We start from the raw sequence: 70,367 nt of genomic DNA on the forward strand, positions 1-70,367 counted from the left end.
TCCCAGGACCCTGAGATCCTGACCTGAGCCCCTTAACCGACCGAGCCACCCCGGTGCCCCTCGGGGGTTGCATTAGACCGGTACGTTGCGTTGGGTGGTGTGGACATTTGAGGGGTACTTGTTCTTCCACTCCCTGAGCACGGAGTGTGTTAGGTTGGTTGTATCATCATCGGTTTCTTTCCGCAGCGTTTTAGTTTGCACAGTACAGGTCTTTCACCTCCTGAAGTTTGTTCCCAGGTATTTCATTATTTTTGGTGCAGTGTAAATGGGGCTGTTTTCTTAATTTCTCTTTGCTACTTCATTATAAGTGTATAGAAATGCAACAGTTTCCGTGTATTGATTTTGTTTTGTGACTTTACTGAATTCATTTATCAGTTCTCATGGTTTTCTGGTGGTATCTTTAGAGTTTTTGGTATGTAGTGTCATGTCCTCTGCAAGAGTGAAAGCTTCCTTCTTCCTTACCAATTTAGATGCCTTTATTTCTTTTTCTGTTCTGATTGCTGGGGCTAGGATTTCCGATACTAGCTGAATAAAGGTGGTGAGAGTCGACATCCTTCTTATTCCTGACCTGAGGACGAAAGCTCTCATTTTTTCCCCATTGAGTCTGATGTTCGCCGGGGGCTTTTCATATATGGCCTTCGTTATGTTGAGGTATGTTCCCTCTAAACCTTGTCTAGGGTTTGTATCATGAATGGATGTTGTACTTTGTCAAATACTTTTTCTCCATGTATTGAAATGATACAGTTGTTACTTTTTGTCTTGATGTGAAGTATCACGTTGATTTGCAAATATCAAAACACACTTGCATCTGAGGGATAAATCCGTGATGCATGCTTTTTAAAATATATTCTTGGATTCAGTTTGCTAATATTTTGTTAAGGATTTTTGCATCTATGTTCATCAGGGATATTGACCTATACTTTTTTTGTGGGGTCTTTATCTGGTTTTGGTCTCAGGGTAATGCTGGCCTCATAGAATGAGAAAGCCTTCTTTCCTCTTCTTTTTTTGAGGGGGGGGTGTTAACTCTTCTCTAAATATTTGGTAGGGGCACTTGGGTGGCTCATTGCGTTTAGTGTCCAACTCTTGATTTTGGCTCAGAGTCCTGGGATGGAGCCCCAAAGAAGGCTCTGAGCTCAGCCCGGAATCTGCTTGATTCTCTCTCCCTCTCCCTCTGCCCCGCCCCACCTGCGCATACTCTCTCTCTAATAAATAAATCTTAAAAAAAAAAAAAAAATTGGTAGACTCCACCCATGAAGCCATCTGATGATCCTGGTTGGTTGGTTGGTTGGTTGGGAGTTGTGTTTTGTTTGTTTTTTTAAGATTTTATGTATTTATTTGACAGAGAGAGACAGTAAGAGAGGGAACACAAGCAGGGGGAGTGGGAGAGAGAGAGGCAGGCTTCCCGCTGAGCAGGGAGCCCGATGGGGTGCAGGGCTCTATCTCAGGACCCTGGGATCATGACCTGAGCCGAAGGCAGACACTTAACGACTGAGCCACCCAGGTGCCCCTGTCGGGAGTTTTTTGATCACTGACTCAGCTCCATTCCTGGTAATCAGTCTGTTCTATTTTCTGTTTCTTCCTGATTCAGCTTTGGGAGGTTATGTTTTTAGGAATTCATATATTTCTTCTAGGTTGTCCAGTGTGTTGGCATATAATTCTTCATTGTATTGTCTTACGATCCTTTGTATTTCTGTGGTGTTGCATGTCGGTTATCTTTTTTCTTTCACTTATTTGTGAGTCCCTGGACTGATTTTTATAGATATACTTAATTTTACTACTTTTTTGCTTCCTCCTTTTCTTACTCCTACGGTCTTTCTTTTCCACTAATAAGAGTCCCCTTTATCATATCTGGTAAGGCTGGTTTAGTGGCAATGAATTCCTTTAACTTTTTTTTGTCTCAGAAACTTTTTAATCTCCTTTTATTCTGAATGATAGCCTTTCTGGATAGAATATTTTGGGTTGCAGGGTTTTTTTTTTATTTCAGCATTTTTAACATATCTTGCCACTCCCTTCTGGACTACAGTTTCTGTTGAAAAATCAGCTGATTGCCTTAGAGGGTTTCTGTTGTAATTGTTTTCCTTCCATCACTTTTAACATTCTCTTTATCTTGACTTTTCCCATTTTATTTATTATGTGTCTTGGTGTGGACTCCCTGGGATTTAAGAGGGCTCCCCTTTCTCTGCATCCTCGCCAACACTGTTTCTTGTGTTGTTGTGTTGAATTATTGATTTTAGCCATTCTGAGGTGTGAAGCAATATCTCATTGTGGTTTTGATTTGTATTTCCCTAATGACAAGTAATGTTGAGCATCCTTTCACGTATTGACCATCTGGAGGTCTTCTCTGAAGAAATATCTGTACATGGCTTCTGCCCATTTTTTAATTGGAGTATTTTGTTGGTGTTGAGTTGTATAAGTTCTAATATTTTTGATACTCATCCTTTATCTGATGTCATTTGCAAATACCTTCTCCCATTCAGTAGGTTGCCTTTTAGTTTTCTTGTTTCCTTTGCCGTGCAGAAGCTTTCTATTTTGATGTAGTCCCAATAGTTTATTTTTGCTTTTATTTCCCTCGCCTCAGGAGAATAATGTTGTTGTGGTCAGTGTCAGAGAAATCACTGCCTGTGCGGTCTTCAAAGATTTTTGGGGTTTCAGATATCACATTTAGGTCTTTAATGCATTTTGAGTTTTTTGTGTCTGGTGAAAGGAAGTGTTCTGGGGGCACCTGGCTGGCTCAGTCAGGAGAGCACGTGGCTCGACTAATGCCAACATTACTTAAAAATAAAAGCTTTTAAAGGGGCATCTGAGTGGCGCAGTCGTTAAGTGTCTGCCTTCCGCTCAGGGTGTGATCCTGGAGTCCTGGGATCGAGTCCTGCATCAGGCTCCTCCACTGGGAACCTGCATCTTCCTCTCCCACTCCCCCTGCCTGTATTCCTTCTCTTACTGGCTGTCTCTCTGTAATTTTAAAATTATTTTGAAAAGCATTTATTTATTTATTAAAGATTTTATTTATTTGACAAAGTAAATAAGTACAAAGTCATCAGTATGTGTGTGTGTGTGTACATATATGTATTTTTAAAGTAACGTCTACACCCAGCATGGGGCTTGAACTCACAACCCTGAGATCAAGAGCTCCATGCTCTGTTGACTGAGCCAGCCAGATGCCCCAAAAATAACATCTTTAAGAGAAATGAAAAGGCCCCGTTTTCCCAACACCGTTTGTTGAAGAGACTGTCTTTTTCCCATTGTATTTTCATTCCTCCTTTGTCAAAGACTGCCTATATTTATAATTGTGGGATTATTTCTGGATTTTTTGTTCTCTTTGATAGATCTATGTGTCTATTTTTATGTAGTACCATACCATTTTAATTACTACTACTTTGTAATATAACTTGATATCTGCAATTGTGATACCTCCCGTTTTGTTCTTTTTCAAGATTGCTTTGGCTATTTGGGGTCTTTTGTTTAGGAAATTTTAGGATTTTTTCTAGTTCTGTGAAAAATGCTATTGGTGTTTTGATCAGGATTGCATTACATCTGTAGGTTGCTTTGCTTAGTACACACATTTTAACAGCATTTGTTCTTCCAACTCCTGAGCATGGAACGCCTTTCATTTGTGTTGTCTTCAGTTTCTTTCATCAGTATTTTATAATTTTCAAAGTACGGGTCTTTCAGGGCTCCTGGGTGGCACAGTCGTTAAGCGTCTGCCTTCAGCTCAGGGCGTGATCCCAGCATTCCGGGATCGAGTCCCACATCAGGCTCCTCCGCTATGAGTCTGCTTCTTCCTCTCCCACTCCCCCTGCTGTGTTCCCTCTCTCGCTGGCTGTCTCTCTGTCACATAAATAAATAAAATCTTTAAAAAAACAAAAAACAAAAAAAAAGTACGGGTCTTTCACCTCCATGGTTAATTTTGTTTCTAGGTATTATTTTTGGTGCAACTGATGGACTGTTTTCTTAATTTCTCTATTTCTATACAGTTCATTACAACTGTATAGAAATGCAGTGGATTTCTGTATATTGATTTTGTATCCTGCTTCCTTATCAATTTATTATCAGTTATGTAAGTTTTTTGGTGGAGTCGCTAGGGTTTTCTATATATAGTTTGTCATCTAGAAACAGGGAGCGTTTTATTAATTCCTTACCAATACGCATGCCTTTTCTGTGTTGTTTAATTGCCGTGGCAAGGACTTCCAGTGCTGTGTTAACAGTGGTGAGAATGGACATCCTTGTCTTGTTCCTGATCTGAGGAGAAAAGCTATGTTTTTCACCACTGAGTATTCTGTTGGCTGTGGGTTTTTCATATTAGGCCTTAATTATGTTGAGGTATGTTCCCTCTAGACCTTCTCTGCGAGGGTTTCTATCACGAATGGATGTTGTACTTCATCAGATATTTTTTCTGAACGTATTGAAATGATCATATAGTTTTTATCCTTTCTCTTATTGATGTGATATATCATGTTGGTGGTTTTGTGACTATTAAACCACCCTTGCATCCGGGAAATTAGCCCCACTTGATAGTAGTGTATGACTTTTTAAACATACCGTTGGATTCAGTTTGCTAATGTTTTGTTGAGGATTTTTGCACCTGTATTCATCACGACCTACTTATCCTGCACAAAAGAGGCTACTAGGGACTTCCTCTCCTACCAGGTTCCCGCAAGATATGGCCCAAGATCTTGTGAGATTTGGGCAGAGATCTGGTGAGATTTGCCCCAAGATTATGTGAGATCTGGCAATGGAAAGAGGTGGCCTGTTTTGGGGGGTGTGAGTCCCAGACAGAGTGCCCTGAAGTAGACAGCCTGGCAGAGCACTTAGGCAGTCTGCCCGTCTCAGCTGAGCCAGCTGTCGTGCACGCTGCTCCGTCCTGCAGCTGCTGCCCTCCTGTTTCTTTCTCCTCTACTTTAGTACGAAGAAGGGGCCCATTCATCCCTATTTCTGTGCTGTAGTCACTAGTTCCTTTGTGTGTGTGTGTGGTGTCTTTATCTGGCTTTGGTATCATGGAACAATTTGGAAGTTTTCCTTCCTCTTCTATTTTTTGGAATATTTTGGGGTAGAGTCAGTATTAACTCTTCTTAAAATTCCTGGTAGAATTCCCCCTGTGAAGCCATCTGGTCCTGGAGTTTTGTTTGTTGGGGATTTTTGATGACTCATTCAATTTCTTTGCTGGTTATGAGTCTCTTCAAGTTTTCTATTTCTTCCTGATTCAGTTTTGGTAGTTTGTGTTTCTAGGAATGTTTCCATGTCTTCTGGGCTGCTCACTCTGTTGGCGTACAGGACTTTCTCCGTGGGCTTTATGTCAACTTCACCCTGCTGCTGACTTTTCTTTCTTCTCCTGAAGATGCTACTGTTACCCAATTTGCTTCCTATTTCCTCAGTTTTCTTTACGCTGCTTCTGCCGACTCCCACAGTCCCAACAGGATACCTTTCATGTCAGTGTTCAGAGGCTCTGCTTCACTGCCAGTTTCTCCTTGCTAGCACTCCCTTCTGGCGCCTCGCCTGGCCCTTCTCTCCTACCCACCACCTGATCCAGTTTTATACCAGCGCTGAGGTCTTCATCCTCTTACCACCTGAGGTCTTAGGGTGCCGTGACACCAGCCGCGGAGCCGATTTGGGAGAAGGACGAGGCACAGACAGGTTAGGTTGCGAAAGAGTGTGGATGCAGGGGACCGCCAGGCGCGCCACCACCAAGGCTGCGATCGCCCCGAACAGCTGCCACCTCGCATATTTATTGGCAATAAATAAAGACAATCAAGGGAGTGATCCATATTACATCCTAGTGAATAGCAGTACGTCACGGGGACGGTCACGGGAGTAGATGACGTAACGTTCAGCAAGTGAGGCCTAGTCTTAAACACGTTTCTACGGACCCCGCGGGCTATTGTCAAGAGCAATCAAGTTTCGGCTGGGGCAGCGCTCTGCCCTTTAGCGAACCCGGCGTTTCTGGCCGCTCGTCATCTGAGGGCAGCTCCACCTTGAGCGAGCCCAGCGTTCCCGGCTCTGTGCTCTGACGTTCCCGCTAACGCCCGCGAGGCCACAAACATGTTTTCCTATTATATCCTTAGCATAAGCTCCCGGCCGCGGCCGCTGCATTAGATCATCCTTATGTCATGGGCTCTGCCTTGATTTTCACCGGTAGATTCAGCACCGTCTACGGTTACTGTGACAGTGCTTCCATTTTTAAAAATCTCCACAAAAAATTAAAGAGGCACAATTTCATTCTTTCAATCCAGAAATTAATCCGTTTAACAAATGATTTCCCACATGTCTCACACCAAAAATTAGTCACAGAAAAAGGTAGCACTCAAGTTCAACATTTTTACAGATTATTGTAACAAGTAATATTTTTAATGGTCTTTGAAACTACGTACAGGTTTGATTTTTTAAAAATATTATTTAATAATTCCATTACATACATCAGGTTTGCTTTGGAAGGATACAATCTCATTTGTACCTGTAACTTTTTTGTCTTGTTGATACTGGCACCGTGTTCATTTTATCTGCCTGAATCTGACAGATTAGCATTGTGCTCCAAGTAGAAGTGTGCAACGTATCTCCGAAAATCCAAGAGGTCTAGAGAGGTGCCCGGGTTACAGGCTCTGTGTAGCTGCCACGCGTTGTTCATGGCGACATCTATTATGTAGCTCACCAAAATCGAGTACCATTTCTTGCTTCTTATTCTTACCCTGTATTTGGAAATGATTTGATCCATTTTAGCTACACCTTCCCTGCATTCATCATATAACCTCACTATGGACGGCCACGCTACCTGCCGGAGCTCCCCGTCAGCGGCAGAAAGGCTTCGCTCCCCGGCTGGTTCTATGCCCACAGCATTGGAGCACAGGCTGGTGATGCCGTCACCACGCCAACGACACAAAATTATCTCCTCATTTTCTTCCACTCGGAAATCGAAATACCCCTTCTTCATTTTTCTCATATGTTCTGCATTCATGAGGGGACATTTTTCAGTCCTGTTCTCACGAATTGTTCCTGTTGCCCTTACTCCTTTTTTCTTCAGGGCTGATACCAATTTGACGCTTGTAAAGAAGCTATCAAAACACAGATGATAGGGATACTGGCCTCTCTCTAAAAGAACATCAGCAAAATGCATCACTAGATTTCCACCTAAACCAAGATCAAGACCATTACCCACCACCACCGCTGATTCTTCCTGATAGGGTTCGAACCACACCAGATAACCCTGTGTGGTTGTGCCACACCAAATTTTATAGCCAATTCTAATAGGTTTCCCATTCAGGAACTGGTCACTGTCAAAGCATTCACACATTGTCTTATCAAAATAATAGTATTCCTCCAGGGGAGCATACAGGAGGAAATTTCTATTCATTCGGTTTATGAGAGGCCTCAATTTTGTAAACTTATCTTTTTGATCTAGGTGGCTATTATCTGCAAAATGTAGGTATGAGAAAATCAATTCAAATCTGTCCCTTCTAATTGCATCTCTAACCAGGTTCTGATCAGCATCAGAGATTTCCCAGTACATTCCCCTCCTGGGACGCCTCACAAATCCACTCAAAAGTAAGATACCAAACACACACCTTATTTCCTGAACTGAGACTTCCAAGTTGACATTTTTCTGAGATGCATAATTATTGGTTTCGTTGACAATCATGTTGAATGTTTCATCATCAAAAAACAACTCAAAGAGCTCTACTGGGTTCAGCTTCTCACTCTTGAGATTCAAAAGTCCAGAATCCAGCGCCGACCAGCTTGGGAAGTTGGGTTTAATGTCTCTTTTGGTCCAATTCTTCTCTGGCAAGTTTGACGTCTTTAGCTTTTTTTGAGCATGGTGGGCCTCAAGCTTATCTTCTTCCACATCTGAGTCACCAGAAAATGCAAGGCCTTGGAGCAGTTCACTCACTCGAGCTTTGTCCTTTTTTCTCCCTTTTCGGGTCATGTCTCCTGCAGCATATTCCAAGGATGAGATGTGCGTTCGGGCCCATAAGTCACCCGGGTGACGGTCCTTTAGGGTGTTCAAATGGGTAACTGTCCTGTCCGTGTGGACAGAAGTACAACAAGGAGGCTGGGGCACACAATTGCTAGGATTGAAAAAAAAAAAAAAACTATAAAAATCCTTAGTCTTACTAGGACCTGAATCTGATGACACCCGAAGTATTCTTGTGTGGAGATTACCTGCTTCTCACTCCTAGGACCTCACACTTCTGGCCTGTCCCTACCTTGGTCTCGCTCCTCTGGACAGCTAGCTGTGGAGTCTGAAAGAAGGGACTGGGCATCTTCATGCAGCGCCTCCCTCCTCTTCAGGAGCAAGTGGCAGATGCCCCATGTTCCTTTTGGCCCCAAGTCGTATCAGGCAGGCCTGTGCAGGGGGAGGCCTGCTGTGCTCCTCTGCTTGGGAACTCCTTTCCTAGCCGAGCCTCCGTCAGCGATGAAGCCGAGGTTTCCAGAATCCTCTGTTTACTCCTGTATCTCCATCACTTGGTTCTAAATTTGGACAAGGAAGGGGGTTATAATGTACTGGGCTCCCTTACGCCTGTCTCAGAGTTTCTGAACGTGGAAGGATTAAGTCTTTCCTAGCTCTACATTCATCTGGTGGACACACTGCTCCGGGGAGAAACTTAAACTTACTGCCGTTGAACTGGTTTTTATGGGTTTATAAAGTTACCAAGATGAAAAGTATTATACACAAGCTTCTCTTTTTATCTGAGAAATCTGCATTTCACTAACATCCCACTGGTAAATAAACAGTCTAGTTGCAGAAGACATACGGGGGAAAAAGCACTGAAAAGAGTACATTGTAATTTATACTACATGTATTTCTCCTGGGTGTCTCCAGTGTGCGCAGACGGCCCAGTCAACATTCCCTAACGTCCCTCAAGTGCGGGGACCGTGTGCGGATGCCGCCTCCACGCTGCATCTTCTCAGCCTCACGCCTCTGCCCCTCTGCCCCTCCATCTCACGACTCCTCCCTTCCCTCTGCTTCCACTTCCCTTCCTACTCAGTCGACTGACCCCACAGTCCATCCCCTTAGCCCCTCTCTGGCCAGGATCACCAGCCACCTGCCCCAGTGACCGGTGCCCCAGACTGGTGCCCCAGACCGGCCGGACTTGAGCACCGGCTGGAGCCCAGCATTGGGTCTCCGGTCCTCACCCCAGGGTGGGCGACACCACAGAGCCCGCAGCAGCGGGGCGACCGTCACCTAACCATGCGGGCCTCCGAGGTTCGGCTGGTCACTCACCCTGCCTGCAGTCCTCCTTCCCCCTCACCCCCGTCTCCCCAGTTCCCCACATTTCACATCTTCATCATTCTTCTCAAAGCTTTAATCCCACAGCCTCTTTTCCCCACTCCAAAGAGGACCCAGAATTTCTCAGGCAGAAACCTGCTCGCTGACACAGTCTGCCTCTGCCTTCCGTGGCTCCTGTGACCCCTCTCCTAGGTCGCCAACCCTGTCGGGTGCGGCACGTTCACTTCTCCGCCCTCTCTCCTCCCCCCCCCCCCCCCCCCCCAGCGAACTCCCGCCTGGTCCCTGACTCTCGTTCCCCTGTCCCCTGCCTCACGGGTGCTTCCTCCCGTTGCCTGCAGCTCTGCCCCCCCCACCCCAGCACTGTGCCCTCGGGGCACCCCTGCGTAAGAGGGACAAGATGCTTCCTAAACGGATGGAACAAAGAAAAAATAGTCTGGAAGCTGAACTTACAAAAATGTGCCTAGAGAATAGTCTTTGCAGCACAACTCTCTTTGCCTCTCCCATCCGTTCATCACTGATTCTTGATCCACACCTCTGTCTAGTTCATCGTGGCCTGTGACACCCTGACAGAGCTTCCCTAGTCATCTGCTTGGGGAGAGAGGCAGACTGACTTTCCTGCCTCTCCCTGTTAGCCCGTCAGAAACCCACTTCTGCAGGCAGCCACATGTCCTGGTAAAGGCCACGAACTGGTCTAAGCCAGTTCTCACAATCCCATTCCCCTTTCTAGATGCTCAGTTCCCCCAGCCTCTGATGGCCAAACATGGTCCTCAGAGTCCATTTCAGCCAGTGAGAAGCAGGAGAAGACGTCTGTGTTCTGGGCACCAGGAACGAACGTGGGTAGAGGTGCCCTTCTGCCCCTTTCTGCTGACCCAGTCCCTGGAGTTGCAGGAACCATCCTGTGGTCAGGGGTGGACAAAGCAGCCCTGGATCCTTGACTAGGAGAACTGGGCCAGTATGAACCTCCTGCTGACCTGAGCGCACGGAGCGTGCGTTCCTTTCAGGAGTCTGTTTAGCAGGACTGGAGTTAAATCTAAGAACACCTTCTAGGACTCGGCAGTCCTCTTCCTAGCTATCTGTCCCCGAGGAGTTCTCACACGAGGGGCGTAGCAGAGGCTGCTCCGTAAGCGCTGTTTCTCCACTGGTGACCGCCACTGGGGAAGGTGAGTGCTCAGAAATACGGACAGGGCTTAAAACATGATGCTGAGTCATAATACTATTTAAATAATTTAAAGCATTCACATAAAGCAAAAGTGCGTATTTTACATAAAGAGATACTGATAATGGACACGCATCACGGCCCAAAATGGTGGAAGAAGGAAAGGGGAGTGAGTAGTGGGAAAAGGACGTACAGAAACTGTGTGGCTGGCGGGGGCCATGGGGGGGTGGTGAAGACACGGGAGTCAGGTTTCTGGGCACTGAGGCTAAATGTACCTGTCCCCACGGCTGCCCTGCATGCCAGGCTATTTATCCCACACTGTTTCCTTTCTCCCCTTTTTCTCAATTCCGAGGAGTTAACAGCCTCCCCCAAACCCCCTCTGCCTCTGCCCCGGTCCCTCCCGTCCTGCTTTAGGACTGTCTGTGCTCCACATTCGTTCCCTCATTCCCACAACCAGGCTTAGGAAGTACCTACAAGGTCTTTAATTTCTGTGCCATCAGCTGCTTTCCTAACACTGGACTCACCTGTTGGGTATTCCTGACGCCTCAGCACTGTGCTCCATTTCTTCAGAAATTTCTTTCTTTGCATTAAATAATCCATCTTTAGTTACAACTTCTTCAGCTAAAATAATATAATAATTTAAATGTCATCTGTTGCCTGAATTGAGAAAAGAAAAAAAAAAAAACTCCAGAGTAGGGAATGGGATTTTCTTTTTCAGTGAGCTCTACACCCAACGTGGGGTTCAAACTCACACCCCCGAGATCCCGAGTCGCCTGCTCTACTGACGGAGCCAGCAGGCGCCCTAGGACCAGGATTTCCCGATTCACATCATCATTGGGTGTCCCGGGAGCGCTGTCACAGCGGCCCTACGGAGCCTGGCACAGTATGGGAAGATAGAAAGGTCAGTGAGCTGGGGAGAGGGTCTACCAAGGTAAAGCCCATTTAAAGAAAATTATATACAGGTAATCTTGGAGCATGAAGAGAACTTCTCTGAGATGAAGGGATCAGGCAGAGGAGTGTGGGGCTTCCAGACACGAAGAGGTGTCTAAACATGACAGTTACATGGAATCCTTTATAGGGAAGAGAATGGGAAGCACAGGAGTCGTGAGGGCCTCGGGATATGGAGGGATGATCAAAGAAGATCTAAAGCAGCAGCTAAGTGTTGTGACAGAAGATAACGTGCCCGGGAGGGAGGCGAGATGGTGAGGGCCGAGGCAAGTCTGCAGGCAGAGGACGGGGAAGGCAGGGCGATGGTGCGCAGGGAATGTCGGCTCACAAGGGCCAGGTCACAGTTAATGACAGCAGGAGATGCGCAAAGACGCGGGACCCTTCAGGGGCGCCCTCACCCATCAGACGGACGCTCGTAGCCGCCCGAGCTGAGTCCCCGCGGGGGCTCGGCCGCTGCTCTGTGACGGACGCCTGGGCGGCTGCTTCCTCGGTCTTCACTGATGTCTGAAAAGGCAAAAGGCGGCCTCCTAGTCTTCCCTGGGGGGGACGTGGACCCCACCCCGCGGAGCAGTGGGGCGGCCCCCCGGCAGGGCCGTGCTCCCTCCGAGGCCCTGGATCGTCCCGGCCGCCGCTGCGTGGACGAACCGTGTTCTCCGGCTCCAGACGCTGCGAAGATTATTTCCCACCCTCAAAATAATCCCGAGTCCAAATCATCCCCATTTATCCTCACGGATTCAGGGGGATCAGAACTAAGTGCAAAAACACAGGGAAGTCGAGAGCCATCCAGGGAAGACGGGGGAGCAGGTGGACCCTAAGCTCCCCTGGTCCCACAGATACAACTAGATAACACCCGCTTCGCTGTCAACCCAGAAAATGACCCACAGACGGGCAGAACGGACTCTGCACAAGCCACATGTAAAGAGGCCGCATTAAAGCAGCTAGGAAGGGTGGAGGTGCAGAGGTAAACTGACCCTCGGAACTGTCTGCGGAGGGAGGGGACTCATGGGCGCAGGGAGGGGAGAGCAGCAGACCCCCCACACCGGGCAGCCTGCGCGGGGAAGATGAATCCCGTAGCCTCCGGCTTTGAAAACCAGAGCAGCCGAATTTCCCACATTCATAGGATCAGCAGTGCTTAACTGGAACTTTAAAGATCAGCCTGCTGGGCTCTGAGAAGGAAGGGCAAGAGGAAACTGAGTCCCTGCCCTTAAAGAGACAGCACCGCTAACAGCCCCACTGGGATACAGCGCAGAAGCAGCAGTTCTAGAAATGCCTGGGGTAAATGGGAGGGAGACGTGTTCACTACTCTGAGCGTCTGCTAGAGGGACAGGGATGGTTGGGAGACCTCTCCAAGAACAAAAGCTCTGCAGGCTCTCCTTCCCTCTCCTTCACCCCAGCCTAGATCCACAGACGAGTGGGAGCCAGGACAGCGCAGCAAGCCTCACCCCCCACGTTCTACGGCCACACCCCTGCCATCCCCGCAGCCTAAGCAGTTCTGGGCAGCTGCAGTCCCCTCCTGCCGTGGACCTGCCACACCACACACCACGCCCACACAGTCAGGGGACTCCCCTATCCAGCCTGTGGCAGGAATTTTCTAAAGGGGATCCAGGCCACCCCCCACAGCCAACCTACCCCAAAGCTGCTAACACCACGACCCTGCCCCCTTCAACGCACCATTAGCTAGAGCCCATCCCAACCAGGGCCACACGCCTGGCAGTGTGCAAGCAGCCCCAACAGGGGCCAGCACCACTCCCGAGTGACTCCTGCCCCAGGGAGAGGGTAAGGTAACAACACACACCAGTCGGATGTGGCCCCAGCCGCAGACCGGGGGCAGACATCTGGTCCGACGGCATATCCACCTACCAACAAAAGCTGCTCAGGGGACAACACAGGGAGAGCACCTCGCAATTCGGTGCTGCTGCATCTCTGGCAAACACTGGACTGTCTCAGTTCGCGCCCAAGGCAGCCCCGGACTGACCCACTGACACAGGGAGCAAACACAGGCTACACCAGGCAAAGAGAGCCATTGCAAAGGACTGCACTGAAGGCAAACGCAGCTCACCCACAACCCTAGGGCACACACAACACAGAGACACCCCTGGAGCACCCTACTCTGATGAGCAGGGAACACCGCACTGCAGGCACTCCAGGAACTCTTCATAAGGCTGTTCCTTACAAGAGCAGGAGATGAAACTGACCTCCTAACACAGAAATAGACAAAATGAGAGGAATATATCCCACGTGAAAGAACAAGATAAAACTGCAGGACAGCTACACGGAGCAGGTAAGTCGTGTGTCTAAGAGATCGACGGCAGTGGTCACAGAGATAGCCGCTGCGCTTGAGAACAGACTGCAGGAAGCATAAAAAGAACCAGAGATGAAAAACAAATTAGAAATACACTAGAGGGAATAAATAGATGAGAGGAAGCAGAAAAATGGATGAGTGACGTGGAGGACAGACGAATAGAAAGTAATCAAGCTGACCAGAAAGAACAAAGATTAATAAATAATGAAAACAGATCAAACGTAATCACACTGACATTCTAGGGATCCCAGAACGTGAGGAGAGAGAAAAGAGGGCAGAAAATGTATTTAAGTAAGTAATAGCTGAAAATCTCCCCAATCTGGAAAAGGAAACTGGAATCCAAATCCAGGAGGCACAGAGAGGCCCTAGTAAAATCAACCGAAGGAGGTCCACACCAAAACACATGGTAATGACGGGTACCTGGGTGGCCCCCTTGGTTAAGCGTCTGCCTTCAGGCTCCAAACATGATCTCAGAGTCCTGGGATCGAATCCCACATCGGGCTCCCTGCTCAGTGGGGAGTGTGCTTCTCCCTTTACCCTTCCCCCCCGGCTCGTGCTCTGTCTTGCTCACTCTCTCATTCATAAGTTAATTAAATATATCTTAAAAAAAGACATATAGAGGGGCGCCTGGGTGGCACAGCGGTTAAGCGTCTGCCTTCGGCTCAGGGCGTGATCCCGGCGTTGTGGGATTGAGCCCCACATCAGGCTCTTCTGCTATGAGCCTGCTTCTTCCTCTCCCACTCCCCCTGCTTGTGTTCCCTCTCTCGCTGGCTGTCTATATCTCTGTCAAATAAATAAATAAAATCTTTAAAAAAAAAAAAAAGACATATAGTAAATAAAATGGCAAAAATTTGTGATGAAGAGAGAATTTTAAAAGCACCAAAAAAAAAAGGAAAACCATTACATACAAAGGTAAATTACATAAGGCTATCAGCTGATTTTTCAGCAGAAACTATGCAGACCCAAAAGGAGTAGCATGATATATTCGAAATGCTTAAAGAGGAGAGGGAGAAAGATGGCGGAGGAATAGGGGTCCCCTTTTTCAGCTGGTCCCCTGAATCGAGCTGGATATCTACCAGACCATCCTGAACACCCATGGAATCAGCCTGAGACGCAGGAAGATACACCTGGATCTCTATGAATGAACATCTCCAGCGCTGAGTATTGAGGTACGAAGCTGGGAGCCGTGAAACCTCGCACAGATATCGGAAGATAAACGGAAGGGGGAGGGAGCCGCCGCACTCGGGTGCCGGGAAGCGGCAGCCACCTGCACTGGGGAGCGGGCCGACCAGTGAGAGAGCAGACTGAGATAGGAAACTCAGAAGCCTCGGAGCATGCATGAAACACACTGAAACGGAGCTCGGGAGCGCGCGCAGGAACCAGGGGCGGCTGGCGGTGTTAGAAGCACAAAGGACAGAGACGAGCCAGCCCTGGAAGTGAGGGCTGGGACACCGGCTGTGGGGCGCACAACCCGGGATGCTGCAGGGTTTTTGCAGCACTGACAGAAACAGAGTTAAAGTGGCCAAGAGAGCTCAGTGGAGAGCGGACTGCAATCTCTCTGTTCTGAGACAGAGGCTGGGATTCGGCCACTGCTGCTCTGACTCTCAGAAGAGCCACAGAAAACTGCCAGGGAAAGCCGCCAGAAAACAAAAGCCCCAAAAAAACTGTCCCGCACTGTGCCCATCCCCCACACACACAGGGGACAGGGCGACTCTGCCCAAACAGGGTTACCTGAGTATCAGCACGACAGGCCCCTCCCCCAGAAGGCAGGCTGAAAAATCAAGAAGCCCACATCCCTAAGGTCCCTATAAAACAGGTGCATCTTGCTTGGGTCCTGGTCAATAATCTGGGCTCTGGGCAACCCCGCAACCTCTCCTCATCAGAATGACAAAGAGGAAGAACCCCCAACAAAGGAAAGAAACAGAGACTGTGGCCTCTGCCACAGAACTAATGGATATGGATATAACCAGGATGTCAGAAATGGATTTCAGAGTAACATTATCAAGATGATGTGTAGGCTTGAGAAAAATATTAATGAGAATATAGAATCTCTAAGGGCGGAAATGAGAGCAAATCTGGCAGAAATTAAAAATTCTATGAATCAAATACAGTCTAAACTGGATGCTCTGACAGCCAGGGTAAACGAGGCAGAAGACGAATTAGTGAGTTAGAGGATGAGATGATAGAAAAGAAGGAAAGAGAAATAACTTGGGGGAGGAAAATCTCCAATTTCATGAAAAAAGCTATGGGAGATTACTGACTCAATGAAACGTTCCAATGTCAGAATTATCAGGATCCTCGAGGGGGTGAAGAGGTCTAGAAGAGATATTTGAACAGATTGTAGCTAAGAACTTCCCTAATCTGGTGAAGGAAACAAGCATCCATGTCCAAGAGGCAGAGAGAACCCCTCCCAAGACCAGTGAGAACAGACCAACACCATGACATATAATAGTACAATTTGCAAATCTTAGATCCAAGGAAACAATCTTGAAAGCGGCGAGGAGGAAGAGATTCCTTACGTACAGAGGGAGGAACATCAGAATAACGTCAGACCTGTCCACAGAGACCTGGCAAGCCAGAAAGGGTTGGCAAGACATATTCAGAGCACTAAGTGAGAAGAACATGCAGCCAAGGATACTTTATCCAGCAAGGCTGTCATTCAGAATGGATGGAGAGACAGGAGCTTCCAAGACTGGCAGAAACTGAAAGAATATGTGACTACCAAGCCAGCCCTACAAGAAATATTAAGGGGGGTTCTATAAAAGGGGAAAGACCCCAAGAGTGATACAGAACAGAAATTTACAGAGACAATCTATAGAAACAAGGACTTCATAGTCAACATGACATTAAAATCACATCTCTCAATAATCACTCTCAATGTGAATGGCCTAAATGCTTCCATAAAACGACCCAGGGTTGCAGATTGGATAAAAAGACATGACCCATCAATATGCTGTCTACAAGAGACTCACTTTGAACCAAAAGATACATCCAGACTGAAAGTGAAGGGATGGAATACCATTCTTCATGCCAGCAGACCTCAAAAGAAAGCTGGGGTAGCAATTCTCTTATCAGACAGATTAGATTTTAAGCTAAAGACTGTAGTTAGCAATACAGAAGGACACTGTATTATTCTTAAAGGTTGTATCCAACAAATGGATATGACAATTATAAATATCAATGCCCCCAACAGGGGAGCAGCCACATACACAAGCCAACTCTTAACCAGAATAGAGAGACATATAGATAATAATACATTAATAGTAGGGGACCCAACACTCCACTCTCAGCAACAGACAGATCATCTAAGCAGAAAATCAACAAAGAAACAAGAGCTTTGAATGACACACTGGACCAGATGGACCTCACAGATATATACAGAACACTCCACCCTAAAACAGAATACTCATTCTTTTCAAACGCACATGGAACTTTCTCCAGAATAGACCATACACTGGGTCACAAAACAGGTCTCAACTGATACCAAAAGACTGAGATTATTCCTGATTATTCCCTGCATATTCTCAGACCACAGTGCTTTGCAACTGGAACTCAATCACAGGAAAAAATTTGGAGGAAACTCGAACACTTGGAAACTAAGGACCATCCTGCTTAAGAATGTTTGGGTAAACCATGAAATTAAAGAACTTAAGCAATTTATGGAAACCAATGAGAACGAAAACACATCGGTCCAAAACCTATGGGACACTGCAAAGGCAGTCCTAAGGGGGAAATACATAGCCATCCAAGCTTCACTCAAAGAATAGAAAAATCTAAAATGCAATCCTTATATTCACACCTTAAACAGCTGGAGATGGAACAAAAGAACAGGCCTAAGCCATGCACAGAAGACAACTGATAAAGATTTGAGATCAATGAATTAGAAACCAGAAATACAGCAGAGCAGATCGAAGAAGCTGGTTCTTTGAAAGAATTAATAAGATCGATAAGCCACTGGCCAGACTTATTCAAAAGAATAGAGAAAGGACCCAAATTAATATAATTATGAATGAAAGGGGAGAGATCACAACTAACACCAATGAAATAGAAACAATCATTAAAAAGTATTATCAGCAACTATATGCCAATAAATTAAGCAACCTGGAAGAAATGGATGCCTTCCTGGAAGCCTATAAACTACCAAGACTGAAACAGGAAGAAATAGACAATCTGAACAGACCAATAACCAGCAAGGACATTGAAACAGTAATCAAAAACCTCCCCCAAAACAAGAGTCCAGAGCCAGATGGCTTGCCAGGAGAATTCTACCAAACATTTAAAGAAGACAGAATACCTATTATATGAAGCTGTGTCAAAAAATAGAAATGGAAGGAAAGCTCCCAAACTCATTCTATGAGGCCAGCATTACACTGACCCCAAAACCAAAGACCCCATCAAAAAGAGAATTACAGACCAATATCCCTGATGAATATGGATGCCAAAATTCTCAACAAGATCCTAGCTAATAGGATCCAACAGTACATTAAAAGGATTATCCGTCACAACCAAGTGGGACTCATCCCTGGGATGCAAGGGTGGTTCAACATTCGCAAATCAATCAGTGTGATAGAACACATTAATAAGAGACAAGAATCATATGGTCCTCTCAATTGATGCAGAAAAAGCATTTGACAAAATACAGCATCCTTTCCTAATTAAAATCCGTCAGAGTGTAGGGACCAAGATACATTCTCAATTTCATAAAAACCATCTATGAAAAGCCTACAGCAAATATCGTTCTCAATGGGGAAAAGCTGAAAGCCTTTTCCTTAAGGTCAGGAACATGACAGGGATGCCCACTCTCGCCATTATTGTTCAACATAGTACTAGAAGTCCTAGCAACCGCAATCAGACAACAAAAAAGAATAAAAGGTATTCAAATTGGCAAAGAAATCAAACTCTCTTTGCAGATAACATGATACTTTATGTGGAAAACCCAAAATACCCCACCCCCAAATTACTAGAGCTCATACAACAACTCAGTAACATGGCAGGATACAAAATCAATGCTCAGAAATCAGTTGCATTTCTATACACGAACAATGAAACTGAAGAAAGAGAAATTAGGGAATCGATTCCATTTACAATAGCACCAAAAACCATAAGATACCTCAGAATAAACATAACCAGAGAGGTAAAGGATCTACACTTTAGAAACTACAGAGCACTGATGAAAGACATTGAAGAAGACACTAACAGATGGAAAAACATTCCATGCTCATGATCCAAAGAATAAACAGTTAAAATGTCTATGCTACGCAGACCCTTTCAATGCCATCCCGATCAAAATACCAATGACATTTTTCAAAGAGCTGGAACAAACAATCCTAAAATTTGTGTAGAACCAGAAAAGACCCTGAACTGCCAAGGAAAAAATGTTGAAAAAGAAAAACAAAGCTGGAGGCATCACGTTGTCAGATTTCAAGCTATACTACAAAGCTGTGATCACCAAGACAGCAGGGTACTGGCACAAAAACAGAGACACAGACCAATGGAACAGAATAGAGAACCCAGAAATGGACCCTCAACTCTATGGTCAACTAATCTTTGATAAAGCAGGAAAAAAAACAAAACAATGGAAAAAAGACAGTCTCTTCAATAAATGGTGTTGGGAAAATTGGACAGCTATATACAGAAAAATGAAGCTTTCCACTCTCTCTCACCATCCACAAAGATAAACTCCAAATGGATGAAAGACCTCGATGTGAGACAGGAATCCATCAAAATCATAGAGGAGAACTCAGGCTGTAACCTCTTCGACATCAGCCACAGCAACTTCTTTCATGACATGTCTCCAAAGGCAAAGGAAACAAAAGCAAAAATGAACTTTTGGGACTTCATCAAGGTAAAAAGCTCCTGCACAGCAAAGGAAACAGTCAACAAAACAAGGAGGCAGCCCACAGAATGAGAGAAGATAGTTCCAAATGACACTACAGATAGAAAGCTGGTATCCAAGATCTATAAAGAACTCCTCAAACTCAATACCCAAGAAACAAATAACCAAATCAAAAAATGGGCAGAAGATATGAACAGACACTTTTCCAATGAAGACATAGGAATGTCTAACAGACACATGAAAAAATGTTCAACACCATTAACCATCAGCGAAATTCAAATCCAAACCACATTGAGATACCACCTTACACCAGTTAGGATGGCAAAAATTGACAAAGCAAGAAACAACAAATGCTGGAGAGGATGTGGGGAAAGGAGAACCCTCTTACACTGTTGGTGGAAATGCAAGTTGGTGCAGCCACTTTGGCAAACAGTGTGGAGGTTCCTCAAAAAGTTAAAAATAGAGCTATCCTATGACCCAGCAATTGCACTACCAGGTATTTACCCCAAAGATACAGACGTAGTGAAAAGAAGGGCCATATGCACCCCAATGTTCATAGCAGCATTGTCCACAATAGCCAAACTGTGGAAGGAGCCAAGATGCCCTTCAACAGATGAATGGATAAAGAAGATGTGGTCCTTATATACAATGGAATATTACTCAGCCATCAGAATGATTACCCAACATTTTCATTGACATGCATGGGACTGGAGGAGATTATACTAAGTGAAATAAGTCAAGCAGAGAAAGACAATTATCATATGGTTTCACTCATTTGTGGAACATAAGGAATAGCAGAGAGATTGTTAGGAGAAGGAAGGGAAGAATGAAGGGGGGGTAAACAGAGGAGGAAATGAACCATGAAAGACTATGGACTCCGGGAAACAAACTGAGGGTTTTAGAGAGGAGAGGGCTGGGGAGATGGGCTAGCCCGGTGAAGGGTATTAAGGAGGGCACGTATTGCATGGAGCACTGGGTGTTATACCCAAGCAATGAATCATGGAACACTACATCAAAAACTAATGATGTACTGCATGGTGACTAACATCATAATTTAAAAAAAAAAAAAAAAGAATGAATGAAAGAAATGCTTAAAGAAAAAAACCTGCAACCCAGAATATTCTATCCAGAAATGCTATCATTCAGAATAGAAGGAGAGGTAGTTTCCAAGACAAACAAAAGTTAAAGGAGTTCACCACTAAACCAGCCTTACAAGAAATGTTAAAGGGGATTCTTTGAGTGGAAAGGAAAAACTACACTCAGGAGTAAGAAAAGCAGTCTTTCATCAGTGCTCTGTAGTTTCTAAATTGTATTATTACTACAATAATAGTAGGGGACTTTAACACCCCACTTACATCAATGGACAGATCATCCAAACAGAAAACCAACAAAGAAACAGTGGCTTTGAATGACACACTGGACCAGATGCATCTAACATATATTCAGAACATTTCATACTAATGCAGCAAAGTATACACTCTTTTCAAGTGCACACAAAACATTCTCCAGAATGGATTACATATTGGGCCACAAAACAAGTCTTACAAATTCAGAAAGACTGAATTCATGATCATTTCAATAAATGCAGAAAAAATACTTGACAAAGTACAACACTCATTCATGATACAAACCCCCAAGAAGGTTTAGAGGGGACATACCTCAACCTAATAAAGGCCATATATGAAAAAATCAAAGCCAACATCATAGTCAGTGGTGAAAACCTTAGAGCTTTTCCCCTAAAATCAGGCACAAGACAAGAATTTCTACTCTCACCACTTTTATTCAACATAGTACTGGAAGTACTTGCCATAGCAATCAGAACAGAAAAAGAAATAAAAGGCATCCAAATTAGTACGGAAGAAGGAAAACTATTTGCAGATGACATGATACTACATAGAGAAAACGCTAAAGACCACCAGAAACCTATGAGAACTGATCAATGACTTCAGTAAGGTCACAAGATACAAAATCAATATACAAAAATCCACTGCATTTCTATACATATACTTAGAACAAAGTAGCAGAAAGAGAAATTAATAAAACAGTCCTATTTACAACTGCGCCAAAAATAATGAAATACCTGGCAACAAACTTAACAAAGGAGGTGAAAGACCTGTACTCTGAAAACTATACAACACGGGTGAAAGAAATTGACAATGACACAATCAGAAAGATACTCGTCCTCATGTAGTGGAAGAAGAATTATCGTTAAAATATCCTTACTGTGCAACGAAATCTACAGATTTAATGCAATCCGTATCAAAGTACCAACGGTATTTTTCACAGAACTAGAATAATCCTAAAATGTGTAAGGAACAACAAAAGTTCCCAAATAGCCAAAGCAATCTGTAAAAAGAAGAACAAAACTGGAGGCATCACAATCTCAGATTTCAAGTTAGATTCCATAACTGTACTAATTAAAACAGTATGGTACTGGCACAGAAATACACAGATGAGTTACCAGAACAGACTAGAGATCCCAGAAATAAACCCACAATCTTATAGTCAATCTCCGACAAAGGAGGTAGAACATGCAATGGGAGAAAGGCAGTGTCTTCACAAATGGTGCTGGGAGAACTGGACAGCCACATACAGAAGAACAAAACTGCAACACGTTCTGACACCACACACAAAAATCCCAGACAAGAGCACAGGCAGTAATGTCTCTGATGTTGTCTGTAACATTTTTTTATATGTCTCCAGAGGCAAGGGGAAACAAAAGCAAAAATAACCTGTTGGGACTTCATCAAAATAAAAAGCTTCTGCACAGTAAAGGATACAGTCAACAAAACTAAAAATTTATTTAAGTGGGAGGAGATATTTGTGAATAACCTTATATATAAACTTATACAACTCAACACCAACGAAATAATCCAATTAAAAATGGCAGAAGACACAAACTGACATTTCTCCAAAGACGACATACAGATGGCAAACAGACACGTGAAAAAATGCTCAACGTCACTCATCATCAGGGAAATGCAAATCAAAACTACAAGATACCACCTCACACCTGTCTGAATGGCTAAAACCAAAAACTCAAGAAGCAAGTGTTGGTGAGGATGTGGGAAAAAAGTAACCTTTCTGCACTGTTGGTGGGAATGCAAACTAGTGCAGCCACTGTGGAAAACACTATGGAGGTTTCTCAAAAAATTAAAAGATCTACCCTAGATCTACCTTATAATCCAGGAATCACACTACTGCATATTTACCAAAAAAATATGAAAACGCTAAGTCAAAAGGATAGAGGCCCCACCATGTTTATAGAAGCATTACTTGTAGTAACCAAGCTACAGAAGCAAAGTGTCTATTCTACAATGGAATATTACTCGGCCATAAAAAAGAATGAAATCTTGCCATTTGCGACAACATGGAAGGATCTCGAGAATTTAATGCTAAGTGAAATAATTCAGTGAAAGACAAATACCATATGGTTTCACTCATATGTGGAATTTAAAAAACAAAAGGAGACAAATCAAAAACAGACTCTTGGGGCACCCGGGTGGCTCAGTCTGTTAGGTCATGATCCCAGGGTCCTGGGATCGAGCCCCGCACTGGGCTTCTTGCTCAGCGGGGAGTCTGCTTCCCCCTCTCCCCCTGCTCGTGCTCCCTCTTGCTCTCACAAATAAATTAATAAAATCTTAAAACAACAGACTCTTTACTATAGTGAACAAACAGATGGTCACCAGAGGGAAGGTGGGTGGGGGATGGGTGAAATAGGTGAAGAGGATTAAGAGTACACTTATCATAATGAACACTGAGTAATATACAGAATTGTTGAATCACTGCATTGTACCCATGAAACTAATATAACACTGCATGTTAACTATACTGGAGATAAAATAAATTAAAAATGTTTAAAGGCACACGAAGTCAGAGGTGCCGGCTGGCTCCGTCAGTAGAGCATGCGATTCTTAATCTCAAGGTCATGAGTTCAAACCCCATGCTGGGTGTGGAGCCTACTTAAAAGTTAAAAAATAAATAATAAATAAATAGATAAAGGCACATAAAGTTAAACAGACATTTGTTGTTTGACTGCTTAATCAATGACATTAATTAACTTGCCCAGGTCACACCACTGGCAGATGGCAGAGCTGGAATTCAAACCTCTCTGCTGTAACTTTTCTTTCTGGACTGTTTTCCTCCTGTCCTGGAGCCTGCGGACATAATGCTTCTCTCAGCTAAAGGATGCCAGGAATGGAAAGAGGCTATGGGCTGCCAAGCGGCTCTCCCAGGCCCTCAGCTGCACCTTTAGGCCATCATGCTGTCTGGTCTTGACCCTGATGGACAATCCTAAGGCCTCAGTGGCTGCAGCAACCGCACCACTGAGGCAGGCACGGATCTGGTGGGGAGCTACACATCCCTGGGACTGTCCACGGGAGGGGGGACAGACTGTCACAGGGGTGAGGGCATGTGGAAGACAAATCCTAACATCTGGCTCTGAAAACCAAAAGGGCTGAATTTCAAGATTCTTAAAGCCAGCAAAACTTAAAACCTGGAATTTTAAAAATCACCAGCTCAGCTCTGGGAGAGAATGGAGCACAAGAGAAAATGGAGGCCCTGCCCTTGAAGAGACACCAGGACAGCCCCCAGAGATGGAGCTCCGAAGCAGCAGGGTGAGAAACACCTGGGGCAGATGGGAGGGAGAGTTATTTGCTAATCTCAGAGCTTGTCTGCAGGGGCAGAGAACACTGGGGAGACCCCTCCAGGAACAAAGGAGCCCACGGCGCCATTTCTCTCGCCCACCCCCAAGATAAACACGGCTACCTGCAGGAACTAGCAGAGTGGCGACACTGCTACCCTACACCTCGCCCTGCACCCCTGCGCTTCGGGGGACCAACCCCTCCAGCCAGGCCTGCCCCAGGCCCAGCGCTGAGGGGACCCTCCCCCCACGGACTGTCGTCACATGTTGTGGCTCCGCCCCTGCCAACCCAGCTGGCCTGTCCCAGCTGTGGTGGCAGGTCCCCTCTCACAGAGGATGGGTGCAAAAAACCTTACAAAAACCTCATGCTCCAACCCCACGCACACTGGGGATGCGCCCCTCCAATTCACTTTTGGCCAGAGCCCATCCAAACCCGGGCCACACGCCTGGCAGTGTGCAAGCAGCCCCAACAGGGGCCAGCACCACCAAAGTGACTCCTGCCCTGCGGAGAGGGGAAGATAACCCTACGTTCCTCACCAGCTATGGCCCCGCTGGGGGCAGAGAGCTGGTCTGACTGCAGGCCCCCCCCACCCACGAAAACTTCTCCAGCTACAATGCAGGGAAAGTACACGCAGTCTTCTGCATCTCTGGCAAACGCCTGGTCTGACTCAACTCAAGCCCAAGGCAGCCCCAGGCTGCTCCACTAAACACTAGAGACCAGGCACCGCCCGCGGCAGGCAGAGCGCCGCCGCAGACAACTGGGCGGAAGGAAGAGGAGGCTGAGCCACAAGAGCAGGGCACGTGCAACAGCTGGAAGACTCCCCGAAGTGCCAGGTTCCGGCGCACGGGACACCGCACCGCACGCACTCCAGGAACTCCTCAGAAGACCAGTACCTAAAAGAGCAGGAGACACAGCTGATCTTCCTAACACAGAAACAGACTCGGAGACCCAATGAGGAGACAGAGGAATACATCCCAAAGGAAAGGACAAAATGACAGCAAGAGACCAAAAACAAATGAAGATAAGAAAAATACACTAGATGGAATAAATAGCAGACTAGAGAAAGCAGAATGAATCGGCAATATGGAGGCAGAGGAATGGGAAGTAATCACGCGAAGCAAGTGGGGAAAAAATGATGCAAAATGACAATAGACGAGTTAGGGAAGCCAGTGACACCATGAGCGGAGTAACAGTCACAGTGTAAGGGTCCCAGAAGGAGAAGGGAGAGAAAAGAGGGAAGAAAATGTATCTGAGGAAATAACAGCTGCCAACTTTCTGATCAGGGGAAGGAAACAAATCCAGATTCGGGAGGCAAGAGATCCCCCCAAAAGATCAACCTAAGGAGGTCCACACCAAGACACAGTAATTAAAATGGCAAAACGTCATCGTAAAGAATTTTATTTAAAAGGTTTATTTATTTGAGCAAGAGCATGAGCGGGGAGAGGGCAGAAGGAGAAGCAGGCTCCCCACTGAGCAGGGAACTAGATGTGAGACGCAATTCCAGGACCCTGAGATCATGACCTGAGCCGAAGGCAGAAACTCAACCGACTGAGCCATGTAGGTGCCCTGGCACCCAACTTTTTAATGAATCCAAACTTCAACAACCTGCAAGATGTTTCCACTTGATCTCCCCATTCCTCCCCACATTCTCGCTAAACAAACCCTGCCCTTTAGCCATGCTGCTTGACTCACTGTCCCTTGAAAATACCAGCACAGGAAGAGGGGATGCCAATAGCCTGGAAATTGGTCTCCAGTTCATGTGGTCTCAGGTAACCTGGAGAGGTGTGCTGGGATTATAACTGGTAGGTAAGCCTTTAGCTAGAGTCTCTAGAATATTCAGGAGGAGCTAAAAGGATATGTATTTTTTAAAAGCACTTGAAAATGACAAAGCATGCTTCCTGAGGGCCCAGAAGCCGTTCTCATCACGATCACACACACCCCAGCAGTGGTGCCTCCCTGTGGGGATGAGGGGACCACAGGAGCCACACTCTGCCCACACCACCCCTGGGGTCTGGTTCTGAGTCCCCTCAGCAGCTTTTAAGCTTTTGCATATGTGGAAGAATCTCACATCCTATGACCGCTGCTATCTTTCGGTCAGTTATCATTCTCACCATTCTGACAGCTGCCCACCTCCATTCATTACCCCTCTCCCACCTCCAGTCAGAACGAAATCGCTGTCAGCAGACGAATGCTCATCGTCTCCTAGGTAAGTAGGAATGTCTACCCACTGCAAGGCTCCCTACCGCCTCTCAACTTCTCCACATAAACAAACCATGCTGGGGCTCTATGCAATGCTGGTTTTTCGTGGCTGAGGAAATACGATACAACCATCAGCCACGTAAGCAGGGAAATATCAAGGCCTATTTATGCTACATGACATGGGTAATGTCATCTCCCTCTGATGATTTTATCACATGAGCCATTTATTCTACACTTACTGTCAAAATGTCAGTATTCACAGATTTCCAATGTGGTGATTGGTAAACAATGACTGGGGTAAATCATGAACCCTCTGAAATCATATGCATAATTTTGCACGTACCCTCTTTTTCCAGGGAGGAGAGTCAAGTTTTCAACTACTGGGGAAAAACTAGCAGCACCCCTCACCAGAGGTTAAAAAACAGCACACTGTGGCGTTCTAAGGTCTCCTCTTTGATCCTTCTGCGTTCTTTTTCTGTTCTCAATCCATCTGCAGACCACAAACTCTGTATTCTCTGCATGGCTTAGCCTGTTGCCAGAGGCCTGCACGAGCCGAACAATAACCACCAGCTGGGTGGTTTACCTGGAGGTGAAGCCTGGAGATGGAAAGTGGGGGAGCCCTGCACACAGGAGACTGCACTCCAAATGGACAACAGAGAGAACCTGCTGAGGCCCGAAGCTGCATTTAAAATGACGCAGGATTTGAGCGGGAGGGGCTACTGAAGAAAACGTTACTAAGGGAAAAGGTAGATCTGCGGAAAGCCCCCATGTAAATATTTAAAACACCCACAAGTACAGAATTAGATGTGCGGAGCAGAGGAATGTAGTACAGAGACTTCTGGTCAGAAGGTCAGGTGACCTGAATTCCAGATGCTCTGCCTCTGTCGGCCCTAGACAAGTCACGAAACAACCTAAGTTTTGGTTTTCCCAACTACGGGTACGGAGGTTGGATAAGAAGATCTTAGGGTTCCAACATTTTACGGTTCCAAACGTCCTTAGAAGCTCACTTAGATACAGGGTGAGACAGAAAAACAGAATCTCAAAAGTGGAGGACACAGATCAGTGTGTCTGCTCCCAGCGTCCACAACGAACACCCGCCGGCACTCACCACTTACTTCATGGGGGTTCTCCTGGCAGAGCTCTGGGGGTTCACATGCCAGGGTGGTTACCCTGGGCAGGAGCTGGAGGCTCTGACACTCCAAAGAGGCTCCTTGAAATTCTGTCACCAGTGGGTACATGTCCTGTCCCTGAGTATAGACAGAAGCCTGGGGACAAAAGATTCACCTTGAAAAGGCATCCTGGTGGGAACCAGACTGAACAGCAGTTAGGGACATTTTCCAGAACAGCAGACGAGCCCCATTTAATCTTGTAAAGCAGCAGCGAGTAAGACAGAGGAGCCACGCAGAGCCTCACCCATGCGGTAAACGAGGGCTGCACATGTACTAAGATCCAGCCTTCGTTCTGCACGCTGGGCTTATCGTGACAAACAAGACACAGGCGGACACAGAAGCTGTGCCCAGAAGAAAACAGAATAAACCCAGATGGATGCTTACACTCGCAGATGGAGATTTACTGAGGAACAGAGTGTCTACACGATCTCACAACCTCTCCCAAGGATTACTTACTAATGACAAGGGGGAAAATGGGAACTTTATAACAGAGAATCGGACAGACCGCCTTAACCTCGTCAGTAATGGGACAGCCCGTCACGGTGTGCCTCCCGATGGGACGCCCTAAGGAAAACACAGCTTCCGTGGGATTCTAGCCTAAATGCACAAGCTGGACCCTATCATGCGAAAATAGAGACAAACCCACGTTTACGGGCATTCCATAAAATCACTGGCTTGTGCTCTTCTCAAATATCAATATCATGACAAAGACCAAGCAACTGCTCCAGACTCAAGGAGACGAGCGTAAAGGCAACTACATGGAACGTGTGATGCTGGACTGTAGCCTCAATCAGGGTAAAATTGCCATCAAAAAACACTACTGGGATGATATGGCAAAATGTGAACAAGGACTGCTGTGTAGATGATAGTATCACGACAATTCTAATTTCCCAAAACTTGATCTCTGTATTCTGGTCATACAAAAGAACGCCTTTGCTCTTCGGAAATACATACTGCACACTGAGGTGTTCCGACATAACGAGCTATGGTGACCCCAAATCTCTCTCAAACGGTTGAAGAAAACACGAAGCATGAGTGCATGCAGACCCACGCGTACACGGAGAGGACGGGGGTAGCGCTCCACAAGAGGGGCACATCGGGACTGGGTGAAGAGGACACAGGAGTTCTCTGTGCTACCTTCCCAGATACTTCTGTCAGTTATAAATTATTTGAAAACAAAGTTAAAAACAGATTTCCCTAACCTGCTGTCGTGGGTCTCCTGTGTCTTTCTGCAGATCTTCCAGCACAGTCACCACCTGCTCGCCACTCTCCGGCTGCTGCTCCCGCACCCAGGCCCGCAGCTCCTCGGGCAGGATGGTCAGGAACTGCTCCAGCACCAGCAGCTCCACGATCTGCTCCTTGCTGTGGGTCTCGGGCCGCAGCCAGCGTCGGCACAGCTCCCGGAGCCGGCTCAGCGCCTCGCGGGGTCCGGGAGTCTCCTGGTAGCAGAACTGCCGGAAGCGCAGGCGGCAGAGCTCCTGAGCGCAGCGGCTGCTCTCCTGTGAGCCCCACGTCTGCTCCCACGTGGGGTCCTCCTCCTTCACTTTCACAAGGCTGTCTCCACTTTCAGGTGCAGGGCCTGGCAAAGCTTCATCCATTCTGAGCTTAAAGGAAAAGGTTCGCTTAGCCCAGGTCTACACTTCAAAAATGTTTGCCCACATCCAAGGCATAAGGATGGGCAACATAAAGTTGCAAGAGCTTCAAAATTCCATGAACCATACTTATATTCCCCCCCCCCCCGGAAGTCACACTCAGAAACTGAGTCTGCTTGCCTGTGTTACCAGTGAGATTAATCAGAAATCTATCTTGAACCCTAAGGGGGTTGAGCCAGGAGGTAAGGGATGTAGAGTAAACGATGTGAGGGAAGCAGGGTCAACAATAAGAATGCTCGAGCAGCCTCTACTTCGGCTGGAGAGAAGAGAGAATTTTATCCATGGCAGAGCCAAACATACTCTCATCTGTGTACTTCCAACAGAATATTCCACCTCAAATGCAGGGGAGGGAGACTGTTTCTAAAGTCTCCTGTCCCCTAAAATTTCTTAGGATGAGATTTTATCACTCCTTTCATCAGGAGGTGGAGTGTATTTCTCCTTCCCTTGAATCTGTGCTGACCTATGACTGGCTTTGGCCAAGAGAACATGGCAGAAATGGCTTTGCGAGAGGAAGTGTGCTGCAGCCCTTGGCGCACTGCCGTGAGCCTGCCCAGCCGTGAGAAAGCCCCAGCTGGCCAGACACAGGTCATGTGGATTGGAATCCAGGGGCCCAACTGAAGTCCAGAGCACCTAGCTCCCAGCTGATCGTACCCACAGGTCACTCCGCCAGTAGAAATGCCCAGTCAACCCAATGAATCAAGAAAAATAGTAAGTTGAGGATGTTTTAAAGCACTTTTTAAAATATAAGAATAAAAAATTGAAACACATGCTTCAAGTTCTTTTTCTCTCCCTTTTGTGATCTCATTAATCCCAATTTCAGTACATCTCTATTCTAAGAATACGCAAATCTCTGGCTGACTCCAACTCGCCTTTACATTCCTGACTCACATCTTAAAATGCCAGTAGGATGCCTTCCAGCTTCTCCTGGGTCATAATTTCAACACATCCCAAGCTGAAATCCGAGTCCCATCAAAGCTGTACTACTGTTCTCCCCATTTCCACTGCATCACCACCATCCCCCATGCATTCAGGCTTCAAAGCCTGCCTCTCACACAATCATTCTGAGTCCAGTCAGTCCTTCCTCCGAAATACCTCTTGCAGCCATTCCCTCCCTTTTATCCCCTATTACCATTGACATTCACGACTACAGTAATGTTCTGTGCGGTATCTGGCACCTGAACAGGGACGTGGAACAACAACGGAGGAGGAGCCCCGAGAGATAAAGAAGCAAGGTCTTGGACGTTTCCCGCTGATAAGTCGGGGTACTTTAGCAGGGTATGGGTAATTTTCAGAGCACAGATCATTATCGCCCTTACGTTTGTCTTTTCGAGGCAACTCCTAAGCAGGAGGAGTTAAGGTTAGCGAGGGCAAACTTTCTGACTTACTAAAAGTCATAGAAGAATACTGTTCGTGGTTTCCCACGCTGGGGACCTTAGATCTGCAAGCATGGGAAAAAGTAGGGCATGAACTTAAGCAACAGCACGCTCGAGGAGAGCCTATCCCCGTCACTATTTGGTCTACCTGGTCTCTGATTTGTTCTATTCTGGAACCACTTCAAACTCCGGACTCAGAGAGTGATACTGAACCTGAGTCCTAATGCCAAAGATGAGTCCCCAACAGGACCTGAACGCGCTGTCCCAGAAGGAGGAAAAGTAGAACCCGTCCCCCCCCCCATAGAAGTGGACGGTTTCCCGCCGCCACCTTCACTTACAGAAAGAAACAGTATTTTCCTCTCACAAAAACAGGCAACAGCTCCATTATATAAGGAACAATCTCAATCCTCACTTTCAGCGGTCCAAAAAGGCTTGCTCCTGGCCAAACAAGGAGACTTGGATGCTCTACGATTTGCTTTCCCGGTAACCATAAGGGAACATTTGCCTCCCGGGGTAGATCCCAACCACCCGGAAGGAATATATGAAGCCACGCACGAACCCTTTCCCTTTAAAGTTCTCGAAGAGTTAAAACAGGCAGTTCAAACTATGGTACTAATTCGCCCTTCACTCTGGGCCTTACTCAGGGTGTTGCGGAAGGTAACTGATTAATTCCCACGGACTGGTCTCTGTTAGCGAAGACCATCCTACTCCCCGGGGAATTCTTACAAGTTCATACGTGCTGGCAAGATCATGCAGAGACTGCTGCGAATCATCATCGAGCTCACAATATCCTTGTCTCTTTAGAACAACTGATGGGGGTAGGGCCCTGGAGTCAGGTACGGCAACAACTGCAGATGACCAATCAAGCTGTAGGACAGCTTCGCAGATGCTGCTCCCATGCCTGGGAAAAAACGGAGTCTAAATCTACTGCTAACGCCTCTTTTCAAAAGATGATTCAAGGAGCTAAAGAGCCTTACACTGAATTCACAGGAAGATTACAGGAAGCTATTAGAAGATCAATAATGTAGAAGCTGCAGACACATTATTACAATTATTGGCCATGAAAATGCAAATTCAGATTGCAAAAAGGTTATAGCCCCTTTTAAATGAAAAGGCACTCTTGTTGACCACATCAAATTATGCCAAGGTGTAGGCACCGAGACCTACAAAGCTGACTTCTAGCTCAGACCATGGCAGCCTTAACGAATAAAGGGACAATGCTTCAACTGTGGAAAAACCGGGCATACTTGCGCCCAATGCCGTCTTAAGAGTAAAAATACAACGGGGAAAAAACAATCGAAAAAATAATTCTCCCGGTCTTTCCCCCCAATCATCAGTGTCAAGGGCCTCACCCTCCAGACCACCAAGATCACACTGCCAGGAACCGAGACGGCGAAGATGCCCCCATGGGGTCAGATCAAGAAGCTGGCCCAGAAAGCAGAAGTGCCGCACAATGAACAACGCCCCTCTACCCCTGGCAATAGGGCTGTTACCATGATGGCCTTATTGACGGCAGCCCTAAGTATTCCCCTCTGCCACAGGCACCAGCCACCAATTATTGGGCTTATGTACCTAATCCCCCTCTTATCAGGCCAATTGAATGGGATGATGACACTGTCCCTGTATACATTAATGGATCTAAATGGATGCCAGGAATAGCAGACCATAGGCTCCCGATTTTCCCTAAAGAAGAAGCACAAGAAATTAATATCACCTTGGGCTTTAATACGAGACCTATATGTATTGGCCGTTACGAAAATTGCTTAAGACCGCTAAACCAGGGATGGCTGGTGACCTCTCCTGGAGGCGTTAATTCCTCCAAAATGTAACTTCATTTGGTATCTACTGTGGGCTTTGCCTACAATTTTACCGAAGAAAACATTGAAATCCCACCGATACCAAAATGTAAAACGGCCAGAGTGTGGTCAGATGAAGGGATTCAACCCAATTGGGAGGAACGCAGAGCACATCATCCCAGTGCATTAATTAATGATTCCTACGTAGTACGGGACTGGTCCTCTAAGGGGTTCGCAATGTTCCCATCATCGAACCTTACGATGGCATGTATTCAATCGTACCTCCATTTATGCTATTTCCGATGGCCCCACAGCTAACCCCACATGGGTTAGCGGCCCCCCTCCTTTTAGGGACTACCGCAAAAGACAAAAACATTTATGGAAACTTGCTGTGGCACAGGCCCCTATTAGGATCTGGAATGGGACCTATTTCAAAGATGAAAACTATAGTTTAAACTTTCAGACGGTCGATAAGGACTATATTCAGGCTTGTGTGAGAGACCCATATGTGTTGGTGGTAGGACCCCTTAAATTGGATATGTCCCAAAAAGAGCTTTTTTGCACAAATTGCAGGTTATATACCTGCCTAAATCATAATATAAATACCGACCAATCAATCATCTTATTAGCACGAAGGAGAGTTGGAATATGGATACCCACTGAACATCCCCGTCCATGGGAGAGTTCTCCCGACATGCATGCCTTGTTAGCGGTCCTACATAAGTGGGTCCGACGCTCAAAAAGGCTTGTAGGACTCCTTATCAAGGCTATTCGCAGCATTACTGCCATGACCACCATAGCTGCGGGGGCAGGAACAGCATTGCACCAAACAGTTCAAACGACAAGATTTGTGCAAGATTGGCATCACAATGCCAGCACGGCATGGAGTCAACAAACTATTATTGATCAAAAGATAAATGAACGACTCTCAGATCTAGAATATACTATGGCATATCTAGGATATGAAATACAAAATATTAAATTAGACATGCGCCTTGTGACTGGAACGTCACCACATTTTGTGTTACTCCCTTTCCTTACAATGCAACCGAAATTCCTTGGGACAAAATTCGGAGACATCTATTTAATCATTATGGTAACGATTTAACTCTTGATATTAAACAGCTACATTATACCATTCAGGGCATCACTCGGGCCGACTTACAAAACGTACCAGGCTTAAGCCTGGCGGAAAATATTGATGGGGCACTGTCCCCCTTAAAGCCTTTCCAGTGGTTTAACAATAACGGTACTAGCCTTCTAGGAGCTCTGCTACTGCTTTTTATCTCTCTGTTTGTAATGTGCTTAGTCCTCAGATGCGAAAGAAGTCTTCCAACGGGTGACGGAACGCGAAGTGGCCAAGTCCACCTTCCTGCTCCTACAAAAAGAAAAAGGGGGAAACGCAGCGGCCTGGCTGAGAGCTTATGCTAAAGATATATATAGTAGGAAAACATGTTTGGGAGCCCCGGCGGCTTTAGCGTGGACGTCAGAGCACAGCAGCTGAGAACGCCGCTTGCTCAGGGCCCATCGCCCTGAGATAAGGAGCGGCGGGAACACCTGGTCCGCTCAGGGCTGCACGCCGCCCCATCGGAGACCTGATTGCTCCTGATGATAGCCCTAGGGTCCGTAGAAACATGCGTAAGAACAGGCTTCACTTGCTGAATGTTACATCATTTACTCCCGTGACCTTCCCCACGATGTACTATTCGCTGAAGACTTCCTGAAGAATCATTAACTGTGAAGGACTGCGCTCATTCATCCAGGGTGTGCTACAGACCACGAGACCCCCTTTGGTTACCCTTGTCTTTGATGGTTTACCGCCAATACATATGCAAGGCTGTAGCTGTTCCGGGCGATGGCACTCTTTGCGATCGTCCCCTGCTCCCTCGTTTCTCTCACAACTAACCGGTCTGTGCCTCGTCCTTCTTCGAATCGCCCGGACTCCGCGGGCGGCTCCCCGGCAGGTATCCCTGCCCCACAGTCCACTCTCATCACCCCATTAATATTTCCTAAAGCACCATTCGGACCGTGTTCAACACATCTCCCCCACCAAAAAGAGGGTTTCAACCGCTTCTCCTTGGATTGGATTCAAACTCCCCAGGATCTGACCTTCCCTGGGTTTTTACTGGTTTGTCTGTCATTCGATAAGCTACCAAGCACGTCATTATTTTCCATGCACAACACTAACCCCGAAATAAAAGACACAGTCCCTACCCTCTTTGCAAACTCCTCACGTCACTGCCATGCTGACCTGCTCGACTTTTCCCCACCCACCTTGTCCTTCATGGCCAGGACTGCCTTTCTAGGAGGACACATTTCCCAAGTCCCAGCGCAAACGCCACCCTACACCTCATGTCCAGACAGAGGAAACCCCTCTGTCCACCAGGCCATTCGCGGGAGAGCCAGCCCGACCCACCGTGCCCATCCAGTCGCTTTCTGGCTCCCACCACCCACCCCCACACTGGACAGAGGCCAGGTCCGCAGCGCCCGGCTCCCGCCCCCCCCCCCCCGGGGGTCAGAGGCCCCGTCCGCATGGCCCCGGCGAGCCCGGCTCCCGCCCCCCCCCCGGGGGTCAGAGGCCCCGTCCGCATGGCCCCGGCGAGCCCGGCTCCCGCCCCCCGGGGTCAGAGGCCCGGTCCGCACACCCCCGGCGAGCCCGGCTCCCGCCCCCCGGGGTCAGAGGCCCCGTCCGCACGGCCCCGGCGAGCCCGGCTCCCGCCCCCCGGGGTCAGAGGCCCGGTCCGCACACCCCTGGCGAGCCCGCTCCCGCCCCCCGGGGTCAGAGGCCCCGTCCGCACACCCCCGGCGGGCCCGGCTCCCGCCCCCCGGGGTCAGAGGCCCCGTCCGCACGGCCCCGGCGAGCCCAGCTCCCGCCCCCCGGGGTCAGAGGCCCGGTCCGCACACCCCGGGCGAGCCCGCTCCCGCCCCCCGAGGTCAGAGGCCCCGTCCGCACACCCCCGGCGAGCCCGGCTCCCGCCCCCCGGGGTCAGAGGCCCCGTCCGCACATCCCCGGCGAGCCCGGCTCCCACCCCCCGGGGTCAGAGGCCCCGTCCGCACACCCCCGGCGAGCCCGGCTCCCACCCCCCGAGGTCAGAGGCCCGGTCCGCACACCCCCGGCGAGCCCGGCTCCCGCCCCCCGGGGTCAGAGGCCCCGTCCGCACACCCCCGGCGAGCCCGTCTCCCGCCCCCCCGGGGTCAGAGGCCCAGTCCGCACGGCCCCGGCGGGCCCGGCTCCCACCTGGTGTCCGGGCAGCACGGCGGTCGGAGAAGGCACGGAGGGGCACCCCGAAGGCACCGAGCGAGCGCGCAATACGTGCGCGTCCGACTGCTGGTCAGCTGACCAAAAGCTCAAGGAACGCGTTCAGCGGAGAAGCTGCAGCCTCGCCACAGGCTCCGAGGGGCAGACAGCCCGAGGCTCCAAAGCTACTCCTTCCGCCGCTCGAGCAGCCGAGGAGCGGCTTTTCTAGGAACGCGGTCCCGGCCTCTCTAGGATCGAGGCCGCGCTTCTCGCTAGTGCGCCGGGCGGACCCCCGCCGCCGCCCCGCGCAGGCGCGTCCCGAAGACCCGAGCGGGCCCCTCATCTCTGCAAATCTTTTCAATGAAAAACAAGATGGCGAAGGCAAAGCCGAGACTCTTAGGATCCTCTGCGGTTGCTGGTTAGAGAGATGAACAATGACAACATAGCAAGCAGCACAAATTCTTAAAACTTAAATATGCAGGTTATATATGCCCAAATGAAACTCAAGTTGGGTAGAGACGAGAAAATGAAAAGTGCCCCATCCCCAAAGTTACCGTTGTTAGTATTTTTTGTACGTTTTCCCGGACACTACCAGCCACGGAGTAGCGCTCAATAAACACCAGTTTAGTGACTATGTAGCTGTATATTTTTTAACACTTATGGGATCACAACATGAATTTGCACCTCAGCCTTTTCTGCTTAGCTTGGAGATCTTTCCATTCACCTTATTTTTTAACAGCCGAATAGTTTCCGTTGTACGGACACACCCCAGTTCACCTACCATCCCTGTTGTTTTACGGTAGTGTGCACACGCGTCTGTGTGTGTACAGAAGTCATGTGGATACGGGAATGCAGAGAACAGACAACATCTTCACGAATTTAATGATGCCAGCTTAAGTACTACACAGTGGAACGGATCCGTCAAAGAGCATGTGCCCTTAAAATTTTATATACAGCTCCCCTATTTTTTAGGGCACTGCTGTTTAAAATAAAAATTTAATAGAAAAATCCGGAAAAACGTGAGCATGGCTGTTCACAAAATCAAGAGTTATAAATGACCAAGTCACATTCTAGATGTTCAACTTTGATGGGAAAAGTATTCTTCAAAACCCCTTACAAAACAGACTCGTTTCATATGCACCAGATTGTCAAATGTGTGAGAGAGTAATTCCCAGGTTTGATGTGGGTATGGAAAAACGGGCATTTTCACAAACTGCGAACAGAAGGCACAGGTTAGTATAACCTTTCTGGAGGGCAATCTGGCAAATGAATCAAACCTTAGGAAATGTGCCTACGCCTTTGTCTCATTCATTCTAGTTTCAGGAATTGAACGAAGGAAAAGAATTCTACAAGGTGAGCAAAGCTACTACATCCAAATGTTCACTGAACTGTTTGTGGTGACAAACTATAAACTAAATGACTAACAATGAGAACACATACCGGAGAATACCGGGCAACCTGTATTAAACTCTCTCTGGGGCGCCTGGGTGCTCCGTTCCGAAGCTGTCTTCGGCTCAGGTCGTGATCTCAGGGTCCTGGGATCAAGTCCTGTATCGGCTCCCTGCTCAGCAGGGAGCCTGCTTCTCCCTCTCCTGCTCCCCCTGCCTGTGCTCTCTCACTCCGTCACTTTCTCTAATAAAATCTTTTTTTTTTTTACTTTTAAAAAATAAAAATAAATGATCTTCCATGAAGACTTTTAGTTATCTTGGTGTCTTAATGAGGGATTTTTTTGTTTGTTAGCAAGGTTCAGAAACCCAATCAAACGGACTTAAAAGAAACCTTTAACGGAAGGAAGCAAGGGCATTCCTTGGGCTCCCAAGACCTGCTGGGAGTGCGGTGGACCTCAGGAGCTGAGGGCCGGAGTCGCTTGTCCTGAGTCTCTCTGAGCCTCCTGGGGTCCCAGCTTCAGGACTTGCCTTCATTCTTTTACTTCTCACTGGGCTGGTTTGTTCCTATTTGGTGTTTATGGAAAAATGGTTCCAGCTCTAGATTAGTTTCTTGTTCAAATGTCTAACAGAGACCAATGAGAATCTGTGACCCAATATGGAACTTCTGCCCAAGCCTGGCTTAGGGGTCCCCCACCCCGGTCAATCCTCAGTGGTCGGAGAAGGCTCACATGGCAAGCTGCCTACCCGGATCGTGGCAGAACTGGCCTAGAATGGAATGGGCAGAAAGGCAAATGGATTGTCTTTTTCTTTTACAAATCAAAACTGTTCATGATATGAAGTCCAGTGAGAAAAGTAGTGTTTCTATGCATAAGAAAGATCAGTATCTCAAAATACATCATTAAGAGATTATATCTGGACTGAACATGAAGCAGGATGATTTGCTTTACGTTTTTCAAGGTTTTTACAAAATACATGAATTTCTATCATAAACAAAAGTTAATTTACTAAGGACTTATGAAGAAAAAACATGAACAACTATAGCAGAAATTATCAGTACTGTGAATGTACGTATACGCACACACTAAACAGTGATTTTTTTTTTAAGATTTTATATTTATGTGACAGAGACAGACAGCCAGCGAGAGAGAGAGAACACAAGCAGGGGGAGTGGGAGAGGAAGAAGCAGGCTCCCAGTGGAGGAGCCCGATGTGGGGCTCGATCCCAGAATGCCGGGATCAGGCCCTGAGCCCAAGGCAGACGCTTAACGACTGCGCCACCCAGGCGCCCCAAACAGTGATTATTTTTGACAGGTGAAAATTAGGGTGCTTTATTTTTCCCTCTCCTGTTTTTCCATACTACATTTATAACGGCACACTTGTTGATAACTTCATCAGTTTTTTTAAACAGGAGAGTGAGCAGGAAATGAAGACACATGAGGACCACTCTTCTCTGAACATTAGAGGCTACTATCCCAACAGAAAAGCTCCTCAGCAGAAGGCACTCTGCAATACAGCTCGTCCTTTCTGGGCTGCTGCCTCCGAACAGACTTTCAGCTTTCCTTCTAGAGCATCTAACATGTGGCACAGCCACAAAATCTCCAACAAGATCTGTTATAACCTCTGCCCTTTGTTCAATGTTTCTGTAATCTTCAAGAATAGAGAAGAAGAGCATGTTATTAAAATATACCTGTATCCAGGGGCTCCTGGCTCTTGATTTCGGCTCAGGTCATGATCTCAGGGTCCAGGGCATGGAGACTGCTTGAGATTCTCCCATCCCCTCACCCTCTTACCCTCCCCGCCCCCCTGCTCTCTTCAAAAAAAATTTTAAAAATATATACCTGTATCCAACATTTATGTCCAAGAGGTTAAGGGTGTGCCCCCAGGGTACTGATGAGAACACCATTTCCTTTGGGGCTGTGTGAGGGATCGGGGTGGTTAAGGGGTCAATGAACTCCGAACGCTCATAATGCATGTACTACAGAACCGTCACAAAGCTAAAGTTTCCAGATATTGAAGGGTATATCACTCTTCCTTTGACTCTTGTCATTGTCACTGCTTTTTCATGAGAATAAGAAAGATATCCTCTGTTCCTTCCTTCTCAAACGGAACAGAATCAAGCAGATTTAAACTATGACACGGAGCTGAATGCTCACATACTGACCTCAGCACGGCCGTCAAAACACTTGGGAGAAAATCCCCGGGATCTACTTAATGTTATCCATCCAGGCAGAATGAAAGACAGCTTTACAACTTCCTAAGGAATGAAACATGACTGTTTCCATGGAATTCTTTAGTGCCTCAAAAAGTTGCACTGCTTCTCCCACAGATTTGGTCCTCCTCCAGGAAATGGTACGAACAGTGGTATCTGGTCACACTGCATGCAGCCAGATGCAGGTGGGAAGGAAGTGGGTCAAAGACTGCTAAGTGCCTGTTCCAGCCTTCATGCTCCCTTTTCTTCCTAGTGACAGAGCTTAGTTTTCGGCTGGGCACTCCGCAAGCCAAAACACACACTCTCCAGACTCCCTTTCCCAAGTTTTGGCCTGTAGCATATGTGCACAAGTGACTTCTGGGAGGCTGCTCACAGAGGGATGGCCGGACTGGGAGGAACTGACCTCTGTCGGTCTGCATTTTGCATGTGATGGCTGGAGCTTCAGCAGCCACCAAGGATCATGTGACAACCTCAGGACTGGTGGTGTGCACTAGGATGTTGGAGCAGAAACGCAGAGGCAGGGTCCCTAGTGGTGTCATAGAGTCACTTTGTCAGTCCTGGACTGCTTGGTCTGTTTCTAAACTACATGCAGCTGAACCAAATCCTCAACAATGCACGAGGGCTGATTCCCACAGCAGACTGGGACACTGTGTGCAGACACAATACCCCAGGCAGCACTGCCAAGCAGCAGGCAATGACGGCTCAGGAGTGGACTCCCCCAAGCTTAATGCTCTTCATTACTACCACGACATTTTGGTATTCACGGTATCAAATCATGGTCTCCTCCCAGTGGACTTTATTGTTCGACTTCCAAAGAATTCCAGAACAAGCAACATTTTTATTTTTTTTTATTTTTTTTAAGATTTTATTTATTTATTTATTTGACAGAGATAGAGACAGCCAGCGAGAGAGGGAACACAAGCAGGGGAAGTGGGAGAGGAAGAAGCAGGCTCATAGCGGAGGAGCCTGATGTGGGGCTCGATCCCATAACACCGGGATCACGCCCTGAGCCGAAGGCAGACGCTTTAACCGCTGTGCCACCCAGGCGCCCCAAGCAACATTTTTAAATTATATTATCAGGGGCATCTGGGTGGCTCAGTTGGTTAAGCATCTGACTCTTGATTTTGGTTCAGGTCATGATCCCAGGGTCCTGGGATGGAGCCCCACTGTCGGGCTCTGTGCTCAGCAGAGTCTGCTTCTCTCCCTGCCCCTTGGCCCTTCCCCTGCTCATGCTCTCTCTCAAATAAATAAAATCTTTAAAAAATAAATAAAAAATAAAATAAAATTTCGTTATCAGTATTAAAGGAAAAAAGTCTGATTTCTTTCCCCACTTACTAAACAGGGTCTATGCAGGAGCCACTGTCCTGGCACTGGAGTTATCAAGTAAGACAGCTGCTACCTGAATTAATTCAGCACCACTCATTCAAATGACTTATGAAATCTCTTTCATATTTTAAATAAAACCTTGATTTCTAACTTGAATCCGTGAAGTATTGTGGCAAGAATGGGGTGGGGAGTGGTCCAATTAAATTTGCTTTGCTTTCCAAAATGCTTCTGCTGACCTGGGGTGGGGGGAGGTGAGGTGATGCCAGTAGGGGGTGGTTAGTAAAACTACTGGGGGAAAATGCCCACCATTAACCTTTCACTTTAAGATACTTTTGAGAGTGGTGTATTTCCAAACATCGTTAGTTTTATTTTATAGTCGCTGCTGTAGCAGACGCAAATATCAACCTTCTCTTGTTCCGTTGAAGCCTATAAATCCCTGGATACTTGACTGACTCACTGCTGACTTCAAAGCCCTCACTCAATCACGTGGCTCTCTACTACCTGGAGATAAGCAATCACGCATTTACCATGTTAAAGGCTCAGAGAAGTCCTGCAGTGAAGAATGTTGCTTTGTTTGTTCCCACAGTCCCATTGAGGGTCAAATCATTGTGGTCCAAGGCTGAGCACAAGTGCAGGGGCAGAGCCTCGCGTTTGGCCCCCAGGAGTTCTCTGAGGCTAGAACTGGCTGGAGCGAGTCTTCCTAAAGTGCCGTTTGCTTGTCAACATACTGTCCATGTTGCAGAGAGGACGCCCCATCAAGCCAGACTGTGTTTGTGGTGGTATCTCTGATGCTGAAAGAGACCCGACCTCTGCCTGAAGGCTTCGCCACACTCGTTACACTCGTAGGGTTTTTCTTCGTTGTGGATTCTCACGTGCTGAGCCAGGTGGGAGTTCAGTCGGAAGGCTTTCTGGCATACAGCACACTTGAAAGGCTTTTCTCCGGTGTGGATCCGGTGATGTCGAATAAGGTCTGAGGTCAAACTGAAGGCTTTCCCGCACTCATTACAGCGATGGCTTCTGGAGTGGCTGTGGATTCTCTGGTGGTGGGTGAGGAAAAGGGCCTGACTGAAGGTCTTCCCACACTCCTTGCACTCACAGGGCTCCTCCTGACTGTGAACCCTCTGGTGTCGGCTGAGGTGGGAGCTGCGCCTGAAGTTCTTCCCGCAGTGGATGCACAGGTAGGGCTTCTCTCCGGTATGGATTCTGACGTGTTCCAACAGGCCTGCGTTCTGGCTGAACACCTTCCCACACTCCTTGCACTGATATGGCTTCTCGCCAAGATGGATTTTCTGGTGTCTGACAAGGTGTGAACTTCTCTGAAAGGCTTTCCCACACTCGTGACACTGATGGTCTTTCTGTCCAGAGCGGATTTTCTCACGTGTGCTAGGACTAGGGCTCCGACAAGCCGCAGATTCACAGAGCTTTCCTTGTGTGTGCGTCCCTCCGTGTCTAGCCAGGTCTGAGCGCTGGGTGAATTCCTCTCCGCATTCTGAGCATTTATACTCAGTCTTCTCCTTGGCCTTGACCTGCTGCCGTTCCAAGTTAGGGTCCTCAGGACGAGGTTCTACGGGTTCAGATACTTCCCCAGAAGATTCCACTCCAACACAAGAGTCTGTCTCCACAACCATCTTCCCATGCTCAATCCTAGTCTCCTCACCTGAAACATTAAATATATACCAATAATTACTTGTTTTTTGATGCTTAGGGAAGGGAATCTGCGTTTAGGAGGAACACATTTAAATCAAGCCATGTGTGCCAAGTGGATATGCTGTGGACGCTTGTGTTTGCACAGAATATACCCGCGAGGGTACACAAGAAATTGTGAACAGTGGCTGCTCGGGGGAGGACGGGGATTGTGGTAGGAGGCAGCTTATCTTAAACGGTTTGAACCTGATCATGTGACATACACACGGCACACAAAGTGCGTAAGCAAGCAAGCAGTCTCCAAGGGCATGGCTGTACGTTCTTGAAAATGGTTTGTCAGCTGGAGCATAAAAAAGCGAGGTCAACTGAGGGCCCTGGGGCCAATAAGAAAGAGAAAGCACTGGAAATGAAGAAATGCAGACACAGCCCATTTTATCACTGATTAGCTGTGTAATCTAAACCCTCCGGGCTCAGCGTCCTCACCAATAGATCAAAACCACTGGACTACGAGACCTCGTGGGTAACATGAAGCTCACAAAAATGTCTTGGACTCTTCTGATCTCCTTGGACAGGAGCACCTGCTTTCCTGGGTGGCTCAACAGAGACACGGTATCTCGATGCTGTAATCGTTTGCTCCGATGTCCCGTACGTGAAAGACCGTAAGCCATGTCTGATGAATAAAACCTCAGCTCAGACACACAGGCACAGGTGGGTGAGGAGAAGGGCCTTCCAAGGCCAGGAGCCTGAATGAGGACGCCACGCTGGAAAGACAGAGAAAGCAGGCGAGAGAGGTCCTCGGCAGCCGCGGTAACCAGCTAGTGCGAGTTCATCAGTGGGAGCCACGCAAAGGCAGCAGAGCAACTGTAAAGGGAGAGCACGGGCGAGCCAAAGGGAACTGCGGGGGACTCGCAAGCAGCCCGACAGTGAGTCCCGTGCGGGGCACCCTGTGCACACCTTCCTGCGGCCGCCCACAGGGGACGGAGGGCTTAAAGGAAGAGAGATCCTTTCCCAGCCACGATCTAATGACATAAACAACTAAAACGAGGGGGCGGCTCTGAAACCAGAAAACAACTTGAACTTTGAGCGTAAAATAGCATTTTCAACAGACCTGGAGGGCAAGGGCCTACTGTGACCACATTTACTTGTCGTATTTAAAACATATGCCCATCACGGGGCGCCGCGGAGGCTCGGTCAGTGAAGCATCTGCCTTCGGCTCAGGTCATGATCTCAGGGTCCTGGGATCGAGTCCCGCGTCGGGCTCTGTGCTCAACGGGGAGCCTGCTACTCCCCCTGCCCCTCACCCTACTTGTGCTCTTGCACGCCCTTTCTCTCTCTCTCAAATACATAAATAAAATCTTTAAAAAAATGTAAGGGACAGAAACAAGAAAGAGGGATTTCAGTGACAAAGAAAATACAATACAGTAAAACAAATCTAGGTGACATGAAACAAAACACAGTAATAATACTACAATAACTTGAAGGAGACAAGGAAAACGAGTACTGGCGCACGTGGCTGGGGTTCTTGGCCTCGGGCGAGAAACTAGCGATCCTTGCTAATTTACCCAATGGTAAGAGGAAGGAGGAGGAGATGAAGGGCAGCATAGGACACGCCTAGGTTTCAGCTGAACAGAAACACCAAGGAAAGGATGGGGGTAAATGTTTGGGGTGATGGGAATCTCCCAGATCTGGATTGCGGTGGTGATTAGATGACTTGTGAAAACTCACCGACCGGAACACTTAGAGAGTGAGTTCTACCGTGCGTGGACTATACCTCAATAAACCCAACTCAAAACAAACACAAGAGCCGGGCCTCCGGAGGGGACGCCAAAGCCCACCTGTCACACGGGGCAGACGCGGCTGTTTCTTACCCTTCTCTTCTTCAGGCTTTGGCACGTCCCGCTCGGCCTGGACCCGCGGCTCCCGCACTGCTCCCACAGCGGCTGCCTCCTCCGCGAGCGTCTTCTGCTTCTTTGCCTGCTCCGGGCCCTAGGGACAGTTATGTACGTGTAGGGACAGTTAGGGACCTGTGGGCTTAGGAGGAAACTGCTCAGGAAACACTTCCATGAGAGAAAGGAGTAAAGAGAAACCTGAAGGGGAGAAAGCAAAGAAAAGCGGCTGGGGAACCAGCACGTGCGGCTCCTTTCCTCCCAGCACACGGCAGGGGAGGCTGACCTACAGCACGAGCAGCCGGACTGGAAAGAAATATAGAAAACAAAGCTTGGCAGTTCTCCTGCTGCTGAGCTCACGTCCACCTCCCCGGCCCAAGGCCTCAATTCCTGCTTTTCTGCAAAAGAGCACGTCTGCTCCTTACCACATGCCGTCCTGCTTCTCCAAGCTCCCTCTCCAGATCCTCCAGCACAGTCACCGCCTGCTCGCCGCTCTCCGGCTGCTGCTCCCGCAGCCGGGCCCGCAGCTCCTCGGGCAGGATGGTCAGGAACTGCTCCAGCACCAGCAGCTCCACGATCTGCTCCTTGCTGTGCATCTCGGGCCGCAGCCAGCGTCGGCACAGCTCCCGGAGCCGGCTCAGCGCCTCGCGGGGCCCTGCGGTCTCTTCATATCGCAACTGCCTGAACTGTTTCCACAGCGCTTCTTGTCCAAGGCCCGTGCTGTTTCCTGGCAGCTTGAATCCCTGCTCCGCAGCAGAGCGGGGATCCTCCTTCACTGTCCGAAGCCCCTCCTTCTTCAGATTCAGAGGAGCTGGGGAATGGTCACTGGCCGCTGCTGTCGCCATCCCCAGCGTCAGCCTGCTTGTGTTCTCTGCCCCGGACTACTTCCTTTTCACTGTCTCCTCCTGAAAACGTGAAAACAAGAATCACAGACACAGGTGGCTCAGTTGGTTAAGCGTCTGCCTTCGGCTCAGGTCAGGATCCCAGGGTCCTGGGATCGAGTCCTGCATGAGGCTCCCTGCTCAGCAGGGAGTCCACTTCTCCCTCTCCCTCTGCCCTTCCCCCTCCCCCGTGCGCCCCACCTCAAATAAATAAATAAATAAATAAATAAATCTTTAAAAAAAAAATCACAGAAACAGTAGCAGTAATAGTAATAGTAACAACAGCAATACACCTTTGTTGGGTTCATACAATTCCAGTAATTGCTATCAATTTCTTTCCCTCTCAACCATTCCTAAAAACGGAACACACATACAAAACAAGAAAATTCTGTTCTACACAAGACTGCCAGCTGACAGAGCAGGAGTAACAAATCTAAAAAATCACCGTTTTGTAGCTTGATGAAATAACTGACTGAATCAAGGACCACACATGGGCGAAATCACTGGGCAAAAGGAGTGGGGAAAAAGGACGCTGTCACAGCCTCAAAGAACCACCACGCTGATTGCTTATTAATTACAAAAGAAACAGTGGAGCTACCTGGCGGCCACAAACCTGCCAAATGATGAAGCCCAGCAACACCAAGAGTCACACAACTGACCTCGGGCCTTGTCACTTGTGCAGCGTTTTACTAAACGCTTCCATGAATCCAGGAATGAGGAGACTTGCAGATGAACCCTGAAGGCAGCTCATGTACAGCAGTCGATTTCATGAAAATAAAAAGCGGTATCGTTCTAGATTAAAAGGACACCTAAATGAATTGCAAAAACTGGCTCTTGGGTTTAAAAACACTCTAAAACCTGGTTGGGTTCCAAATACAGCTTGCTGCTATACAGTCCTGGATGTGGACACGGTCACTCCCAGATGATCAAATATATATTTGGTCAAATACACATTTTTTATTGTCAAAAAATGGACTTAAGGGGCGCCTGGGTAGCGCAGTCGTTAAGCGTCTGCCTTCGGCTTAGGGCGTGATCCCGGCGTTCTGGGATCGAGCCCCACATCAGGCTCCTCCGCTGGGAGCCTGCTTCTTCCTCTCCCACTCCCCCTGCTTGTGTTCCCTCTCTTGCTGGCTGTCTCTCTGCCATATAAATAAATAAAATCTTTAAAGAAAAAATGGACTTAAAATTTAAAAAGTCAAATCCTACTATTCTTAACAGAAATGAAAAAGTCAAAGAAAATGATGATTATTAGCCAGAAATAAAAGTTTGGTATTGCAATGGTTAATTTTATGTGAAAACTTGACTGGATCATGGGGTGCCTAGATACTTGGTCAAACATTATTCTGGTGTTTCTGTGAGGGTGTTTTGGGATGAGGGTAACATTTACATTAGTCGACTGAGTAAAACATGCCCTCTCGAATGCAGGTGGGCTTCATCCAATCAGCTGCAGGTCTCAATAGAACAAAAAGGCTGACTCTCCCAAGCTAAGTAAGAGAATTCTCCCTGCTCGACTGCCTTCACACAGGGACATCGGCTTTTTTCCTGCCTGCGGACTCAAATGGAAACATCGGCTCTTGCCGGCTCTCAAGCCTGCTGGCCTTCCTACTTCCTACTGTAACTGCACCATCGCATCCCCCGGTTCTCAGGCCTCTGGACTCAGAATGGAACTAAACCATCAGCTCTCCTGGGTCTCCAGCTCACGGACTCACCCTGCAGATCTTGGCGACTTGCCAGTCTCTGTAATTTCATGAACCAATTCCTTATAATTAATCTGTCTCTATGTGTCCATGTATTTCCTGTTGGTTCTGCTTCTCTGGAGAACTCTAATACTGATATATAGCATACATTGCTGCATTAGTGGTGGTCATTTCCATGATATGATTAAACACATCAAACAATGTAAAAAATAATATGACAAACTGATCCTTCCAGCCTGCTTTTATATCTCCTGCATCAGATCAGTCAAGGTCTATTGATTCTGCCTAAACAGCTCTTAAATCTAGTCTCTCCTCTTCATCCCCCTTGCCACCATCGCCTCCTATCCAGACTACTGTGACTGGTCTTCCTGACTCACCAATCTACTTCCCACACCGCAAACAGTGATATTTCTAAAGAGGAGATACGATTGTATCTCTGCTGTGCATTTACTGCATTTAGGGACTCATCACTACCCTCAGGATCAAGTTAAAAACATCTAATACGGCTTAAAATTTTCTTATGATCTAATAAACCTTCAGTTCCTCAAATTTACCATGCTCTTTCCTGTTCCTGGGTCCTTCCACATCTTACTCCTCCTGTCTGGAACACTCTTCAATTCTCCAGTTTTTTTTTCTTAGTGCCTATACACCGTTCATGTCTCAGCGTAATAAAACAATAAGCCACCACAACTGTTCTATGTCCTTTACGAGTATTAATGCATTTCATTCTCACACAACTGTATCAAGACACAACTTCACTGCACAGAGAAGGATACTGAGACATGGAGAGTTTAATAACCTACACAAGGTCTCAAAGCTCAACCTCAGATCTTTCCTCGAAGAACACTTAAACCCTTGGACTTAACTTTGCCTTCTCCCTCATAATCCACATCTGATCCAAGAGCAAAGCCTGCGGGCTCCACCTTCCAGGAAGATCATTAATCTGACCACGACTAACCACTTCTACCATAATGCAAGTTCAAGGTATCCCCATCTCCTTCCTGAAGCACTTGCAATAGTTTCCCTGATTCCGTTCTTGCGGCCCTACGGTCTAACCTCATCCTGGGTTCGCAGCTACAGATGCTTTAAAACATAAGTCAGCTCGTGTTTTTCCTCTGCTTACAATCCTCCAAAAATTCTCCACACCAAGAAACGACCGAATTACTCACACAGTACAACGCCCACTTCTCCTACACCCCTCCTCCCGCTCCCCACCCGGATACCACCCTCTACAAACCCCGGTCCCGCTCACTGCGGTCCGGTCTACATTGCCTGTCTCCTTGCTCTTCCTCGAGAATGCCCAGCAAGCTCGGAGGCCTTTGCACGTGCTGTTCCCTCTGCCTGAAAGCGCGTGCCCCCCAAAGTCCACACAGGTCTTTTCACGTCCTTCAGGTTTCTGCTCCAGCACCACCCCCTGGGGCTTACCTTCAACACGTGTTTAAAACTGCGCTCAATGGATGAAACAAGTGCAGCCGAAGTTGTGCCCAGGTCAGCAGGTCCGCAGCTTCAGGACGCCCCCCGCCCGGGACTGACGCCCTCGGCCCCGCCCCGGCCTGCGGGCCCTCTGTCGCAGGAGGCTTCTCTGCACCCAGGGCACCAGCTGCTCCCCACCTCGGTGCTGCAGGGCCTTCCCAGACGAAGCGCAGGCCCCACGCACCCAGCACCGACCCGCAGGGGCAGCCAGCCGGCCTCCAGCACCGTCCCGGCTCCTCGCCCAGCGCCAGTGCCTCCTCCCCAACGCACCGTCGCCTCCTCTCTAGGCACGCGGAAGGACCGCGGCTCGATGGTGTCCTGCTTCCGGCGCGCGGCAGGGGGCGGAGCTCCGCCCACCCGCGGCGGGCAGGTGCGAGCGCGGGCCGTTCTCGTCTTCAAGCTGAAGCTGATTTTATTAGAGCGAAAACCGGCCAACTCGGTTTAGTGTTACCACCAAGAGCCAGCATATCTGCTTTGCTCACTCACAAATTAAACAGACACATACTTTTCCATGTCTCCCCAATTTAAAAAGTCGTGAAACACAACGGCAAAAATAATGTCAACGTATTGGCGTTTTTTTATTTCTTTTTTTTTTCATAGTATCAAACAATTTAAGGTTAAACTGAACAATGAAAATATATTTGGATTGAAAGATTTAAGGTAATGAAAATTAAGTATATTACTATAAAAGCATAATCAGCAACACGTGAATGTAGGTTTCAGGGGGGGGAAAGCATCAGCTATCACTTTATCAAAATAATTCTACAGAAGAAAAGAGAAATATTTCCTCTTGTTCATCTTACCGAAAACTGTTTTTTATAGTCTTTGAATAAAATGAATCCTTTTAAAAATCTAAACCAGGGGCGCCTGGGTGGCTTAATCGTTGGGCGTCTGCCTTCGGCTCAGGGCGTGATCCCGGCGTTATGGAATCGAGCCCCACATCAGGCTCCTCTGCTATGAGCCTGCTTCTTCCTCTCCCACTCCCCTTGCTTGTGTTCCCTCTCTCGCTGGCTGTCTCTCTCTCTCTGTCAAATGGATAAATAAAACCTTTAAAAATAAAAAAATAAAATAAATAAAAATAAAAATCTAAACCAACTTCTGTTTAATTAGTTGATAGTTTTGAAAGATCATTAAATGTACTAATCATTGTTTTATGACAGGTAAGTTATTCAGTGTTTTCAACATTGAAATTATCACAACAAAAGAAAAAAACACGTTTCATTATGACAAGGAGAGTTAACCTTTCCTCCTCCGGTGCCAGAAGCTTGGAAGTATCTTTTAAAAATGAATAAGTGTATTCACCTTAAAACTTCCTAAGGCGAATAAATGCAGTCAATGCAAAGATTTTACTAATTAGAAGTTAACATTTTTTTCTTGTATGGGAAATTCATATGTCTGATTCTTTCTAAAGAAGGGCTTATATATTTTTCAAAAATTATATAAGGGATAAACAAAATTTAATTTAAAATTTAACTTAAAAAGGAAGTAAAAAATCTTAATTCATTTACTTCCCCTTTCAAACTCCCTACCACGATTGGCTTCTTAAACGTCACTCACAGCATCAAGGCTTAAAATGAAAATCAAAACGGGTAATGTAATTTAACAAAACAGAGTTTAAAAAAAATTCAAGGTCTGCATTTTTTAATTTAAGTAGTCTATCATTTGGAAGGGGTAAAGGTAGATGAGAATAAATAAAAATGCTATCTAATGGGACAGATTACATGTTGCTAATTTAAAAAATCAATTTTGAAATTTGAGATTTTTCATTTTCCAGGATTATTCTTATTTTTGTAAACAAAATGGTGGTTCATGTGTTTTCATCAGGTCCATTCTTAAGATATTCAAAATAAAAGCTTCCTTTTCTATAGGAGCTATAGAGGCACTGCTGCATTACAAGTCATGCTACCTTGCTATAATAGCATAAGATAGCAGTTCTTATCTTTTTGTAATGATCCTTTCTGCTTTTCTCTCTGCTTCCACACATTCAGTGAGATATTATTCCTAATTCTGAATTTTAAATAGAAAATTATGTGCCAGTGATTGTTCTAAACAATAAAAAACCTACAAATGAGGCCAATAAACTTAACCCATAATTTAATATTAGGAAATGTATAACTTTAAACCATCATATGAATAAGCTAATAAAGAAAAATCCTAGGGGCACCTGGGTGGCTCAGTTGATTAAGCATCTGACTCTTGATTTCCACTCAGGTCATGATCTCAGGGTCCTAAGACTGAGCCCCGCGTTGGGCCCCACACCCAGCGGGAAGTCTGCTTAAGACTGTTTCTCCCTCTGTCCCTCCCCCAGACCCACTCACTCCCTCTCTTAAAAAAAAAAAAAAGTGAAATGCCATTTATCACCTATTAGATTGGCAAAGATCAAAAGGTTTAGTACAATATTGTTGGTGATGGAGGTATGTAAACTGCTACATCTTATTTGCAAAGCAATGTTGCCAAATCTATTAAAATGTAAAAGCACATGTGACATTCTTAGACTTTTCCTGACCACCCTATCAAAAACGTCCCATTATTGCCTCTAGTCCCTTATTTTCTTCATAGCATGCTGCAATTAATACATATTTGCCTGGTAGTTCTTAAAGGTCTGTCTCCTCCAGTAGAATGTAAAATTCTGTGATGGCAAGGATCAAACTTAACTTGCTCTCTGGGTTATACCCAGTACCTGCCATAGTGTCTAGCATTTAAAAAGCACCTAATAAATATTTTCCTTTTGATCCAAGAACTCCACTTCTAGGTGGCCATTTTTAGATGATCCAAAGGATTCTTTTTGACCCAATAATTCTATTTCTAGATGAGAGTGCTACAGATAATATTCTCACAGGTCCACAAGGATTTTCACTTCAGTACTGTGTAATTGCAAAATATAGGGAAGATCTTAAACATCCAATAAAATATGGTCCTTTTATTCAATAGAACATTATAAAGTCGTTAAAAAGAATAAGGTAGATTTATATGCATTGATTAAAACATCTCCTAAGATGTATTAAGTGAAAAAAGCAAGGTGTAAGTCCATGGGTGTAATGTGATATGGTTTGTTTCTAAAGATAGAAATACACATGTAACATTGGCTTTTACCTGTGCTCCCCAACACTCTGGGGAAATTCTCAAGGTAGCATGGTCCAGTGCCAATCAAGTCATCTACCAGGATGAAGGTGCCCTTCCACATTATACTGCTCTGTGAGATCCTAGAACCCCACACCTTCACCTTCAGCTCTGTGGGGCTTAGTAGGGTTTTGAGCCTTGAAAAGGGGGTCACCTTTTCAAATGAGATAGTTTGCTTGGTGATGAAATGAAGTCTTAGGATTCAAGCAGACGTCACTGGATGACAATGAAGGCTTTATCATAGACCATCAGTGGAGCTCACTCTAAAGGCTTCTCTAACACTGATGTTAGCCAGGCTCTCAACGCTAACTTTGTTGTCCATGAGGCCCCTCCTGATCTTTTCATGAACTCCAACAGCTTCATTCTTTATACCTTCTCATTTTTTTTCTTTCTCCTCTAGTCTACGGTGGCACCTAATCTACTCTTTGGAAGACCCAAGTACAACGGACCTTCACCTTTTCTTTAGATCTATTTTTATGGATAAAACCTATGACCCCTTCAACCAGGTATTCCCTTTCTAATAGTCAAAACCAAGCTTCAAGAAAATTTTGGCTTTCAGCATATTTTGGCTTTCACATACACATGGGTGTAATGTGATATGGTTTGTTTCTAAAGATAGAAATACACATGTAACATTGGCTTTTACCTGTGCTATTGTTTTTTTAGAAATCACTCAGAAGTGTAGTGGGCATTTGTTGGTTGCTTACACACCTTCCCAACATTACCTTGATTTTCATTCAGGTATCCACCTCTTCCCCATGTAGACTATAAATTCACTATACCCACAGCTCTAGGAGTAGGCCTATTTCTGAGGCAACAGTACCTTTTTTGAGAGTGGGCATGTGACCTAAGCTAATCCAATTAAGTTCAATCTCAGGATTCTTGTTTGGAATGCCAAGACAGAAATGTTCTTTCGCTCTTCAGAGGTGGACCAGGAAGTATATAACCAAACTCAGAAGCTTAAGCAACTCTTTTGTTATTTAAGGGAAACCAGGCTAAGGAGGAAAATGACCCATGGAGAAGAAAAAACTCAAAGTCCCATAAAGCCATGCAGGAAACCCATTCTCCTGCAGAACTTTTCAGTTATATAAACCAATAATCTTTTTAAATCAGTTTGTTAACTGCAACCAGGAGAATATACTCAGTTGAATCCTTTGTTCTTTTTGGGGTTCTTCTGGTCTTTCTAGGGGCAAATGAAGGGCTCCATGAAGCCCTTTGAGAGAGAGAGATCAGGGCCAACAGGGAAAATAACCTTCAGGTTAATAGCTTTATCCTGCAACATGCTTCTTTATACACAGAACTTATGAACAGATAAAAAAGACATCAAAAAGAGATTTCTTTGGGGAGACGAACCAGGGACTAGGATGAAAGACCTTTTATTAACTCTCCAACTGTAGTATTTGAATATTTGTTAAGCCACGTGCACATATTAAGTTAAAAATAACAAAATAAATTGTTAAAGAGATCTCAAACAGCAGCTTTTTCTTGAAGGACTTTCTAACATGGTAGGTATAGTAGCACCATGAAGTCTTTTCACACCATTTTGGTCATATAAAGTTGTTAGAAGTCCTGCTGAAAAACAAAAAGTCCTTACTTGTCATCTTTCCCTTTTGTCTTTCTGTACACCATCTCTCGGAAACTGGCTAGAATCTTATTCTCTCTCTTCCGTCTCTCTTCCTGGTTAAAGGATGCAAGGGCTCTCTTCTCATCAGCACTGTAGATCTGGTTCTCTTTACGCAGTCGTACAGCCTCCATTCTACGATGCCTGCTACCACTCATAACATAACCTGAACATTCAAACGAAGCAATCTCTTCACTTGTCAGCCCAATTTCACCTCTCCGTGGGATTCGCTTTCCAGCTTTTACATACTCAGCCATTGCTGCACCTTCACCTGGGAGCAGAGCATGGCCATAGTTCAAAGGTTTCTCATCTTGGGAGGTGTGTATTATAGGCGCTTCTGGACCTATCAGATCCATGGTATCTGCAATCTTTGACTGCTCAATCCAGATATCTTCCGGCAACTCCCCTTCAGAATCTTTAAAGCTTGAGTCACTGGATTCTTTTTTAGTCTTCTTATTCTTCTTTTTCTTGGTTTTTTTCCCCCTGTGTTTCTTTTTCTTTTCCTTCTTCTTGGCTTTTTTGGCTCTCTTTTTATCATCATCAGAGCTAGAATCAGTGTCGGAGTCTGAATTCCCATCACTGTCATCAGAATACTTCCTGTGTTTCCTTTTGGACTTTTTTTTTCTTTTTCTCTTGCTTTTTGAACGACTGGTCTTCTTCCTTTTTTCTTCGGAGCTGGAGTCTGAACTGCTGGTCTTCTGAGTCTTCACCTCGTCATCCTCCACGGGGGTGTGCTCATCAGAATCCGGCTCAGGAAACTTTGGAGACAGCCCCCATACCTCAGGAGCTCCCAACTCCCCAATCCTTTCTCTCTCTTTCAGCCGCCTCTGCCGATAGCTCTCCTCCTTGTCCTTCTCGTATTCCTCCGCCCACTGCCGGTCGCCCGCATAGTGGTGGTGATGGTAGCGGTACCCGCCATAGTAGACGGAAGAGGACGAGAATGCGTAGTTGCGGGACCCGGGGGCCTGCTCTCGAGAACGGCCAAGCGGCCAAGGGGCGCCAACGCCCGACCCTCCCCACGGAGGCCTGAGGCCCTCGCGGCCGCGGGAGTGAGAGCGGGCACGACCTCCCCACGGGGAGCGTCTGGCCTGCGCGGACGGCGGGCTCCCCGACGAGCTGCGTCGCCACCTCCGAGAGCCCACGGTGTCCTCGGGAGAGCGGGACCGGGACACCGGGGCCATGGGCCACGCCCTCGCCGGCCACCAAAGGACCAACGCCGGGCAGTTACCACAGAGACAGAGGCGGGCCGGCACTCCCCGCCAAAGCCGGCGCGTCACAACGGTTCCGCCGCGACTTCCGCTTCCGGCGGGTTGCTAGGCGAGGACGCAGTGCGCGCGGGCGGGGACGGGAAACGCCGGCACTGGAGGCGTCTCGGGGCGGTGCGTGGACAGGCGAGGTCGCTCTTGTGGTTAGGTCGGCGTCTGTGCCCTGAGCCCTTGGGGCGCACGAAAGAGGATTTTGCGCCTGTGACCCCTCTACTGTTCAAACGTCTTCTACGCTGCTTGGATATTCGCCTTCAACGGTCTTGATACCCTTCGCTCCTCCGTGCTCCCTTCGGCCCTCTTTATCATTGCCCCTTGGTGCAGGTTCCCTACTTCCCACCCTCCTTTTGTTGATCCCTTAGACGGGAACCTGTCCACCATCTTCGCGGCGGAAATATTTCTACTAGTGAATTGCGAACCCCACATGTGCCTACTGGAAGCAAGAGCCAGAACTTCCCTCGGAATCGAAGTTTAAGTTCAGCCTCTGAGCCAAGTGAAGGCCAGAGTTACGATTTTAATTCTTAAATACAGACTTTTCTACCCGTGAAACGCAGGGAAGCATCCAATCCAGTCTTGTAGATGTCTCCTAATCTGGTTAATTTCTCCAGCAATTTTGTGGTTGGGAACCACTTTCTGCACACAGTTTGTTCGCAGTCTGAAATGGTCGGCATTTCATGCAAGATAATTTTCCTTTGCTCTTAAAATGTATGTAGGCATACCATCATCTTAGTTCTCTATAGTTTAGTTGACCTGCTCAGTTATTTGACAGACTCATAAAGTGACAGAAAAGCTAAGTCAGAAGTTAGAAATAGTGCTTTCCTGATGCTAGGACTCTGAACAGTAAAGTGGGGAAATTAAATTGAATAGGATTAAATTAGATTTCTGGGTATGTATCAGCAGGATGAGGTGCTCACCATGGAAGTCAGCAACTCGATATCAACATTCCCATTGCTTATCATTTCCTAAGCAGATATGCTAGGTATCTCCATGCCAGCATGAAGACACTGACCTTGTCCTCCTTCATCCATGAGATGACTCTGCAGGAATAGGAATATATCCGGGAGAGAGCTTCCAAGGTAGCTGCTGACCCCTTCCTCCACTGAAGAAGTTCAGACACTGGGCTCCTAGTCTGGAGTATTACAGTGGTTACAAGACCTCTGATCTTCACCCCTTGGGCAAGCAGTTGAACATCATGCTCATTTTGCATCTTTGCAATAGGCTCAAGACTGTGCATTCCAAGTATTGTCACCAGGTCTTCTTTGAAGTCACCAAACTCTCTCCCTGGGACATGTTGAAGTTGGAGGAGATTTTAAACTACTACTTATTCTGAGGCTTAGAATCAGCACTCCGGCAACAGTCACCAGGGCTAGGCAGGCATTTAAATAGGCCATATTTATTCTGTCTCTGAAATTGTCTTTTGATCACTTTGCTCCATTTTTACTCTTTGTCTTCCCAAACTGATAATGTAACATTTAAGTTTTTTAATGAAAGAAAATAAATTATTATAGTATTTGACTAGAAATTCAATGAAAAAGTAATTTTGCTTAAAGTAATACAGACTTTAATACATTACAGTAATAATACATGTTTTGTAATACAGGTCTTCTAATGGGAAGAATGAAAAAATTGAGGAATAACATTTTGCTTACTCGGGGTTCTACCATTGCAGGGCAAACACAGCCATAGATAATATGTAAATGAACATGAATTGTTCTAATAAAACTATTTATAGACACTGAAATTTGAATTTCTGCAATTTTTACATCACAAACTTATTATTCTTATGATTTTTCCTCAACAATTTGAAAATATAAAATAATTTCCTGCTCACACCATACAAAAACAGGCAGTGGGCCAATCTTGGTCTGTAGACAGTAGTTTGTTGACCCCTGATTTAGTAGACAAAGCAGTGGTACAAAAAATACGCTGATAGGAATAAAAATAAATGCCTACCATACCTTTTTCAGGGGATTTTATTTTCTTAATTTTATTTATAGATGAGCAAATATTCAGATAGAGCACAAAAATGTACTTGAAGATCTTAAAAAAAAATTGGTAGTTTTGGGGGCTGGGTGGCTCAGTCGGTTAGGTGGCCAACTCTTGAATTCAGCTCAGGTGGTGATCTCAGGTCCTGGGATCAAGCCCTGTGTTGGGTTCCACACTCAGTGGGGAGTCTGCTTGAGGATTTTCTCTCTCCCTCTCCCTCTGCCCTTACCCCTGCCTTACACGTGCATGTGCTCTCTCTCAAATAAATAAATAAATCTTTTAAAAGAATAGGTGGTTTTTGAAATAGCAATACATTCTCATCATTAAGAAAAACACCAGGTGTTGAAAGCTCAGCTAAAATGAAATTACTATCTTTCTCAAAATTTCTCAAAATTGTTTTCCATAAATTACCCCCAAATTTTTGTTTTAAAAGCTTCCAAATCTACAGAAAAGTTAAACACCTGTATATCCTTCACCTAGATTCACTAATTGTCAAGATTGTGTTTTTTACTCAGTTGAAGGAAAGTTAGTATGATGCTTCACTCCTAATACTTCAGTCATCAATGTCTAAGGACATTTTCCTTCACAACCACATGCCATCTTTACTCTTAAGAACTTTAATATTATTATTAAATATTAGGTGGTGTTATCTAATACGTAGGATACGTTCAAAATTCCTCAATTATTTTATAATGTCCTTAAAATGGGATTAAAAATCCAATCAAGGTTCATGCGTTGCATTTGATTGTCATTACTCTTTGGTCTATTTAATGTAGAATAGTTTCTCTGCCTGCACTCTCACTTCCACTTTTTAAAAATTATTTGACACAGTTTTGCAGAGTCCAGGGTGATGTTTTGTAAAATGTCCGACAGGTTGAATTTATCTGATAATTTCCTCTCCTCGTGATTAGACTTAGGGTAGTTCTGTTTGGCAGATCACACAGGTGAAATATACTTCCTGTGGTATCTCATCTGAACGCATATAACATTAGTTTGTCACAATCTATACTTATTAGTCAGAAATTCCTAACAAGCAATTATTTAGAACTCTGAGGGCAAGCTGGAATTAAACATCCCTCCAAATTACTTCATACTTACTGCCTTTACAAATATTTAGTGATCCTTCCTCACAAGTGACAACAAAGGCACTTACTAATGAGACTTACACTACCTGACAGTACCTCCCAGCTGCTCACATATGTGTTTGCACAGAGTGCTCTGAGTGACATTTTACATGGTGTTTCTACAAGGGTTAGCTTACTGGATATGCCCAAGGTCGCCTAAACTTATGTTGGAAAGAGGAAACAAACACTTCTATTATGACTACAACCTGTGTTTCTTACCACCACCCCAGATAAAAGCAGATGCAATGGGACTAAATGAAGAACAGTTGATCCTTGAACAACATGGGTTTGAACTGTAGGGGTCCACCGGTATCCCGCTATTTTTTTATTTTTAAGAGTTGGCAGCAAAAGTCTCAAGGCATTTATTTATTTACAACTGAGCACCCCAGTCTGCACGGGTCCAATAAATGGACCTCAGCAGCCCCCAGAGCCCCAGGACTGCCCACTGGGTCGTCATGCCCAGGCCCGGAGCGGGCGGGGGGTGTTGCACCTGCTGGCAGGTGTCAGCTGCTGAGCCCAAGCCTCCAGGCGGGGGAACATCACCCGGGAAGAGCACTGCCTACAGTCTGGGGCACCCACACGTCGGGTTTGTTTTTACAATAAATGTACATGCAGTATTGTAAATGTATTTTCTCTTCCTTGTGATTTCGTGAAGGGTGGACTGTGCCTGGGCCAGCGCCCCTACCCGCCACGCTGTTGAAGAGACAACCCTACAGCAGTTTTAAAGCTGTATTCAACTTCCTGTCTGCACATTATCATTTCGTAGTGTTACTTTCTGTATTTTTAGTTTTTGCCTTTTACTTTCTCCCTGATACATTTCCAGGCATCACAAGGTCAAGAACCACACTTTCCATTTCTTTTGTGATTTCTCCCAAACTCCACTTTGTATCTGGTGTGAAATCAAATAAACACAACTGGATGAAGGAATTAATCAGGGACCCTCTCACTGTGGAAACAAGACTCTTGCTTAAACCTGCAGTTTCTAGGAAAGAGACTGCTAGTGGAAGTTAGGAATGGAGTGTGAAGAGATATGAGAGAGACTCCTAGCAATGCCACTTCCTCAACACTGGAAGGGTCAGAGGAGAGAAATATAAACATGCTTAATGGACTCTAACGTTGTATCAGTACAGAGCCAGGACTAGGGTGAGGCGAGATAAAAGCACTGAGGGCCCAGATTTAAGGACACATCCACTCTCTTAAATTCTGTGACCTAAGTGCCTCTCTCACCTCACCGTACTCCCAGCTCTAAAAACGTTAGGTGTAGACAAAGGAGCATCCTATTTTTCCTGATGCAACATATAAAAGAAATTCTGTTGAATCATCTATAGTCTCACACAGAGGATACAGAATTAGGAAAAATACTGTATAATTTTGGAACTATACTAGTTTATGTTCTAACAGTTTTGCAAGAAGCTATATGGTTGATTCCCGTAATACAAAGGATGGCAAAATACCTAAGATGTGGGCATTTTTACGGTTTCTGTGCAGGCTGGAGAATTGTTTCTTCTCCATTGTTCTGAAGATTTCTATATACTGATGCCTAGCAAGGTCAGACCTGCCTCTAACAATTATAGCCACATCTCAACTGTTACTTAGACAGTTAATTTGATCTTAATATTACCATTAAGGTGTGTTAGGATTAAGTTTTTATGTCTTTAAGCAATAAACAAGAAGAAACATACCATCTGAGGGACTTTTAGAGACCTCAGAGTTAAATCAAAGATACCTACTTATAGTTTTCAACATAATGAATATAATGGGGAAATATAAAAGCTTGGTGTCCAGTGTTCTCAAATTCCATTTTCTACTCTCCTGAATCTGCTTCCTCAAGGATGACTGAAATTCCACTCCTATTCATGGGACTCTAAACTGCCCGAGCTGAGAGAGTAACCCTTGTTATCGTACAGTGACTGATGAATAGTATACGTGACAGGAACTGTTGATGAGTTCATGAGAAACAATAGTGGGTAAAAATTTCACTGGATAACTGAAGCTCTGAATAATAAAGCTTTTAGTGCTAACTTTGCTACCAATTAGATGGGGAACTTGAGCAGCCCCTAAATTTCTCTATGCTCAGCAGAGAAGTGAGTCTTTTAGTTTCTAGGGGTCTTTAAAAGCTGATAATATCGGGGCACCTGGCTGGCTGTCAGAGAGCATGGGGCTCTTGGTCTCAGGGTTGTGAGTTCGAGCCCCATGTTGGATGTAGAGATACTTAAAAAATAAAATCTTTTAAAAAAACTTGATCATATCGTTAAAAGGTCGTATAGCCATACTATCATTCTTTCATCTTCTCTGGCAGCAGGGTGACCGCTCCTCAACAGGTAAAGCAGTGCAGGGGTTCAAATATGTCTACAGCGAATAGTGACCTCTACCTGTATATGTATATATCTCGGGGGAATGGGAGTTATTTTTTTAAAGGTTTTACTTATTTATTTGAGAGAGAGCACGAGTGGCCGGGGAGGGGAGGGACAGAAAGAGAGGGAGAAGCCGACTTCCCGCTGAGCAGGGAGCCCAACACAGGACCCAAACTCAGAGCTTAAGGCCTGAGCTGAGATCAAGAGTCCGAGGCTCAAGTGAGCCACCCAGGCGCCCCTCGTTCTGAGTATTTTAAAGCAAAGCCAGACATTATATCAGTACATCCACAAGTACTTCAGTATAAATTTCTAACAAATGAGGACTTTTTTCCTTCACATAACCAAAATATCATTACAACAACTAAATTGATAGTAAGTCCTTAATGTCATTGTGTTTTAGTTTTTCCAGTTGTCCCAAATGTGTTTTTTTACAGCTGTTTTGTTCTGATCAGGTTCCAAATAAGGTTTACATTGCATTTGGCTGATACAGCTATTCGGTCTCCTTTAACCTAAAACAGTTTCCTTTTCTCTGCTGCCTTTTCAAAAAATGCCATTTATTTGCTGAGGATCCAGGTTCTTCTGTCCTATGGAATATCCCACATTCTGAATTTTATTTATTGCTTCTTTTAAGTATCATTTAGCTCATTAATTCTCAAGCGTACCTGCATATCGCAATCACCTGGGACAATTTTATAGTTATGCATACCTGAGTTCCATCCTTCAACATTCTGATTTAACTGATCTTGGTTGCAACCAAGGTACCAGGATGTTTTAACGCCCCCCAATAATTCTAATGTGCTGTGCAGTGTGAAAAATGTTAACTTGCTTCTGAATCTCACCTATAGGCAACTATTAGGATCTAGAAACTTAATTCGATTCAGCTTCACTTATTTTGCCAACAATACTTCATGGCAGTGCCTTGTACCTCTTGTGGCAGCTCATCAAGAGAAAAATATTTTCTAGTGGTTTTCATTTGTACAGCCTTTGGGACCTCTCATTTTCTTAAGTTCTATTCCTTGCTTGTTACCATTTGAACTGCAGAGGGATAGACTGAGGAACAAAAACTCAGGAAGGTACCAGCATGGTATTTTTCCTTTATAAACTTCTACCAAACTTGCATTCCACTAAGTAGAAAGGGGACTTACTGACATCTTAGTCCAACAAAATAACTACTGTCACTTCTGGCGTAAGTCTAGTCCCCTCTGGCTCAAAGGAATCTCAGGGTTTCCTTCCATTTTAGTGAAGGCCTAGCTTACTATCAGTCAGCCATTATTCCAAGAATTTAGGCAAAAAAAATCTCACTTACTGCTCGCAACATCCCTATCTACTATTACTACCCCCAGTTAAGACTGGGAAAGTCAGGCACAGAGAGGTCAAGCAGTTAACCGAGGTCACCCAGCTAGTAAGCGGTAAATGAAGCCTGGATTATAAGCCCAGGTAACCTGGCTTCAGAGTCTGTGCATCTACTCACTGAGCTAGACTCCGAACGGGAACTGGGAAGTAACAAGAAGAAAGAGAGCAGGAGAGAAGAGGGTCCCAAAGCCAGGGACACCAGAGTTCCCCGAAGTAGGGCGCTGCATAAGCCTGGCTGCTGAGAGGAGGCCCCGGAATATGGGAAGTGGTAACTGGTGGGGAGGTTGGGGACTTCTAGTTAATTCGGCTGGAGGGGTCGGAATGGCTTTGCTGGCGGTTTGCTGCCTACAGCGTGGTAAGGATGAATGGAAGCGGCCTAGAGACAGGGATAGGGAAGGCTTTCTTCCGGCAGGAAAGAGAGTGACAGCTGGAGACAAGCAGGGACCAGGGGCAGCCACTGTTTTTTTCCAAGCGGGCGCCAGCTTGGTGCGGCTCCGGCTTCTTTTGCAGGCCCTCCTGCCAGAGCTCTCAGAACGCCGAGGAAGCGGGCCTCCTGAACTTTAGCGTCCTACGCACGCCAGCTCCTCCGCCAAGCTTGCATCAGAGCCCCGGGATTTAAAGGGGAGGTCTTATTTCCTCTACAGAGCCGGCCGCGCCTTCTTCCTTCTTGCCCTGGGTGCTGACGGTCCCGCGGCGGGCCCGGCCGCTGAAGGGTTAACTCGGGGCCGCCACCGAGAGGCGCGTCCTAGAGAGCCGCGGAAGTGGCGCGGGCCCTGGCTTCCGGTGCCTGGGCTTCCGGTGCCTGGGCTCCGCTCACTCCCGCGGCAGAGGCGCCCGCCGGTGCCGGTCCACCGCGGAGAGAGTGGCTGCGGGGCTCGAGGCGGGTGCGGAGGACGGCGCGGCCGGACTGTGGCCGCGGGGAAGCCGTGCCCCGTGCGGTCCGCAGTCGTGCCGGCCGGTAGCGACTCCACGCTCGAGGAACCGCCCGGAAAGTAGAGCCACTCTCTGGCGCGAGGCCCGGGATGGCCAGAGAGTCGAAGGCCAGCGCGGCCCTGGACGCCCATGCTGCAGAGGAGCGGCCGGGGCTCCTGACGGGGGTCCTGACGGTGAAGGTGGAGGAAGACGACGCCCCCGCGCCGGCGACAGAGGCGGGCGCGCCGGGCAGTCCGGCCCCCGGCCCCGAGCGCTCGCGCCGGCGCTTCCGGGGCTTCCGCTACCCCGAGGCCGACGGGCCCCGCGAGGCGCTGAGCCGGCTCCGGGAGCTGTGCCGACGCTGGCTGCGGCCCGAGACCCACAGCAAGGAGCAGATCGTGGAGCTGCTGGTGCTGGAGCAGTTCCTGACCATCCTGCCGGGGGACCTGCAGGCCTGGGTGCGGGAGCAGCACCCGGAGAGCGGGGACGAGGTGGTGGTGCTCTTGGAGTATTTGCAGACGCAGCTGGAGGAGCCAGGGCTGCAGGTAGAGGCAGAGGGCTTAGTACCTGAGCGCTGAGCTCTGTCTCGTCCAGAAGTCTCAAGGTCGGAGTGAGGGGCGTTTCTGTAAGAGCCAGAAGTTCTGTCTCTTTCTGTATCGTGAACCTCTTTGCCCCTCCGGAGAAGTCCCTGGATCCCTCCTCACACTAGTATTTGTAAGAACATGAAGGATTAGAAAAGAACTCAGTTATGTTGAAACACAGTTAACAGAGCATGAAACAAATTAGTGATAAAATCACGTGCTTTTTAAAATTAATACACGATATAGTAAGACCTAGGGACAGGCCCAGTAACTGGTAGTTTCAAAGTGGTGCTGAATGACTTTGACAGCGTTTGCCTGGCTGTGCCTACTTAGGTTTATAACACTTTGTTGCTTTCATTCATAATTGAAGGAATTTATAAATTTTGCTTAGACGCTAGTAAAAATAGAAATATGTTTCCTATTTACATTCATAGAACATTTGGAAGGAAGTCCATGAACCACAGGTTAGGAACTCCTGGGTTCATTTTCATCTGAATCTTACTGCTTTTTGTAGACCATTTTCCATGTGCATTATCCTGTATTTCTGTGCGTTCCTTTCAAGGGACACGTAACCAGAGTAACTGGTGACCAGGAGACCAAGCTTCTTGAATTGGCAGTTTGTCCCCAAGCCCTGTAACAATGAATACTCATTTCAAGTCTGTCAGTTTCAGGTTGTGCGTTTTATATAGAGAATGTGGAAATTCTAAGCTGCATATAAGCTAATGACCATGAAAGTGACTTCAGAACTCATTACAAATGTCCAGGAAGAAACTTGCATTAAATGAAGATGTACCATATACCAGGCCCTGTGTTAGGTGATTTCACATACTGTCATCTTATTTGCTAGTCCTCCAAACCTTGTTAAGCTAGAAATTATTTTCACTTTTCCATAAGAAAAAAATGAGTATTCTGAGAACTTAACACTAGTTCCTAAAGAGTCTTCATAAGAGCACAATATATATAACGAGGGAGCACGCGCTAGTGGTTAACAGCATGGGCTCCGGGGTTCCTCTGCCTGACCCCCAGTCCTAGCATCACCACTTAATAGCTGGGTGACCTTGGGCAAGTTGCTTCAACTCTGGGCCTCCGTTTGCTCATTACAAAAATACAGATAATAATAGTACCCAGCTCATAGAGTGGTTATCTGCATTCGTAAAGCTCTTAGAAATAGCGCTTGGAAAACAAAGTACTAGCACACAAAAAGTATAATAGAAGTTTTGATGAATCAATAAATGAATGACTTCCAGGGCCCAGGTGGTGACCAGAGGCAGCTACTCTGTTGCAAGATGGCAGTGCTGACACCAGCTCAGAGGCCATGGAGTTCCCAGTTCCAGCCAATGAAGGCTCTGCTCAAGCACGAATCTCTGGGATCCCAGGCTTCAGCAGACAGAGGTGAGTGTTACCTCCTGGGCAGTTTGAATTCTACAGACGTCATTCAGCTTCATTTAAAAGACAGATCTATTGACAGGTGCTTTATATGCGCCCATCACAGATCTACTTTACTTTGAGACTGAGACAACAGGGAAATTTCAAACAGTGGTGGGAAGCTTTCCTAACCAAACCTGGACCTAGTAAATAAGACTATTAAAATTGGTGTTTGGAAAGAATTGATTTTTTAATAACACAGTGACCTCCATTCATCTAACATGAATTTATGGAGACCCCTACGTGGTAGCCAGTGTTCTGGCACCAGAGACAGAGCTGTCAGGCAGACAGGTTTCTTGCTTCACTGGGGCTTACATTAAAAGGGGAGATGGCAAAGAAAGTAATGATGAAATTTCAGTTATTAGTAAGTGCTGTGAAGAATATAAGGCAAGAAATGTAAAGCCAGCCATAATATCCCAGACATTGTATGACTGCTGCAACTCAGAGAGTATAAATCTTCTAAACCCTTGGTCTGTAACTAAGGGTGAGAATCACTCCATGGGAAAGCACCACGTTCCCAGATGTTCCCCATATGCTGTGTACATTTGGGCGTATTCCTGAGACAGCACTGGGACACACTGGCCAACGTGCAGTCTTTATTTCTCCACGGACGTTCTGACCTAATTTGTTTTCTGTCCCTTTGCAAAGTTCAGCTCTTCCAGGAAAACCGGAAGTCACCCTTCACTTCTCTCAAATCCGAGCAAATTCCATACAAGCAGACTTCATTTTCTTCTTTCTGGACTTAGCCTCATCTGACTCTTAGTTTTTTAAAACTAAAGCAGAAGCACTTTAAGAGCTACTAAAGAGTTATTTTAACATCAAAAATCTTCTTACCCATTCTCTCAGCAAAATTCAAGACTAAAGGTCTTCAAATGGAAATCTTTTTCTTGAATGTTGCTTTCCTGTCACCGTTCCTCCTGAGGAGCCTGCCTGCTGATGTTGCATACCTGCAGGAGCACACCACGCCTCTCTGGGCCCTAGGGTTGGAGCTGGTAGGGACCAGGCCTTGGGGAAAGGAGCACATTCTGTCTGAACTTCCTGGCAGGAATTTACTAGCCCAGTTTTTGAACTTGGAATCCACACGCCAGGGAGGCTGGGGGCCAGGGTCCATCTCATCCAGAGCGTCTTTCCTTCCTAGTTCTCCAGGTTCCTGGGCTTGGCCTGGGACGGCGCTGCAGAGGAGACGCGGTGGTGGCTGCCAGGCTGCCCCCAGAGCCCCAGGTGAGCTGGAGCCCCCTCCCCAGCACTCCTCACTGCTGTTGAGCTTCCCCTTAGGTCCCTTTCTCCCCATTCCTCCTCCCTCATTCTACATCCATATGGAGTTGGGAGTTTTCTCATCTATCCCAAGGTTGCTTACTGTTATCTGCCTTTATTTTGGTGCCCACTTATGAGAATTTTCCTGTTTTACTCCTAGCATGGGGTGCTGATGCCCCAGTCTTCATACTCCATCTGTTTGGTCAGCTCCTTTATCAGTGGGTTTTCTTCTTCCGCAGAGCAATTTAACAAAAACTGAACATTTTGTTGTGGTGGTGATTTAGCTTTGTTTTTTAAAGATTCATAAATTCTGCTGTTAGTGAGAGCTACAAACACATGGCCTCTGCCCTCTAGGAACTTAGACTTGAAGGAATAGATAAGGCATATTCTTTTAGTCTGAACTTTAATACTACAATCTGAACGCTTTTTACTTAACCTGGACTTTAATACCTTACCCGTCTTTAACGTCCTGCTTGAAGATCTCAGTGTTTGAGGCCCTATAATATCTGTGTTTTCCCTGGTTTTTTTTCCTCACTTCAGATCTAGATTTCATTGTATATTTAAAATCGTTAATTAAGCGCCCACCGCCACTCTGCTAAAGCACAGCACAAATATTTTAAAAGGTTTGGATATGCTTCCCCTCCTTTCACTCTACCGGTCCTTGTTTTCCAAACCCTTTTATATTCTGAACTATTTAGATATTTATATGAAGGTATTTTTCCTAATGTGTGTGATATTTCTTTCCTATAACTATTAAGTTATATATTTTTGACAAAGATATGAGAGATAGGGTTAAGTAGATACAGTGTGCCACACTTGGACTTTTTGAAGAGCCCCTTTAGAGGGGGCATTTGCTCTCCTGTGCCCAGCTGTGGGCGTGACTTTGGGAAGAGGAACTAGGTGGGATCCTGTGCTGTTTCAGGGCTTGCTGAAGACGGAAGATGTGGCCCTGGCTTTCTCCCCTGCATGGACACAGCTGGATTCACCTCAAGGGAGCTTCCACAGAGATGAAAGGCAGGAGAACTGTGGCGGCCTGACCCCCCTGGGTAAGACGGATGGGTGCTGGTTTCTCCTAGGGGTTCGTGGCTTCCTTTGTCGGTCAGAACCTACTGGGCTGTGAGAAGCTGTTTGAACTGTTTGCATTCAGAGCCACCGTTTCTGAACCCCAACTCCTAACCACATGTGCGACCAGCTCCTTAACCCTCGTGACCTTGCCTCCTTCCTGTTCTGCCAGCGTTCTGTCAGGTGAAGTGGGATGCAGCAGGTGCAACCCCCAGCACAGGCCTCGCTCACAGCAGGTGCACAGTGCTGATCCCCTTCCCGTTGCAGGCCTTGACAGAGGAGAGCTGAGGCCGCCTCGGGAAATGGGCCATGGGACCGTAGAGCATGAGAGCGAGAAGTGACCTGGAATGGACGGCAGAGCTACCGAGAGATCAGGGGAACAGCCTGACTTGGTCTGAGCTCACACAGCTCTGTGGCGGTACAGCGGGAGCTCCAGCTCAGAGCTGTCAGCACCGAAGCCAGACCTTGTCTGGGACCAGAGTGACTGCTCGTATCCCTGATTAGGGATCAGTTTCTAAGCTCCCGTTTGCCCCATTTCTTACAGAACATTTCACAAGTACTTACGCTTACCTGCTTCCTGCTGCTTTCTGTCCAGTCCTCCTAGTGTCCAGCCCCAGTGCAGGGTCCTGCCTTCGTCCTTAGGACTTAGAGCCTCTGAGGATGTCCCCAGCACAGTCCTCACCACCTTCTTCCACTCCCAGTGTGTACCCTGCTTCCAGTGGCCCCATGCCTGTTCTCCAGTCTCCTTCCTCCCCAGCACCCGTTGTCCCCCTTTATTCCCATCCTTATCCTTGCACGGAAATCCTCACCCCGGAGTCTGTGGAATTCTCTGGCAGGGCATAACTGACCATGTCTGGCCACTTGTTATTTCAGGTGGTGACATGCAGGCTGAGATCACGGACCCGCCCCCAGATGAAAAACATCCAGAACAAGAGGCTGGGGAAATACCGTGCCACTTGGGTGAAGACGTTGCCCAGATTCCTGCCTGTGCAGAAGCTGGTGAACAGGAGGACAGGTTAAGAAAGCAGAAAAATGCCACAGGAAGTAGGCGGCACTATTGTCATGAATGCGGAAAGAGTTTTGCTCAGAGTTCAGGCCTGACTAAACACAGGAGAATCCACACTGGGGAGAAACCCTATGAATGCGAGGACTGTGGCAAGACCTTCATCGGGAGCTCTGCCCTCATCATCCATCAGAGAGTCCACACTGGTGAGAAACCATATGAGTGTGAAGAATGTGGCAAGGTCTTCAGTCACAGTTCAAACCTTATCAAACACCAGAGAACCCACACTGGGGAGAAGCCCTATGAGTGTGAGGACTGTGGAAAGACCTTTAGCCAGAGCTGCAGCCTCCTGGAACATCACAAAATCCACACGGGGGAGAAGCCATACCAGTGCAGCATGTGTGGCAAAGCTTTTAGGCGGAATTCACACCTCTTGAGACACCAGAGGATCCATGGCGATAAAAACGCGCAGGATCCTGAACGTGGAGAGACCTGGGAGAGTCAGGGGAGGGTGGAAGGCCGGTGGGAACATGTCGAGGCTCCTGTGTCTTATAAATGTAATGAGTGTGAGAGAAGTTTCACTCGCAACAGAAGCCTTATTGAACACCAAAAAATCCACACTGGTGAGAAACCCTATCAGTGTGACACCTGTGGAAAAGGCTTCACCCGGACCTCATACCTTGTTCAACACCGGAGGAGCCACGTCGGAAAAAAAATTCTATCACAGTGACCCACGTCGTACGTGGCAGGGTGGGTGCTCCTTCCTCATTGAACCGAAGCCACGCACAGCCCTTCCTGACCACAGAAACTGGGCTGGGCTTTATTGACCGCTTCCTATCATCTTGTGTTAGACGACAGAGAGCCTGGCTGAGATGGATTCTCTTCTACCTTCTAGAAGGTGGCTGAGGAACAGCTTGTTTGATAGGAGGCTACAGGAGAGTTGTCTGGAAAGGGCAGGACCTGAAACGTTTATTCTCACCTACTGGACTGAAATGGGCTTCCAGACTGGCTAACCACCTCCAGCCAGCACTTCATGATTAGTCTCCTGGGCAGAAGGCTCTGATGGGGTCTGCTGCTCTGACCATTTTGCCTATAAAGAATCCTCCGTCAGTTGGTCAGATCCATGACATCTTACACTCCCCACTGTGCCTTGCATATAGGTGCTTATAAACACTTATTAAATATGCCAGTGAGGTGACAAAGATGGCTCTGAAAATCTAATATGGTCTAGATTTCTGAGGCCTCTCTAACTAAGGCACTTGTGTTTGTGTCTAATATTCTGAGGTTCTAGATTCCGGGTCAGTCATGTATTTATTTATTGCCACATACATAGGATTGTCAGGGTTGGGGTGGGGGAATCTGTATTTCTTCACCAGCATAGTACTTGGAGAAGAATGCCTTAAGCAGCTGATCATTCAGACTGGTGAGACTCCTCCATCCTTATAACTGCATTCTTCAGTCAGTGTTAATTACATTTGTTCACATTAATTTTCTGCCTTTTAGGGGGAAAGCTTTCACATTCAGGTAAATAAAAACTGAACTGATCAAGTCACATCAAAGTGATTATGAATTTTAATACAAATTCTGTGATGTTCAACAGCTTCTTTCTCACCTTTTAGTTATATTGAGCCTAACTAACTGCCAAGACACCATGTGTACCCCTCTCTCCTAACTTAGAGCCACCTTGAATCACAGCTTATGTTAGCAAGGCTTAAATTTCCCCCAGGTTAGAGGATTCACACCAGGTATTTATAACAAGCTTCATTCGTGTTTTCAGAACTGCTCTGTTGGTTGGGTCGGGATAGGAAAATAGGGTCAGAGATAGCCAATGAGGATGGAACCCACGGGCAGTAGGAGAAAATGTATCTGTTCAGAATTACATTGGAATCCTACTCCACAATATCCAAAATAACATGTGAAGCCACAATAAGAATTTTGTGATACATCTTGTTTTCACCAAATCACTTTCTACGGAGTTCTTCAAAGACTGACATCTTCTGATATCACCACTTCCAACTTTAGCATGCTGTCCCAAGACTGGATTCCATTTCTCATGGATCTCAGGACCATGTTTTTGTTCAGTCACCAGCATAGTGTTCCCTGTGCTCTCAAGTACCCTTTCTGGGTTCCTACTCTGAAGCACCATAGGCTGACTAGAGACTTTGCAGGCTGCGGCTCTCCATCACTTTCCTGCAGTCTTTCATTGCCTTCATTTCCCCTCACTGCTGTCTAATTTAAAACTTATTTAGCTTTCCAAAATTCTACAGACTCTCTCCACTTAATCTTTTCTAGCCTTTTAAAATTTCCTTAATCTTTTGTTACTTCCGCAAAGCTAGCAATTTCCTTTTCTCTGTTTTTCCTAAATATTGGCTAATAGCCTTGATCTTAAACACTGTTCGTTTTTCTTTGTATTTGTTTATGTCATGGGGAGAAATGTACGTGGAAGCTTTTTATAAGCCAGAAAGCATTACACACATGTAATTTACTGAGATTAACAAGGGACCGCTGTGTCTCCACTCTTTCTGCTCCTTGCCAGCCTTAGACTTCTCTGTATAGGAGGAAATATTGTAGAAAAATACTTCCAAGTGCCTACTATGTCTGATAATGAAAGATAAAGCATATACACACATACATACATACTTGGGCTTAGGGTTTCAGTATACTTCAGTACACATAATTGAACAGTGCCATGAGAAATGCTTTGGGGATGGTGAGCTGAAAGGTGTAGAATCTCAGAGAGGAAAAGGTTATTTCTGGCTGTGAGCTGTTATCACATGGGTAGGTGATGTGTGAAAGAGCTGGGAAGACTAAAAGAGTTTATCAGATTTAGTAACTAAGGCAAGTTTGAAATAGGTACATTGTAGGGGTCTTCAGCCAGAGTGAGGAGTTTAAATTTTATTCAGTAAGTACCAGGGAGCCACTGACATGATTAAAATATTATCTATCTGGCAGTATTGTGTAATTTCAACTTAAAAAATGACTTTGCTGGTAATCTTGGGATGCCCTGCTTTTGTATAAAGCAAACGTATGTTTATAAAGTGAATTATAAAATGGCTTCAACCCTAGCCTATTTAAGAGGGTGGTCAAAAAATCATTTCCAGATGAAATTAAATCCAGTAAAATAAGCTGCTTAATTAAGATATGACCAGTATTTAAAGTAGAATGCCACTTTTTGTGCTGTTTAAAATTGTTTTTATGAATTTATGAATTTTAGTGTTATTAGCCATTCTCCTTCATTTCTCCAACTGCTGCAGTGCAGAAATCCTCCATTTTATTTT

General features: G+C 46.4%; 4 protein-coding genes across 8 annotated transcripts; 1 reads left to right on the top strand and 3 right to left on the bottom strand.

Moving 5' to 3' along the window:
- Positions 1-5,632: 5,632 nt before the first annotated feature.
- On the bottom strand, positions 5,633-35,787 carry PGBD1 (piggyBac transposable element derived 1). Of its 5 annotated transcripts, XM_044380452.3 has the most exons (6): positions 35,530-35,781; positions 28,673-29,074; positions 11,720-11,825; positions 10,898-10,994; positions 7,554-8,054; positions 5,633-6,680 (listed from the first exon to the last, which is right to left on the bottom strand). In XM_044380452.3, the coding sequence occupies exons 2-6, from the start codon at positions 29,066-29,068 to the stop codon at positions 6,491-6,493; spliced, it is 1,290 nt and encodes a 429-aa protein (XP_044236387.2). In that variant the 5' UTR covers positions 29,069-29,074; positions 35,530-35,781; the 3' UTR covers positions 5,633-6,490. The 5 variants fall into 5 exon arrangements, with proteins under 5 accessions (XP_044236387.2, XP_048081462.1, XP_057160950.1 ...); XM_048225505.2 differs by having other exon boundaries at positions 5,633-8,457; positions 35,530-35,787; XM_057304967.1 differs by having other exon boundaries at positions 5,633-8,054; positions 28,673-29,069; positions 35,530-35,780.
- A 5,003-nt stretch (positions 35,788-40,790) lies between these two features.
- On the bottom strand, positions 40,791-48,325 carry ZSCAN26 (zinc finger and SCAN domain containing 26). Its single transcript, XM_026489543.4, has 4 exons — positions 47,985-48,325; positions 44,407-44,886; positions 43,964-44,081; positions 40,791-42,108 (listed from the first exon to the last, which is right to left on the bottom strand). Exons 2-4 carry the CDS (start codon positions 44,824-44,826, stop codon positions 41,207-41,209), a joined length of 1,440 nt encoding a protein of 479 aa, XP_026345328.2. The 5' UTR covers positions 44,827-44,886; positions 47,985-48,325; the 3' UTR covers positions 40,791-41,206.
- A 4,161-nt stretch (positions 48,326-52,486) lies between these two features.
- Positions 52,487-54,040, bottom strand: NKAPL (NFKB activating protein like). Its single transcript, XM_026489562.4, has one exon. It carries the CDS (start codon positions 53,952-53,954, stop codon positions 52,743-52,745), a length of 1,212 nt encoding a protein of 403 aa, XP_026345347.2. The 5' UTR covers positions 53,955-54,040; the 3' UTR covers positions 52,487-52,742.
- A 7,746-nt stretch (positions 54,041-61,786) lies between these two features.
- On the top strand, positions 61,787-70,159 carry LOC113248154 (zinc finger protein with KRAB and SCAN domains 4). Its single transcript, XM_026489536.4, has 5 exons — positions 61,787-62,309; positions 63,593-63,737; positions 64,909-64,991; positions 65,947-66,070; positions 66,960-70,159. The coding sequence occupies exons 1-5, from the start codon at positions 61,875-61,877 to the stop codon at positions 67,817-67,819; spliced, it is 1,647 nt and encodes a 548-aa protein (XP_026345321.2). The 5' UTR covers positions 61,787-61,874; the 3' UTR covers positions 67,820-70,159.
- The last annotated feature ends 208 nt before the right edge of the window (positions 70,160-70,367 follow it).

The sequence above is a fragment of the Ursus arctos genome, unplaced genomic scaffold (assembly GCF_023065955.2).
Source record: "Ursus arctos isolate Adak ecotype North America unplaced genomic scaffold, UrsArc2.0 scaffold_31, whole genome shotgun sequence".
Classification (NCBI taxonomy): Eukaryota; Metazoa; Chordata; class Mammalia; order Carnivora; family Ursidae; genus Ursus; species Ursus arctos.

What these genes read in the sequence shown, in the direction of transcription:
- PGBD1 (XM_057304967.1), bottom strand. Translation starts at nt 29,068, where the DNA reads ATGGATGAAGCTTTGCCAGGCCCTGCACCTGAAAGTGGAGACAGCCTT. An exon ending in TACGAGCGTCCGTCTGATGG is followed by an intron (nt 10,995 to 11,719) that starts GTGAGGGCGCCC and finishes ATATTATTTTAG; the next exon opens with CTGAAGAAGTTGTAACTAAA. An exon ending in GCGTCAGGAATACCCAACAG is followed by an intron (nt 8,055 to 10,897) that starts GTGAGTCCAGTG and finishes TTTCAATCCTAG; the next exon opens with CAATTGTGTGCCCCAGCCTC.
- ZSCAN26 (XM_026489543.4), bottom strand. Translation starts at nt 44,826, where the DNA reads ATGGCGACAGCAGCGGCCAGTGACCATTCCCCAGCTCCTCTGAATCTG. An exon ending in GAGAAGCAGGACGGCATGTG is followed by an intron (nt 44,082 to 44,406) that starts GTAAGGAGCAGA and finishes AACTGTCCCTAG; the next exon opens with GGCCCGGAGCAGGCAAAGAA. An exon ending in AAAGCCTGAAGAAGAGAAGG is followed by an intron (nt 42,109 to 43,963) that starts GTAAGAAACAGC and finishes TTAATGTTTCAG; the next exon opens with GTGAGGAGACTAGGATTGAG.
- NKAPL (XM_026489562.4), bottom strand. Translation starts at nt 53,954, where the DNA reads ATGGCCCCGGTGTCCCGGTCCCGCTCTCCCGAGGACACCGTGGGCTCT.
- LOC113248154 (XM_026489536.4), top strand. Translation starts at nt 61,875, where the DNA reads ATGGCCAGAGAGTCGAAGGCCAGCGCGGCCCTGGACGCCCATGCTGCA. An exon ending in CCAGGCTTCAGCAGACAGAG is followed by an intron (nt 63,738 to 64,908) that starts GTGAGTGTTACC and finishes TTTCCTTCCTAG; the next exon opens with TTCTCCAGGTTCCTGGGCTT. An exon ending in TGGCGGCCTGACCCCCCTGG is followed by an intron (nt 66,071 to 66,959) that starts GTAAGACGGATG and finishes TTGTTATTTCAG; the next exon opens with GTGGTGACATGCAGGCTGAG.